General features: G+C 38.4%; 2 protein-coding genes and 1 long non-coding RNA gene across 5 annotated transcripts; 1 reads left to right on the top strand and 2 right to left on the bottom strand.

The window, feature by feature from the left end:
* Positions 1-12,229: 12,229 nt before the first annotated feature.
* On the bottom strand, positions 12,230-13,663 carry LOC115348925. The gene is made up of 3 exons (XR_003925969.2): positions 13,588-13,663; positions 13,107-13,197; positions 12,230-12,636 (listed from the first exon to the last, which is right to left on the bottom strand). It is a non-coding gene; the product is annotated as an uncharacterized LOC115348925 (long non-coding RNA).
* Positions 13,664-13,697: 34 nt separating this feature from the next.
* Positions 13,698-47,621, top strand: ABCD3 (ATP binding cassette subfamily D member 3). Of its 3 annotated transcripts, none has more exons than XM_030032399.1 (23): positions 13,698-13,877; positions 28,137-28,173; positions 30,519-30,620; positions 32,035-32,123; positions 33,041-33,110; positions 33,981-34,078; positions 34,742-34,865; positions 35,846-35,902; positions 37,147-37,289; positions 37,640-37,709; positions 38,184-38,253; positions 38,375-38,472; positions 38,551-38,642; positions 39,221-39,309; positions 39,386-39,458; positions 40,520-40,583; positions 40,999-41,076; positions 41,170-41,235; positions 41,338-41,427; positions 41,650-41,769; positions 42,207-42,311; positions 43,661-43,717; positions 44,474-47,621. In XM_030032399.1, exons 1-23 carry the CDS (start codon positions 13,762-13,764, stop codon positions 44,549-44,551), a joined length of 1,986 nt encoding a protein of 661 aa, XP_029888259.1. In that variant the 5' UTR covers positions 13,698-13,761; the 3' UTR covers positions 44,552-47,621. The 3 variants fall into 3 exon arrangements, with proteins under 3 accessions (XP_029888259.1, XP_029888260.1, XP_040983776.1); XM_030032400.2 differs by lacking the exon at positions 13,698-13,877 and adding an exon at positions 14,039-16,077; XM_041127842.1 differs by lacking the exon at positions 13,698-13,877 and adding an exon at positions 14,047-14,329.
* A 9,259-nt stretch (positions 47,622-56,880) lies between these two features.
* Positions 56,881-63,877, bottom strand: F3 (coagulation factor III, tissue factor). The gene is made up of 6 exons (XM_030032402.1): positions 63,736-63,877; positions 62,425-62,539; positions 60,149-60,333; positions 59,561-59,742; positions 59,277-59,436; positions 56,881-58,079 (listed from the first exon to the last, which is right to left on the bottom strand). The coding sequence occupies exons 1-6, from the start codon at positions 63,803-63,805 to the stop codon at positions 57,940-57,942; spliced, it is 852 nt and encodes a 283-aa protein (XP_029888262.1). The 5' UTR covers positions 63,806-63,877; the 3' UTR covers positions 56,881-57,939.
* Positions 63,878-71,727: the final 7,850 nt, after the last annotated feature.

Raw genomic sequence — 71,727 nt, 5'->3', positions numbered from 1 at the left:
CAGTGCTCTGCTGACAAAAACAATTAGAAGGTATCATTAGTACTATGCAGAAAAAAATGGTTGTTCCCAAGAAATGGAGGCATGAAACAGAATGAAATTCAAAAATACAAACTATAACATCATACTTCTGAAGAACAATAACAAAGAACGTGCTGTAAGGGGAACACAATATTTGGAAATAGCAAAACAGGTTGATCTAGTTTATACAGGATGATGACAAGTGTGATAAAATTGTAAAAACATCAGGATTTACTTACCACCTGAGGTATTTCCTGCAGAAATAGGAGTGATGCTGATTAGACTTTGAAATAGAATATTCAAGTAAATCAGTATGCAGAAAAGACACACATCACTGGCACATATTCAGAAATGACTACTGAGGTGACCAAGGGAAGAAAAACAAAGGTTGAGCGAGATTAGACATGATTGTTGCATATAAATATGTTAACCAGGTAAACACTGAGGAGGGAGGCCTGCTAAAACGAAAGGGCAGTGATGATGAAGAACAAACCAGTATGAACTGTTAATTTATAAATTAAGAATAGAATTTAGAAGAAAGATGCTAACCTAGAGGACCGAGTTTCTAGAACTGATTTCCAGTTGGAACACGGGAACAAAATCTTCAATGGTGAATCTAAACAAAAGAAACGAGGTGATACAGTGCCTCCAATAACAAGAACTGGACTTGATCCACATCTCTTCCAGGTCTATATTCTTTTATACTGTTATTCTGAAGATTAGTTAATTGTGCTTTTTTGCAAATATGACCCTAGAATGTGAATTTATTAGCTTTACACTATTTGTGGTTTAGCCCCCAGTTGACTAGAAAACTTCTGGGGAGAAACCCAGGCCTATACAGCATGGTATCATGCATAGCACCACTCTCTCCAGTGTTAATCTTCAACAAACTGTCCTTCAGGAAATGTTGTTGAGTCCTCCACAAGCTGTCAGCCCAGCCTTACCTGTGGTGGATCAGATATTTCCCAGATGATCCTATAAACTAAAGACTGGTTGGATGTGTTCATTTATTAGAGCCAGCTAGGAAGAAGCTGAATGCTACCTTCAAAAGGTAAGAATGTAGTTAAATAAGGTATCTATACTGGAATGGCTAGACAGTGTATGGTCACAAGCATAGTGATATTTCTGGGTTTATGGCATAGGTTGACTGAGTTTTCTGCTACTACTAGGTTCTTGTTTGCATTAATATTGCCTTGGAAAAGCAAACAAACAAACAAACAAATCCCACAACCAAATTGAATATGTAAAGAGCTAGTTTGGCTTCCCAACCCAAGAATTCACTACCACGTACACAGTTATTTTGAGTTGTTTTTCAGAATACTGTTTTTATCAATTAGTATCTGGGAGGAAAACTAGAGCTTTTTTGTTTTGGTTGGGTGTTAGTCAAAACATTTCTTGCTGTTGCAGGAGACCATGTGGCTTTAAAGCAAACCTTAGAGCACTTTAATCCTTATTCTCACATTTGCTCCACTTTTCTATTAGTTCTTTTGCAATTTGTTGCTATCTTATTTTAGTTCAGTGATGGAATTCTGAAAACAGCAAATTCCAAGAGCACAAGTGTGCTCAAAATGTTAGCACTATGTTCACTGTGGGATTGCATTTTGTGTTCAAAAGGAAGATGATGAATCTAGAATTTTTGGAGAAGAACCTTAAAGTTAGTGTGGATAATTATCCAAAAGTTTAGAAGATGAGTTAAATTTTATTGAACCAATGAGGTACTGCTTATGTGACCACAACTGAACTGAATAAACTTGGAGTCTAAGACTTGCTACTGTGAATGGGAGGTCCCATTATCCACCTCTAGAACTTCTAAGGAATGACCGTTATGACTTTAAATTACACTTGTAGGAACCTCTCCCCTTCTCTCTTTCCTCCTTCCCTAGATTTTTCTTGCTTGTTTTAACCTTTTCTTCAAAGATTTCAATTACTACTTTGCTTCCCTCCTTCATCCAAGGTAGGAGTCAGTACTCTGCTTTCCCCGAGATCCTACGTTATTCAGGCACATAAACTTTTCCTCACAGATATTCTCTTTCCCGCAGCAGACAGCACAGGCTATGGTTGTGCTACATTGCTACACAAGCCTTATTTCCGTTATGAACAAGAGCTTCAGATTTTCCTGACTAAGAAGATCTTGGAAAAAGTAGACGCCCATGTTTCTGAAGACATGAAGGTCTCTGTAATTGGAACAATTGCTTTAAGCTGTGAGATGGTTCAGAAGATGAGCCTGTTGAACATCCATCTGAGAAATGGCCATTTCAATGGTGCCTGAAGTAAACTCTGCAAAATGTGCCTGCAAGAACTACTCAGTACTTGCGTGTCTTGATCTCTTGCCTGCTTTTAGCAATTCTACTCATCTTCCTCTTCTGCAGGACTATGGAGCTTCTTGGACTGAAAGGTATTTCAACAATGCAATCCAGACAACATAACTGCTCTGGTAGTCATATGAGTCAAGCCCTATGACTTACAATTTCTGATTACAAAAAGAAATATATAATAAGCTTAAAGATTAGGGCACAGTTGTTTCTGAAGGTCAAATGTACAGCACAACTAAGTTTAGGAAAAGAATTAGGAGGATTAAGTTTATATTTATTTTTGCTTAGTTACCATATGCAACTATTAAAGGCTTGGTCCATACTTGGTATTTGGTTACTTCTGCTGCCTGTTTATACTATTCCCATCAAGTTAGTGTGAGATAAACCAGCGTGTGAACATTCAGTGCGTTAACTAAGCTGTGATAATAACATGGAAACATGTCTTTACTTGTGGTAAAAACTCACTCTCATCTTCTTTCAGATAACAGGGCAATTGGCAGTTGACATTTGACTTGGAATGATGTAATTTGGACAATTATTTACCTAATAGTTAAACTGTGTATCTTCTTTTTATATATTCTGCATTCAGGTGGACTGTGTGGGCTCAGTCTTGCTGAGCTGGAGCAAAGAATTCTGCCCTACCTTATAAACTGTGCCTTAGCTGGCAGGCAGAGAGGATGAGCTTTCAGCTGTGGCTTAGGGTGTAGCTCTATGTAGGAAGGAAGAGAGAATTTTCTCACGTTGGTAGAGACATACAACTTTATGCCTTAAGGCTGAAGAGCAATACGATTTTTTTTTTCCTTCTGCTAGAATGGGATAAAACTTCACTACTTATTTTGTCCTATGAAAGAAAGATTTATTCATTTTCTATACCAAAAAAGGGAAAGTGTGCATATGTATGTGTATTTATATATACACATGCACACATATGTATATTTACATACCTATTTACATATACATATTTACATACAGGAACTTTCACCATTTTTTTCTAAAACATGTAAAACACTGGCCTATATAGCATGAAGGCAACTGTCCTGATGGGTATCGCATTTGGACAGTTATATACATTACATTGCCTGATGAACTCAGTTTCAAATTTCAATTTCCAGTGGACATGAGCTATACTAGAAAGCCCCGTAAGCAGTATCTTTGCATGCTGAACAAGTTAAAAGATGTTTAACTGCAAGCACTGTCTTGGGTACTAGCAATCTAAATAACTTCTCCTCGTGATCTGGCTTTAAACGTACTATTTATCAGTAGTATCACAAACTATTAGTAGTAGCAAGATGTAATATTAATAAATTAGTAGCAGGTATTAGTAGTAATATGTAATATTAGTAAGTAGTAGTATTAGTAATAACATGTAGTAGTAACATCCTTTCTTAAAAAAGAAAAAAAGAAATACAACAGCAGTCTCTTTCTGTGTATATCTATGGAGAGGAGCTTCATATTTCTTTTACTATTTTCTTCACATTCTTCAGGGGTCTACTTTCTGCCTCCTCCTCTGCTGTTATTGATCCTATGCTTATTTAACAAAAGCCTACTTGTTTCATGTTTCTGAATTTTACTCATTGAATTACACATTTTGTTACCTATTCTACAATATATTAGGAACGTATCTCTTCCTGCTTATTTGACGCAACTAAGAGGTTTACTATGTTAATAATCTTATTTCCCTGGCCTTTTTCATTCCTCTCATTCTATACCATCTTTGCTGAAGACCATCTGGATGATCCTGAAGGTACCCTCCAGCCCTGTTTTTTTATGATTCTATGATCTTTAACCAACACTGAGATCTAAAGTCTCTCTTGGTTTCCTCAATCAAATTTAAAGATCCACCACTTCTGTATGGTTCCACTGCATTCTCTATTTTCTTATCCCTATACAAGTATCAGCCATTCACGACTCGCACCTTTCCTTGTTGCTTCCTACTCTGTTACCAGTGTATTCCCTTTCAAAACTGTGAGTAAATTCACATGCTTTGAGAAAGAAAGAAGGCAACTAGATCCTATCTATTGGAAGATTTTTGGATGCAAAGATTAGATCTAAATCAACATTGCAATTATGACAACTACTGGAAGCCAGTGCATGCACTAGTAAAACACCTTTTTGCAGAAAATGTTGCTAATAAAGCAGCTGGATTCTGCACGTGTGTCTTCTGGAATAGTCCCAGATAAGTCTGGCACAAAAGTGTAAAACTGCCCAAGAAACTTGAATTAAGGCTGTATCACGATGCAACCTTTAATTATGTGGCTCCATATGTTTTTACCACAGCATTGCTGCCTCATTCAGCGAGTAGACAGTTATTAGTATTCATTTGTAATATTAAATTAATTTGTAATTGGTATCTAGCACTAGACTTTAATGAACGCCATCAAAATATGATGCAAAATTTAAAAATATATTATTAAATTCTAAGTAATTTAAAAAATACTATGTTTAAAGAAAGCTCCACCTAACTGCAACCACTTAGTAGCACCGAACACTTCTGCAAATACCTCTCTGATATATCTCATGATACATATTCTGAAAATGGGGAAAAATGCAACTATAGGCCAACTTTGATTGTGTTAGGTAACCTACCCTGGGGCAGCATCCTACAGTGATTCTGTGGCAGAGTTGAAGTGGCAGTTCAGATCATCTTCTCAGCATTTATCTGCCTTAGCCGTAGAACTGTCATTTTTCTTCCCATCATCACCTGCCTCATATGCTGTGTCTCAAAATTTTTGTAATATATGACAGAGCAGGCCTGTAGGCAACAGCCTACTTACCTATACAATCCTAACCCAGTACAGGTTCATGCAAGAAGGGAACTGGGGTTGTTTAGCCTGCAGAAAAGGAGGCTGAGGGGAGCTCTCTACAACTACCTGAAAGGAGGTTGTAGCGAGGTGGGTGTTGGTCTCTTCTTCCAAGTAAAAAGTGATAGGACAACAAGAAATGGCCTCAAGTTGCGCCAGGGGGAGGCTTAGATTGGATATTAGGAAAAAATTCTTCACCGAAAGGGTTGTCAGGCATTGGAACAGGCTGCCCAGGGAAGTGGTGGAGTCATCATCCATGGAGGTATTTAAAAGACGTGTAGATGCCATGCTTAGGGATGTGGTTGAGGGGTGGACTAGGCAGTGCTAGATTTATAGTTGGACTCAATGATCTTAAAGGTCTTTTCCAACCTAAATGATTCTATGATTCTAAGAACTGCACTTGAACTCACTGTCAAATGGTTCTTCTACCTTGTTTCCCCCATCTCCTCCATCATAAATTGCTAGCTCAGGTACCACAAGCTCCTGGTCCAGCCAGTTCCATCTTGCATTTTCTCATTAGATTTAAGTTGCCTTCTTTCAACCTTTTTCTTCTCCAGTCAATTAGCTCTAAATCCCTCCTTTCTGTTTTGCTCAGTATTTCTGAGTGTCACCCTCCTGTTTTGCAACATACATCCAGTCTGCCTTTCTTGCCTAATCATGTAATTCCCTCCCAATACCAGAATCATTGTTCAGCCTGTCTAATCTCCTTGCTGAACTGGTCTCTAGGTCCTCCTGCCACTGGCTTCCTGACCCAAGGTGGCTCAGCCTCCTTTCCTAAATACTGTCTTGCTAAGCCACTCCAGTTTCTGTAGCCCTTCTTCACTGATTTCTTGTCAAGCCATTTATTTCTCTTCCACTCTCAATCTTGCCTCATCCTAATGCATTCCTTTCATTCCTTACCTGGTTTTATCCCCCCTGCATTCAGATCAGTGGGATCATTCTTAAGCCAAAAACTGTTACCTATGCTCAGTCCCCATTTCTAGCTGCATTTTGGTATAAAACACCCATTGTGGGAAAAGCCTTTGAGCTTCCATAGTATTTCATCAACAGCTGACTGCTTAGTCTGTACGGAGGAAGGTTGCAGGGACTTGGATAATGTGATCTGTAAGGAAACTGATGGTGCATGGTTGCTTTACAGGGCGATGAAGTTTGTTTAGCAGCAGGAGCTGTGAGGGACCTGAACATACCAAATGATGGAATCTCCAGCCCTTTTGGTAGCCCAAAGACAAGAATTGTTACAGAAGGCATACAAATCTATTTTTCAAAAGTCAATAATTTGGCAGTGTGAAGGAACACATGAGAAACTTATTCAATAATGCTACATGGATATCATATATGACCTGTTATTAGTGTGTAAGAGCAGACCATTAGGCTCCTAGAATGTTCAATGTCTCTGACATGGTTAATCAGAAGGGCTGCTATAATAATTACCAACTTGTGAAACAATGGGTGGAGACAGGACTTCAATTTTAGAAACCCACTTCAAGTTTCCACATTGCTCCTCCACCTTCTGTCTTTCTTCAGCTGGTGAGTGTGTTGCAAAATGGCACCTGAATCTGAGTGTTAATAAATGCAAAGTATTACATACAGAGGAGAAATTCTAATTCTACTTTAATTCCCCCCCAAAAGATCTGAACTATACTGACTCAAAACAATGATTAAGAAATACTGTACTTGCCAAGGACAGAAATCTAATGTGTAAAAAGGACTAAATGCTAAATAGTTTAAAAGTCCCCATAGTGAGAGGAAGTAGGAGACAGCAGTTTCCAGGAATATGCCAACAGGGAGAAGAGTTCTGCAGAGTCTAAAAATTGGACCCTCACTACTGATCTTTCACGGTGATTAACTAAGTAAATAGATCTACACACAGAATGTATTAAAATCCTTGTTCTGTTATATTAGCATCCTTTCTACATTACCAATGTTAAAAACAAATTATACTTTGTTTAAAGAACACATCATCATAGTATATATTTGTGGCCATAGCTTCTGGAAAACAGAAAGATGGGTCTGATGAAGTTATTATGGTTTAAATCTAATGTCTGATACCTCTTGACCAAATAGGAGAAAGGGATATGATTCCTTTTTGAGTGGTTACAACAATTCAAGCTTCATCACCTGGAATAAGAAGGAACCATAGCATAAACAGTGATGATGACACAGCTTTTCAAAAGTTATGTCTCTCTTGTATAAGCTAGTCTCTGCCAAATTTGAGTTTTCATTGCAAAGCATGGCGATAAAGCACAATGACCTAAAAGCTTGTTATGTTTTCTTAATATATTGAAAGTAATTTATTTTTACATTGCTTCATTCTCGGAAATAATTGGACCACACTGGCATGACATCTTTTATTGTAGATATTAATATCCAAGTTGAGGCAGAAAATTTCTGCCAACTTTCAGTTTGCATCATTATAAATCAGCAAAGATATAAACAGCTGAAAAGCACTGCTTATAAGAGAATTGTGGGGCAATCTCAAAAGAATTACAGCTCTACCTAGGAAACAGGAACTAGTTATAAACCTATTTTAAATGCCTTTGTTTAAATTACTGAATTCAGATATCAAACTTGACACTGTGACTTTGCAAAGATCCATTATACTGTTCATGAATGCCTTTTCAGTAAAATGTTCCTTAAAAACTTCCTTCAGTTTTCTCACTTTTTGATGAGAAAGGGAACAGTTTTTTAATCAAGCGTTTTTCTAAGTACAATAGGAAGTTAACATCGATGACTTCTGGTCTTCTACTTATGTATGTATCTAATAAAACATAAAACAATACAATATTTGAGATAAGCTAGAAATAAACGTTGAGCAGTGAAATACCTTGGCTTTCAGATCACCAGAAGGTGTCAAGATCAAACCGAGCTGTGATTCACTTCAGGAAAAACTGAACAAGCTAAACAGGAACATTTAGTTTCAGTTACCATTTTTCTACCCACTCACCTAGTCCAAACAAGGTAGGCAAGTGAAGCACAAAATGCTAACAGACACTGACTGTTAAGAAATGCAGAGTACTTCATTTTGGAGGAAAAATCTAATTCTGTATTTGTTTCACACAGATTGTCCAACGATATTTACTCATGAAAAGAATATCAGCATTCTAAACATCAATACGGACAACTCTGTAAAGACATCTTTCTGTAAAACTGTCAAAACCAACTAACAGGAAAAACAAATTAAAACATTAAGTAAAATAAAACTGAATTCTTACTGCAAATCAGTGGTTTGCTCTTATCTGAAATACTAGGTGTGTTTTCTGGACCAGCAGAATATGAGTAATTATAATACTTAATGACAACAAAAATTAGAATGGATGTCAAACACCGTACTTTAGAACTAAATGTTTGATATTAGAGTAACATCTGCTATGAAAGGAGATGTGAGGAGTCTATACTGTCTCTTAGAATATCTGATACTATCCATGTACAGATAGGAGATCAGATAATTTCAGAGTCTCGTCTAATAATGGTAATTCCTATGTACTTTCACATTTTCACCTGCACTTTTAAATTTACGAACTCTGCTTATAAAAAATGATCTGTCTTGTATTTTGGAAAGGCATGAGGTATTAAGTAGAGGTAAGAATTGTTTTTATAGAGGATAGATCACAGTCACATTAAAAAAACAGGCATATAGATCAAAAATTATCGCCAGAAATCAAGGAAATGCAGAAAGTAGACTTGTGTGTAGCAGTTAAGCTCTTGTGGGTTATGGTGTCATTTAATAAAGATTAGGACAAGTACTCCTATCCCCATACAGTGAGGAAGTAAGGCAGTAATGGCACAGAAAGTCTGCAAGCATTGATATATTTAAAAGCCAATGCTCTGTACATCCTAAGCTCTCTAAGCATTTTTTTTTCTATACACCCCTTATCTTTCTCCCCACATTATTCCCAAATTTTACTTCCTGCTCAGAAAGACTACCTTCCCACATCTTAAGTTCCTGTAACATCCCAATCATCTGAGGGGCATGCAGAAGGTGGGTAGGAAAAGGGCAAGAACAAGAAGTGAAAACAGGAGGTACAAAGAAATGGAAGCATGTCTTCTCTTTCTGTTCTGCAGATCAAAGAAACTTTATGTTCATTTCAATTTCACCCTGTAGGCCCCACTCTGAAGAACAAACCTGTGTTATAATCAGCATATGTTTCATGGAGGTGGAGGCTTATGGGTTTTGAGTGGCTGATACCATATCCACACTACTTCACCCACATTAGAGTTTCAAGTTGTATGGAGTGACTAAACATATAATGATTCCATTTGGTTGATATTAGCTGTATTAATGAGGCTGCCACTGGGAATAGTCTGTATCTTTATTCACACACACACATATATGAACTGATACATAACTAAATGTAGCTCAACTTCAGATGTATAATTTCTTTCTGTTAAAAATCAAGCAACAAACTAATACTCTGGTATAGCACTTCAGTAGAATGACAAAACCTTATCACTTAATGCTGATGACTGTATTAATACAGCAGTTCATTAATTTCCCTGCAAACCATGCCAATTTTTACAGCTAAGAGGTATACCTAAGAGATAACACAGATTTTGCAAAAGAGACCACATCAATCCCTTGAACTGTCCTTCTTGCTCCACTAGTTATTAAGTTTTCAAATATCATAGTACTTAACATTAAAGTGAACAATCTTACTGAATTTATACGGACTTAAAAAATAAGGAAGTGCAAGTCTACAGAATGGAGACCAGCACTATAAAAATTACCTTCAAACTTAAATATGGTACAGTTTGCATCTTACAGCTTACCTCTACTTACATAAATGAATCTCATTCTTCTGCCACCTTTCGCAACATTTGTAAATTGCTCTCCCTGATGTATTAATATATGTTACATTGGACCTACAATAAACAACATGATTTTTCATTTAATTATTAGATGTTGTTCTCAGAATATAGTTGGGTGTTGTATGCCAAGTGCCAACAGCAAATAATACAGGTTCTTCCTGTTCTGAGAGAAACCAAATCAGAGCATCTTCTTACTTGTTAGCCTAGACTCCATTTAAAAAAAAAAAAATGTATTCACATAACTATTAGTGGGACAAAATATTCATTCCAAACCAATTTCTTATATTCCTGACTAACTCACTCCTTAACACTCAACTGGCTAAAATCAAGATTGACTGGGGACATGACTTGAGAATCTGAACTGTTTAGAATTTTGTTACTGCTTTTTATTAAGCAGGCTTTTTTTTTTCTTAATTGTGAAATTGAAAAACTGCTTAGGCAGGTACTGCTACTGAACACTTCAGACACAGGACCATAGCCTAACACTTGCCGTTATGAGGTCTCCTGATGTCCTGTCCTGGTTTTGGCTGGGATAGAGTTAATTTTCTTCCTAGCAGCTGGTACAGTGCTATGTTTTGGGTTCAGTATGAGAAGAATGTTGATAACACACTGATGTTTCTCAGTTGTTGCTAAGTAATGTTTAGACTAAGTCAAGGATTTTTCAGCTTCTCATGCCCAGCCAGCAAGAAGGCTGGAGGGGCACAAGAAGTTGGGAAGGGACACAGCCAGGAAAGCTGATCCAAAGTGTCCAAAGGAATGTTCCCTACCATGTGACATCATGCCCAGTATATAAACTGGGGGGAGTTGGCCAGGGGGTGCAGATCGCTGCCTGGGAACTAACTGGGCATCAGTCAGCGGGTGGTGAGGAACTGCACTCTGCATCACTTCTTTTGTATATTGCAATCTTTTTATTATTATTATTATGGTCATTTTATTATTGTTGTTATTGTCATTATTGGTACCTTCCTTTCTGTTCTATTAAACTGTGTTTATCTCAACCCACGAGTTTTACTTTTTTTTCCCATTCTCTCACCCATCCCACTGGGTGGGGGGGGAGTGAGTAAGCGGCTGCATGGTGCTTAGTTACCAGCTGGGGTTAAACCACGACATGTCCATTATAGGGTTTTAAGGCTTTAATAGTAAATATGCATTTTTCTTCTTACAGGCTTCAGTCTTCCAGAGTGCGCTTTCTTGTTTAAATAGCTTCCTTTCTATGAATGTTCTTACATAGCTAGTAAGAAGTTTGAACCATACCATGGACCACATTAAAAGCACAGTTGTTAATTTGATCTTGCTTCTTCAGAGAAACTACACACACTATTAGTAATACAGGTGACAGGCATAGTACTCTTTGCTGTGTTTTCTTTCAAGCTACCCCTTTACACCTCTAGCTTTTACATTTGAGATACATTTGAATTAATGTTGCTGTTATTTGCTACCTGGGAAAAATCTCACAGCTGACTTGCACCAAGAATACCAAGAATGCAAAATGGCTGCAACGTATAAAGTATCGAAATGCAGCAGCTCTCAAACTGCAGAACAAAGAAGGAGCTTTTGTCACAAAAGCATTTGATCAGTGTGGGTGATTTCATCAAGGACATGCTTAGCCATGAGTGTTGTTGGAAACTGATGAAACAATGGATCAATAAAAACCTCATGTTTTGAACAAAGTGCCCATTTATCAATCATGCTAACAAAGTTATTCTGAAAAAAAGCAACATTCAAGAGTGGAGGCAGTAGAAGAAATAGTGATGGATCGGATGCAGGAGAAAGTTTCTCAGAAGATGATAGGTGTATGTGAAATTATTTAAGGACAAGTTAGAAGAGAAATGAAATATGTAGTAGGACATGATATTGGCTAGCCTGAAAAAGCAGGATAAGGACACCGCAGAAGACAAACATAGCAGAACGCAAGTCATGCAGTCATGCAAACAACAAAGGTCAGCATGGCCCAAACAGATGGACATTGTATGTAAACAAAGTTAGGCTATATTAGATAGCTAGTTCTGTGGAAGGGTACAACCAGCCTAAGCTTAAGGGAAGAAGACTTGTAAAGAAATGCATATCACAGCAGTCTTGATCTCTGCACAGATATTGAGATTATAAGTAGCAGCAAAACTGTACTTTAAAGATGCAGTAAACCTGAAAACTTTTAGAACTGTTCATTTTTGTAATGATTTTAATATAAGCATTTTACTTTGATGAAGAAACCACCTGGTTTTAGTTTCTCACATTTACCTACTGCTAAAGTAGCTAAGATTTAAAAAACCAAGATATTTTTACAAACATTCATCTTATAAAACAAGATGACTTTATTAATGCTGTGTGATTCTGCTCTATGTTTTCCTGAGGATCAGAAACACTTTAATTAGTTTTGATTTTTTTTTTCCCCAAAACACCAATGTACAGCAGATATTTTACAGTAGGGCGATTACCCATTTGTCTAAGGTCACAGAACAAGTGCCAGAGAACTAGATTCAGTAGTCCTGACTCTCGTGCTCTTATACATGTGAACAATTTGATGTTTTGAGACTCCAGCTTTTACATCAAAACGTAAATTTGCCCCAAAATGCCCGATGATACCAAGGATGGGGAGAGGGAGTGAGAAAGAGAAGTATATGTGGTGATTCACAATGAAGAAACAGAGATTACTTTTCATCAAACTGCAGCTTCAGCCCTGTTACTCCAGGCAGACATATCTGAAAGAAACAGGAGTACTCAATACATGGACTGACCTATGCGCACACTCCTATACTACAGTAACAAATGCACAACGTTCAAAGATATTCAAATATTTTTAAAAGCCTGTATGAAAACCTTTTTTAGACTAAAACCAGATACATTGATTCTAACCGCTTTTTGATCTGCATTTAAGTTTGACCAGAGAAATTGTTTTGTCATTTCAGTGTTAACCATTGCACCAATACAGGCTTTGAAAACAGCTAACCAGTTCCTGTAGAAAGCACAGCCACTTCATATACATTATCGGGTGTCCTTCTGAGGGATATGACCCCAGGGGAAGATCCAGTGTAAATACAGTTATGCTGGCATGGGTGTTTTTGCTGGTATAGCTCGACTTTGCAAACTGTTATTAACTCTGCTGGAAAAAGCACCTGTGCGAGTATAACTGGTTTTGTAGGAGAAGGCTGGCTGGTATCTCCAGCTGTACCTGGTGTGGCTCTGCCCGTGATAGGGATTGTTTTCCTGGACTTACACAGGTGACAACTTGTTCCACCCTCTTGACAGCTGCTCTCACGGCCCTAAAAAAAAAGACAGCGTGGCAAAACTGACATCAAAGCCTCTCTTAAAGGTTGATTTTGTATTGCCACCACATTTATATGGCACTCGTAATTCACACTCAGAAATCACACTGTACACCTGCAAAAGACTCCCCGTGGAAGCGAACGACCGGAGCCCCCCAGGCAGGAGGTGCCCAGCCGAGGACGCCTGACAAAATTAAAGCCGAGGCCGAAGCCGAGGCCGAGGCGCCGGCCCGGCCGCCAGGCTCCTCAGCCCGACCTGCAGGCGAGAACTGCCGGCGGCAGGCCCGGCCCTGCTGGCGCAGGAGGGAACGCCCCTTCCCTTTCACCCGCTCCCCGGCGCGGGGGCGCGCCCGCTGCCGTGGGAGGTGGGGAAGGAGCGTTAATCACCGCCGTCCCCACCGCACAACCTGCCCGCGCCGTCGCTCCCCCGGCGAAGCGCGGCGCGGCTCGCTGCCCGCCGTCCCGACTCCGCTCCGCCCCGCCCCCCCGTCCCGGCATTCCCCGCGCCTGCTCGGCTGGCCTCGGCTCCGCTCGGCTCGGCTGGGCTCCGCGGCTGGCACCATGGCCGCCTACAGCAAGTACCTCACCGTGCGCCACTCCGCCATCGCCGGGGCCACGGCCGCCGCCTGCGCCCTCCTCTGCCTGCTCAACAAGCGGCGGGCGGCAGCCCAGCACGGGTGAGCGCGGCGGGGAGCGGCCGGGGGAGGCGGGCGGCGGGGCCGGGGGCCAGGCCTGGGGTGCGCGGGGCGGGAGGGGCGCCGGGGGCGAGCGGCGGTGCGGGCGCCGGGAGGCCGAGGCGAGCGAGAGCTGTGGAAGCCCTCGTCGGCTCTCGGCCCGGCGGAGGGGCCGCCCGCCTCCCGGCTGTTACGGGGCGCTGCTGCCCACAGCCTCCTCCCGGGGAGGGGGCTCAGGCCGCTTCCCCCTCCCGCCTTCCCTCAGGTGCAGTCGATGCCGCTCTTGCGAGTATCCGGCCGCCGCCACCTTGTTAGTCAAATTATATTCGTTTTCTCCGTTTTCCTGACTGTGGACTAGTATTAACGAACAGTTGACTCCCAGGGATGTCCTAGGACGCCTTATCTGCATAGGCAAATAATGGACCCCAGCTATGGTTTTAATGCTGCCGTGTGAGGTACGCGGGTAACAATTTCAAAGAGGTGGTATCTGGTTTGTTGCCTCTGAGGATGCCTTACTGGTATACGTGTGCCAGGGTGTGTATTTGTTCATCTCCTGTGAAGCCCTCGGGTACCACAAAGCGTGGCAGCTGAAGAATATACCTCAGACTCAATCCTTTCACAATTTTAGCGTATTTGTGGCTGTAGATTATTGACCATATGCCAAAGACTTGGTATGTTAGAGTAGTACAGTTAAGATACCTTGTAGTCGTTACAAACTTACCCTGGTACTAGATTGCGATGGTGAAATGAACTTACTCAACAGACTTAAGTAATAGTATACCTGTGATTAAGCAACAATCCAGTTTTATTTTACCTAATTCCTTTCATACACATGATATCTTTAAGCACTTCGTGAAATTAGGTAACTTTGTCATATGTCAAAAATTTATATGGTGCTGACAACTCATGCATTTGCTACCTTACGTTGTTTGCATGGAGTAAAAACAACAAGATTGCAAACTATTGCTGAGAGTTACTCTTCTATCAAACTCGTGGGGAGGGATGATATTTTTCAGGTATCTCTGCTTAATTTAGTGAAATACTGTTGTAAAAAAGGAGAAAAGCTATATAGAAGGGAATAAAAATGGTGAGCTGGGAGAGTTACTGACACTGTAGTGCAAGATTTTCACACTTAATGTATTATAATGGTGTTTGTAAGAAAGACTAGGCCATGCAGATGTTCTGGGAGCATCTACGTTTTAATTCAGATCAAGAGTATTCTTTTAAAGTGAATCTCCCAGTTGTCCATGCTTACCTTGCTCTGCCTTTATTGAGGAGTGATCTTGGAGCACGCAAACTAGATTACATTCAGACTGGAGCATATCTTCAGATGTAGATGAAGTCCAGTGTGGTTTTGAAGTGCATTTAGTACATTCCCACTACTAGCAGCATTCAGTTGACAGGAGCAGGCTAGAACTTGTCCAGAGTAATCTCCCTATCCCTGAAATAAGTATAATGTGGGTCCTGGGTTGTCCCCATAAACTATTTTGCTTGGAAATCTTCTGATGTTGATCTGCAGGACTTGACAATGGCAATGCATGTATTAGCTTGAGGGTCAATGTACTCAAAGTGAGCATTAGCCTTAATGCTGAAGACTATATTTGGAATGTGTCCTTCTCGTATGAATCTTCGATTTTGCTGGGTCCAGTGTTAAAAATCTGAGGCATTCAGATGTAATAATCTTTGGTCCACTTAATATAAGATTAGTGAGAATTGGAAAGTGGAGATAATTTATGAATTATATTCCAGCTAACTCAGCATTTGAATGGAGTTGTGAGAGCCTGACCTGATCTGTCCCTTTTCCTCTATCTGTACTGCAGTCTTTCTGATAGCTCATCCTTTGCTTGTCTCATCTTCCTCTCTGAAGCAATTTTGCATTCTCAAATCTATTAGAAATGCAGTTGCTAAATGATGTACCATGCTTGCAAACTTGATTGTTCCGCTTGTGCATACGTGTTGCTTTATGCTTTTGAGTCCCTCCACAGCTTAGGTTTTATTTACTACTGGTACTGTGTTGTGGCCGTAGATTCCGAACTCTAACATCCAACGTTCAGTTGTTTCAGTAATAGCTGTGCTGCTGCTTGAGTGCTATTTCTGAAGATGGTTTTTGCGCACTGGTCTTTGTTCTTTTATCTATGTTTCCCTGTGAGGCAAACCTTGCCGGGAGCCTTACAGAATGCTACCTATCAAGACTAGGCAGTAGGTAAGCTACATTGCCTATACCTCCAGCCTAGACAAAAGTATCCAGTTATTACCATTGCCTCATCCTCCTTTAGTCTCATTAGGTCATGTATCATTCATCTCTTAATGCTTTGTTGCTAAAGTGAATTATAGCATACTTTTCGACAGGATTGTCATGGTGCCACATCTTTACATATTCCAGCATACTTGTGCTGGTATGTGATGCTGACATATAATAACAAGTGGTAAACCTTTGTGCAGTAACGATAAAAATCTCTAGGGCCTAGTGTACCCTCTAATTTGTGTTGTATTTCTCTCTGCCTCTTTGGGAAGAGGGAGAAGTTGGGAGAGTAAGGCTGTCCTAAATTTGTTTACTTATTCCTATGGAGAAGAATTTCACTTGGCAATCTATGTAGTCTGGAAGAGGACTGGTAGTGTAGTTGCTGCTTGAGGTTAACCAAGTAAAGTGTGTGAGGAATAGTGGTGATTTAGTTTTATATGTGTGAATTCCTTTGTTAACCTTGGTGTATATAATGCCTGAAAATGTTGTGTCATGTTAGTATGAGATGAATTTCAGCTGCTTGAATTCTGGAAGGTGAAATTCTAGTTTTGGGCTTCCTAAGGGCAAAGGTGAACATTGCAGTCTTGAATATAAACAGCAAAACACTGGCCTTAACAATCAAGTGAACCATGGAAGTGTTCTAGTGCACCTCTGAACTTTACCTGCAAAAGTTCTTCCTTCCTCACATTGTTTATTTAAGAATCCACACTTAAGTATTTATGCTTATACATACTTTATGTTCAAAGTAAGATATGCTATTATATTGTGTTTTCCTGGAATAACAGTCTGTTTTCTGTTTTGTGTGCTTTTTTTAAGTTTTGCTGGAATGTTAGCAATGGTTCAGTATCACTGCTGGCCAAAGTTGAAAAGTGAAATAATGTATAAATTAAAAAAAACCAAAAAAAACCCCCCAAAACCAAAAAACCCACAAACCTAAAAAATCTTTTAGAAAATCAAATGTGTTTGAATGTGTAACAAAATAGTTATCTTACTCAGACTCTTCCTATTGTGTGTGTTAATTTCGATATAGAATAATCACTTATAGAAATGATAGCAGGAAGGAAAGAAGAGGCAACTTTCACTTACTTGTCTGCTGTCAGACAATGGGGCAAGGTCCAGTACAACTCGTATCAAGTAGCAATGTATAAGTAAGCTGTATATGTTATGGTAACCTACCTTAGTAGGTCAAAGATCACTTAATTAGTGCTAGCTCCATTAGTCACAGATGTTCTTCTGTAAGAGCTATTACACCACTCATGAGTTTTGTAGAACTGAGAGGTGGTATCACTTGCAGTTTACAGTATGTTTTAACCACAACTTTCTAAAATCATCCAAAATAGAATGACATAGAACTGTTTGCTTATAGTAACTTGTTAGTGTTCTGTGTTACTTCCTTGGAGTAAAGCATGGAAAGAAAAATGCACTGTTTCTCTATTTGAGTTGCTCTCAAAAAGTCTGTTTCCTTGGAAAAGCTTCATTTCCTCTTGGGAGGGGGGAATTTGTTATATGTAAATGCAATTATGACTTCAGTTGTAGTATTTGGGTTTTTTAGAATCATAAGTTATCTTTTTTGAGAAACTACATTATCCTGGGTATCAGGAAAAAACTAATCCATCATGAGCTCTTTCTGCAAACAGAAGCGACTTCAGCATTGATGATCAGTGAGTGTCTTGACAGTTGAAAGCGTTGCCTCCGTTTAGGGAATTGACTCATAAAATCTGTTTTAAAGACCAGTGGTTCTATTTTTTCCCCCTATTGAGTATTGGAGAAAGATTTATAGAGAGGAAGAATGAAGGAAAACCAGCAGAAGTCAGGTCAGTATTCTTTGTACTTTCTTCCCTGTCAGTTAAAATCAAGAAAAAAATTTAATGCCCAAGACTTTGTTACTGAGCAAGGTCCGAAAAGACTGATTTCTGGAATGTTTTTTTCTTTTTTTTTTTTTTTTTTTTGAGAATAAAAAGTATTGAAATAAAACTTTAAACTCATCTTTACTATTTAACTAAATGATGTTTTGTGCTGTAATACAAATACTGTCTGGTTGTGTGCAAACACAAACAACAAATGTTTCTCTTCTAACAGCTGCTGTTACTAGGGGATAGCAGTTTGTTGCTATGAATTACTATGTTAATTGAATGCAAATGATCTCAACCTTACTGACAATGTGTGAGTGGGGATTGTAATTCATATTTGTGCCATATTAAAAAAAAAAAAAAAGGCAAAAACTGTTGAAATGCTGAGCACCTCTTCACCCTCTTGCCCCTCAACCTTTACACTTCTGCTTTGGTTCACCTAAGCATTGTAGTTCTTTAAAGAAAGACACTAAACCCATATTAAATAAACACTCAGAAGTGGTAACTGTTGAAATAGGGTTATACAGTATAGGATTGTAAAAGGAAAAAAGGCTGTAGTGTACAACATTTGTAAAATAAAATGAAGTTATATGTTACCTTTCATCCACAAAAATGTAATCCTGTGTCTGTTTTATGGGCTTTATCTTGAATATTAGATATCATTGCTTCAATCAAGAAGCAGCAGAATATCTTCTTAAGGTTTGATTGCTTCAAAAATAAAACCTTAAGGGGTGCTACATAAAGGAGCTGGATATTGTCCGTTATCCCTCTAGTGAGAATTTTTCCTCAGTATCCATGTAGTTTAAAGTAAAGTACTTGCACAACTGGAGAATGAAGTTGGATTACTTTCAAAAAGGTATTTAACTCATACAGTTTTCTGCTGGAAGAAGGGACTGAAAGGAGTAATAGAAGGTAATTAGGGTAAAGAGTTTGGAACTGCAAGATTAGGGCAAGGGAATAACAGGAATGGAGTTAATAGGAAGGAATTTGTAATATATGGAAAGGTGACAAAATAAAAGGTTTTAGAATCTGCTCCTAGACACACTGGCCTTTCCTATCACCCAGCTGTGTCCATTAGAATCCAAGAGGATGCTAGGGTATGGACATCTAGTTTTGTGTGAATTGAACTACTGAAACCCAAGTGTTTGGCATCCCTCCTGTGGAGAGAAAAATGCATAAAGGAAGAACAATGTATGCTTGGGGCTTTAGAGGTTAGACATGCCTAAAGCAATGGGAAAGGCTCATTTAAGTTGAGAGAGGTCAACAGAGTTGTTGACACAGTGTATATCGAATAGGGTTTTACACAGCTAATCTTGGGTGACACATGACGTATGCACTTGCCTGTCATTGGGCTTCTCAGCTTTTTTTTTCTGACAGAGTGGAAGTAGATGTTTTGCTTATGTCATTGGCTGGACTGCCCATGAACCTACAGTTTGGCAGTGTTTAAGTATGATCAGAAGTGATGGATGTGTTCAAACATTTGGAGGAGCTTTCCAGTATAACACAGAAGTTTAAACATAGCAAGTGGCAGTTGTAACTCGAAGCAAGTCATGCATTTTTATTCCATTTTTGTATATTTAGGATGTTATTCTCTTTTGTTAGTTTGCCTCATTTTGTTAGGTTCTGAAGATGTTTGGGTGAGCCTTGCTAGTGTACTTTGCATGAAGGGACCTGTTCTAGTTGAGTCTCCCAGGACTGTTTGATAAAAAGAGTGAAATTACGTTGCTGCAGATTAATAGACTGCTTCCATGTATGTAAAAGCTTTAAAGGGAACCTGTGCTGCTTTGTGAAAAGGTGGCAGGTGTCAAAAAAAAAAAAAAAAAAAAAAAAATCTGTGCAACTACATTGAAGTAGGTTTATCCAGAATGTGAATATGACTGTTCAGTCCACTACTTGCTGTATGTGCACTAGTATTTAGAAAAAAAAACCCAACAAAACCCAAAATGAAAGACAAAACATACAGAAGGATTACTAGAAAATGCATCTAAAATCTAATCTTGTAGAAAAACCTGCCTGGGGCTCAGAAAAGCTGTCTTCAGCTGGAGGGTACAGAGACAGGAGAAACCAGATGACTCAGCCCTACTCCTAGCATTCAGAATGCCTTTGTTTTGGGCCTGGGTAGTTAATTAGTGGTTTCTCTCTTACTAACTTGCATAAAATGATTGCTGTCTAAGCCAAGATCTAGCGTAAGTGTGTGCAGTAATATGAAACTATTTTCTTTTTTGCTTTGCAAGGAACTAGCAAGAAGTCTTTTTCTGCTGTTATCCATGAGGGAGAGCTACAGCCACAGCTCAGGCGAGAGCACAAGCTTGTGGAAAAACTAATAGCTCTAAGGTTTTTCTTTATGTGTTACTTTGTTATTGAGATGCAGACTTCTACTGAAACTTAGAATTTCCTCTACAACAGTTCTGCTTTGTTGCCGCCTTCTCAAATGCTTGTAGAAACTTTTGAGCTTTAGCAATGCAGAGCAATTCAGAACACCTGCTTGTAGTGACATAGCTGACTGTGACCTTCTCGGAGTCCTCTTCTTGGTTGCCTAAACGCATTCCCCTCACATTGTATTTGTTATGCTGCGACTAGCCACCAACCTAGAGCCAAGAAAAATGTGCTCTGGGTTTCTGTGTGCGCTCAGTGCGTACTGCGTAAATGGGCATGCTTTTGGACTGTGCCCAGGCTTCTGAGTAAGGTTGCTGCCCTTGACCTGAAATAACTGTACTGTTCCTCTCTCTACCTCTGTGTGGGGTATGCAATATGAAACTATGTCTACCAATGAGTGTGCTATGAGCAACAGTATACTTTTCTCATTATAGCTGTTATTTCTTCGCACTGTAACATGGTATGCTGTTGCATTCTGTCTTTAGTAATTTGAATTGTATTCTGTCTTTACATTGTCTCAGTAGTATTTTGACTGCAAAACTAATCTGAAAACTACACAAATAATCATGAACTATTACAAAATCGTTTATCTTGCATGGTGTTTTTTTTTTAAAAGCTATGAAAATTGCCCAGTGCCATTCTAGAAGGTAAGGTCTGCAAAACACAAATACAAAGGTTGCTTAGAGGTAACAACTCTTTGAAAAGCTCCACTTAACCCTAAACCAGATTTTCTTCCTTTGTACTGTGTTGAGCAGAAGCTAGGCATCCTACTCTACAGAAGGAAGGTAGCATGACCTGAAAATTGTAGCTTTTTTTGTTAGTTACGCACAGCGTAACATTTTCAAACCCTTATTTCTTCACCTGTCATTAAACTGGAAGTCTTGCTTATCTCTCGCTTCATCTGCAATTCCCTGTTATGCTTAGCTCGGTGTAGATTGCTTCCACCAAACTTTCTTCTGCAAGGAGACAGATATTTCTAGAGTCAGTAATCCTTCAACTTTTTCTTGTTTGCTAGTAAATACCACAGAGCTAGTATTCCTGAGACCTTTCAGTAATTAGACTCAATGGCCTCTTGAGGCTTTTCACAGTTTCTCAAATCACTTTCTTCTTTGGTAGTGTTGAGAATGATCCTTTTTGAGTAACCACCATTGTTGCATGTTTCTTTAGAGAGAATAGTTTCACTGGTATGGAAATGGAGTTAAACCCAAAGACTGAGTGCTGTGACCAACACTTATTTGGAGACTGAAATTATGTGGTATTACCATCAAGTTTTCTGCCTACCCCTATGCTATGCTGCTGCCCTGAAAGTAGGATCAGCTGCCAAATGCCTGTAGAGTCCTGAAACTCTTTATTAGTTTCTTTAAAACATCTTGCCGGGTTTGGCTGATCAGGTTTCTCGATGTTACAGAGAAGTGTTTTGTTGTATTGCCTACTGTCTATGGGGCAAGTACTTGCCTATTTACTTATCTTTAGCGAGTTGCTATTCAGTTACCATGCATGTATGAATGAAAAGTTTGGTGTAGTTGTGTCATCTGCCGGTACTGCCGATGACACTTTTCTTCACTTGTTGCATGCATGTTTGCTGTATAAGCTCTGTGCAGTTAAATAATGGGTAGCAGGCTACATCTGAAGTGCCGCTTTTCCTGAAACTTCTTCAGGTGATACATGTCCCGTTATATCTCTAGCCTGTTCATGTTGTTTTAATTAAAAAAAAAAAAAAAAAAAAAAAAAAAGTAAAGTCATGGAATGGTTTAGGATAGAAGGCACCTTAAGAGGTCACTTAATCCAAGTGCCTGCTCAAAGCAGGATCCACACTGAATTCAGACTGGGTTGTTGAGGGCTTTGTGCAGATGGATCTTGAAAACATCCAATGACAGATTCCACAGTCTTTGGACAACTTGTTACAATACTCTGTTATTGTAATAGTGATTTTTTTTTTTCTTTTTTTTTTTTCTCTTGTGTCTAGTTAGATACAAGAAAATTCAGTTCATGTCTGTTGTCTGTCTTCTGCTGTGTGCCCATGTAAAGAGTCTGAGTCTGGCTCTGTCTCCTCAGTGGCCTCTTAGGTAATGAGAAGCTGCTGTTAGGTTCTCCCAGTGCTGTTTTTTCTCCAGGATGATCAAGCCCTCTTCCTTCAGCTTCTCATTATAGGGCTAGTGCTCCATCCTCCTGACCATCATGATGGCCCTCTGCTGAACCTGTCAGGTTTATAAATTTTTTTTTGTTGTTTGTTTTTGTACTGGGGGTCCAAAACTGATCATAGTACTCCCTATCATAAATGGTAACCTTGATAAGGAGTGTCTAAGACATTGCTGTAGTTAAAAGTGGCTTTTCATGGATGCCTACTGTAGTCACTGAAGTGTTTGATTTGAGTCTGACTTTAAACACTGTGAGCATAGAGGATCATTTTGAAAGAATGCTTTGGTTTATTTAGCATGAAGGTAGCAGTCAGAGGAAACACCGTGAAAATGGATATAGATTAAACTCATACTGATCTTTGTGTTTTGTTATGATAGATAGTGATGTGAAGCGATGAAAGTTGTGGGTTTTTTAACTATTATTTTAATAGGACTAAGTCTTCACAGAAGCTCCTTCTTTCCCCATCCCCAGTATAAAGGAAGACTTTTATGGAATTACTTAGTCTAGGTATTCTGGAAGTTTATTCCTTAGATCATCTGAATTAAAAGTATTCTGTATCTCATTCTACATGATTTGTTCTTGGCTTTGTGGTCTGCATTGCTGCAGAGGGGTTGCTGCATCAACCATGGTGACCTATGGATGAAGTTCTGCCTTTGAAAGTAGAATTTGACTTATTGATTGCTTTAAAATTTAAGCCTGAAACTGTGGAAGTTTGGAGAAAGACTGGACTAGTGTAGTAGTAGTACCTGCTGAATACAGGCAGAGAGATGTATATAATTAAGATTTTTAATGCTTCCTAGAAAATTGTAAAGAAACTATGCAGAAACACTTTTTAAGCATTGTTTCATGTTGGAATATTCTGTGTTCCTATCATTATCCAAAACTATTCCTATCCAAATCAATAGATTTGGCTCAGCGTTAGAAATATTTTAGTACCATAACTGTTCTTATCTCTTTTTCTATATATTGTCAGGGTAACTGTCCTGGTTTCAGCTGGGATAGAGTTAATTGTTTTCCTAGTAGCTGGTATAGTGCTATGTTTTTGAGCTAGGTCAGAGAAGAATGTTGATAATACTGATGTTTTCATTTGTTGCTAAGTAATGTTTAGACTAAGTCAAGGATTTTTCAGCTTCTGATGCCCAGTCAGCAAGAAGGCTGGAGGGGCACAAGAAGTTGGGAGGTGACAGCCAGGACAGCTGACCCAAACTGGCCAAAGGGGTATTCCATACTGTGTGATGTTATGCCAAATATATAAACTGGGGGGAGTTGGCCTGGGGGATCGCCACTGGGGGACTAACTGGGTGTTGATCGGCAGGTAGTGAGCAATTGCACTGTGCATCATTTGTATATTTCAATCCTTTTATTATTACTGTTGTCATTTTGTTAGTGTTATCATTATCAGTTTCTTCTTTTCTGTTCTATTAAACTGTTATCTCAACCCATGAGTTTTACTTCTTTTCCCAATTTTCTCCCCCATCCCTCTGGGTGTGGGGGGTGGTGAGTGAGTGGCTGTGTGGTGCTTAGTTGCTGGCTGGGGTTAAACCATGACAGTAACCCTTTTCAAAAACCTCGTTATCACCACCCCTCCTTGTTTGTGAGGGCATGAAGGAAGCTCAAAAGTCAGAGTCTGCCCATCATCTACTTGCTACTTAATGAAGTCTGTTATTTCATTACTGTGTTGGCAGGTCTTTTTTCGTAACTGCCTGACAGTAACTTAGTTTCAGTGAAGCATCTTCCGTGTGGAAAAACTGAAAAGCAAGTAGATGTTGGAGGTGAGTTATAGTAAGTTAAGTAATTCTGCTACACAACTCTGTATTCTATTGGTACAGTAAGAGCTTGGAAGAAAGCTAGCTTTTATATTTCTACAGGTTTTATTATTTCAGAGAAATAAATTAGAGTAGTTCAATATAAAAGTTTTTATGTAGTTTTGAGTAAATGTTACTGTATTAATTTGTGCTTGATTCATGCTTTCAAAATACTCTCTACATTTGTAAACTGTCATGGTTCAGTTTAAAATCACATTATTATTTTTAAGCATTCATAAGTCGAGAAATGTAATAATTTACATTCCTGGATGAGGTATTTTATGGTGTATGCCATACTTTTTTTTTTTCTTGCCATAAAGACATCTTTTGAATATTTGTTCTTGTAGTCTTATTTTGTCAGCTTACCTTTTTTTTTTTTTTTTTGGTCACCTAAAGCAAGGTCCTGTATTCTCTTAGTATCTGTAATATAACTATTGAATTTTTTGATAAAATCTAATGCCTCATGGGAACTGATGGCTGGAACTAAAAAAGCTATCCAAGTCCAGGGCAGGGCAGGAGAAAAATCTCAGGACTTTCTGATATAGAAGGAAAAGAGTAGAAATGAATGGTGAGTGATCACTGCACAGTTCTGACTTCGAGGTAGAGAGGAACAGAAATGTGTTCCCTATGGAACATGTTTCACATCATTGCTGAATCCAGTGCTACTCCCATTCAAACTGTTTGGAAGTTGTTTTTGCTTTGGGATCTTTCATTGTCCCAGCTAGTCCAGCTTTAGCGTCAATATATACATTCAGAGAAGGGCCTCATTGTGAGTACCTTGTGATGAAGTAAGAGTAACTACACTAAAGATTGAAAGTAGAGCTCTTCTGCAATTTGATGGTAGCTGCCTGAATTGTAGTAATATTGACTGAATGAGCATGTGATGAATTGTACTAACCCAAGCTGTATTGTAGCTGTTACCCTGCCACATCGCCAAGTCAAGCATCAGTAGTGCTTGAGCTTTGAGGTACTCCTGTGATAATAAAAAGCACAGTTTAACTCAAACTGGAGAGCAATATGTGTGGATAGGGTAATCACTAAAGTTAACGTTGCAGTAAAAGGCAGCCTTATGCTTCTATTCCAAGGAGTCCTTACACTGTGCTGCTCAATGATGGCCCCTATACCAGAGGAGTTGCTTGCTGCAGAGAATTTGGACAGCATGTAGCACTTACCTTCCTTCACCAATAAGGCTTGTGATGCCCTACCATTAAGTAAATGAGAGATCTGTAATAATAGAGAGCTTGAATCTATTCCAAACGTTAGAGCGCTCTGCTGTAACCAGATAGTCTTGTATTCTTGCTGACTAATTGAGGGTGTTATTTAGTCTTTAAATTCAATGAGAATGCAGACACAATTCTCACAAAAAAGTTCTACAATAGTATAATGGAGTCTGGAGTAGTGCCAGTAGGTATCGGACTGAAGAAATGAGACTCTTGAGAAGGAAAAGTTCTGCAGCAATCAGCCTGTGGAAGTTTTATTCCAGGCAGAACTATGGCACAGTCTTTTATTGCAAGTAAAATGGTTTTACTTCTTAAAATAACAATGGATTATTATTTTTTTTTAATAGCAAGAGCAATGCTTTTTGAGCTATGTAGCCATGTTTGTTTTCTGCTTCGAGACAATCCGTACTTCATATATAACATTGTTTCCTTTCTTATTGAAGTATTAATCTTGTTTTGAGCCTGCACAAATTTTTTTAGAAAAAGAGAACAAAGCACTGTTAAAGCTCTTTTTTGTTAGGTTTTGAATTTACAAATACTAATCATCTTTAGAATTTATATTTATAAAGTTTATTAATTGTGAACTCATTTAATTAGAAGTTCACTTTCTGAACAGTCATTTCTCTAATGCATGATCAGTTTCAGCTCAGTTCAGTAGTTTCAGCTGCTGAATTTCTCTGAACAGCTACTGTAGGAAAAGTTGTATCAATAAATACATCAAAGGTATTCAACTGTGAGAATAATTCTGGGCCTCATTATCTTTAATATATTACTATTTTAATGTATTCACTTCTGATCCTTTTAAAGCTGAAATAGTTGTGTATTATGAGTATTGTGACTTCAAACATTGGCAGGCCTTGAAGCAGCAAAACTAGGAATTATTTTAGCATATCTGGAAGAGCAGCATACTTTCATTTTGTGTTATGGCAAGTCGTGGATCACCTAGGGAAATAGCCACATGGTTTGATAACGACTTATTCATGCCTAAGAATACTACCTTTCTCCTAGTCCCAAATGAGACGTGATTGGACTGATCCATACTCAAGGACACTTTTTAAAAAGTAGGTCAATCTTTTGTACTTTGGAAAATTACAAGATGTATTGAGAAGTTTCTTGTACCTGCAATACATTGCTCCTCTGTCACCAGGATGTAGTCTCTAACTAGATTGTTTCTTAGACTTGCATACTGTTACCGTTTCTGCAGACATACTTCCCTCATGGCCTGATTAAGTGTTACATCTCTTCTGAATTTCTATTAAGTTATTTCTTCCCCAGTCTGCCCTCTGCTGCTTTTCATGTTCTTTGTTCTGGCTTTTGCACAAGTAGTCTTACAAGATGTTTCTCTTTTCCTCTCAGGCTTCCATCTCACCATTACCTTTAATTAAGTTCTTGTTAAACTGGCATCTCTCCCTTCTCACTTTTGTGGTCTCGTCCTTCTTTTCTCATATTCTCCTGCTACCTTGCCTCTTCCTTCCGTAATAATTAAGTTATTTCTTTTCATTGGTCAGTGACATTCACAGGTCTTTCTAATAATCATAAGTTAAAATAAGCATGGTTTCATCCTAGATGTGCTCTTTGCAGAGCTTTAAAGCACAAGTGTGCAATGATGCTGTTGATACAGTTGCGGGATAACTGGTTGTGTGGCTGTCTGCAGTTGTTTTGCTGTGGTAGGCAGGAGGAGCAGTGCCTTTCTGCTTCCCTGTAGCTTCTTAGGTGCTGTCTTGAAAGTGTATAAGTATTATAGTTTTAAGGCAGCCTGTTCTCAGTGTTTTATATGATGGTTGAGAAATGGGAGGTTACAATTTAATATGGTTAGCTGTCACTTTTAAACTACATAAATGCATAAGCTCTCCCAACAGCTTCATGTGCTTATCTGATGCTTCAGAAATGAATAAAGACAAACTATAACTGTCTTATGTCAGCTTGCCTTCCTTAAAAGGAGAGGAAGAATAGCATTGTTCTTTCGAATGTTTGTTTGGCACTAGTTGATAAATATTTTTCCTCTAACTGTTCTGTAAAATGCAGGGGAAGGAAAAAGGACAGAATAAAAACTAACTCCCCTTCCAATTCACACCTTTGCAGAAACTTGGTTTCACAGGATCTGACTTTTTTTCCCCTGCAGCACATGTTTATGAACAAATAATCTTTATATATAGTTAAATGTGTTATTTGAAAGTCAGCTATAATGCAAAACAAATCTGTTTGGCTTATGTAGATAGTGCAAAACATCAAAGTTGGGTTGCTTGGATTGCTGAATGTGCATTCATGTAGTTCTCATTTGTGGTCAGTGGAACCATGTAGCCATGCTTGCAAAGTATATGTGAGAAACAAACACTAGGAACTGATGATACAGAAGCTAAAGTAAAGCAAAACTCAGAGATGAAAGAGGGAGACTTAGTTTCCCTACGTGAAACTGAATAATGGAAGGAGTATGGTTTCATTGAAATTGTATAAAAACAGCTCATAGGTTTGACATAAAAGGTAGCCCTGCTGTGAAGACACTGTACTGCTTTGAAAGAAATAGATAGGGATATAATCCCAAGCTTTCCTTTTTGTCTCTTCTGTGTAGAGATCAGGACAAAGAAAAGTGTGTTAATAACAAGTAAAATACTTTGTTTTTTCATCTACAGTAAAAGAAGTGGAAAACAAGCCTTGCAGAACAATGAGGTAATTCTTTCTTCATTAATATGTTTTTAATAATTTTAAATACTGATTTTTTTTTTAAGTCCCATAATTGTAGTTTTATTTTGGACAGAATGGTGGTTATGGTGCAAATGTGGTTTGATGATACTTTCAGACTTGCATTGGTGAAATAAATGGAAGAATCGGGTTAATCATGTGTAGCTGATGTTTGACCGAATAATGATATATTCTTGACATGTACCATATGCTTTTTCATCTTTTTGTGCCTTATGAATGTTTAAGGACTAGTGTTGTAAGTTTGGCTGTACGCATAGCAACAAACAGCTACCTATAGATTTGGTATGACTTGTATTTGCTTTTTATTTAAAAGAAAAAGGTATGGAACAAGATGTAGAGTCTGACAATTTCTAACAAGTACTTCAAAATTCTGGTAGGAGGTTTGGCATTTCCCTGGTCTTTGGTGTGTCTATTAGTTCATTTATTTGAAAAGGATATGTTATATCCCTTTAAGTCAAGTTTTTTGTTTCATGTTCAAATAAAACATGACAGTTAGCCCAAAGGACAGAGCCCATGATTAGAAATATTGGATCATATGATGGTGTGAATAGATAACTATTCCATGTACTTCCATCTTTGCTGGAAACTGAAGAAAAGGCCTGCACTGGATGAGTATAAAGGTGTATCCAAGCATCCTGTTAGCTTCTAGCCAGACCTTGACTGCACTATCTGCCTATTTGTAAAAATCTTAACTAGCTTTCTCTTATTCCTACCCATCTTGGATATAATTATACTGAATAAGGAATTAACAGTCTAAGGAAAAAGCCCTCTGGGAAAGAAGATATTGGATTAATATAAATGCAACACAAGTAGAAATGGGGAAGAGATGGATAGAGAGGAAGAATAGGTTTGGCTCAGACATCAAATATGTCTAGTCAGGTACTCCTAGAAATTTTGCACATCAGACATTGCGTTTGTCTTTTCTATCACATAAAAGCAATAACATGTAGGGTCATGCTTCATTAGGCCTGGACAGTAGTCTTTAGTTGTTGGGATTGCTTGGATTTTTTTGTGTAAATAATTTTTAATTAAAATATTTCTATCATCTACCATATAGCATCCTATCTGGATAGAATTTTTATCCGTAGTTTGTGTTCACATAGTTTTTTGAAAAGGACAGGACTATAGTTGACTTCATCCCATGAAAAACAAGCGTAGGCTTATTCACAGAGCATTCAGAGTAAATTTGTGTTTGCTGGGGCTCAGAGCTCACACTTGTTGCCCATCGTGTTGCATATGTAAACAGTAAGTGAAGAGATTAGGTTGGGCTCTTTGTGCAAGTTTCTGTGGTTTAATCATCCTTGGAAATAAAAAAAAATAGAGTGCTTGATAGGATCGTCTCAGTTGATTAATGGTGAATCACAGGCTACTTTATTTGTCTTCCCTATCCTGTCTCCCTAGTTTTTTCTTTCAGGTTTCCTGTCTGAGTATGTTGTAGTATTACTATAGGCATTGATAACTTACGCTTCTTGTGAGTTTTGGGTAGCAAAGATAGCAGGATTAGGTTGATTAGGCAGGACTTGTTTTAAGTACACATGTATGCCCTTTTAGTCTGTTTTCAGGACTGAATCCTTATGTCACAGCTGTGAAAGGAAAGAAGGAAAACAAAGGAAATAAAGAAAAGATACCTGGACCATTAGCTTGTTAAAAAGTATTCAGGTTAGTAGGACAGAAGATAGGGTTATATGGAGTAAACAAATGCAACTGACCCAAATAAAAAGTGTTTGGGTATAGGAGTGTTTTTAAGTCTAGTAGATTTAGTTCACTGGGAATGTGTTGCACTGGTTTTTAGAAGTAAAGGAATAACAAATTCTGGTTTCACTTCAAGCAAGTTTGGGCTGTACAGTCAAGGAGTTTAATCCATTAATGGTCTATACAAATGATGGAAGGCATCTTTAGAAGACACCATCAGCCAGTATTTTTAGAGACAAGCAATGTTAAGAGATGGCAGATTGCATTATAACTTGTAATTGGATGTTTTAATGCTGTGCTCTGCATTGTTTGTGTATCACTTAACGTAGATTTGAAATAAGTATTATTTTGTATCATGGCAGCTGCTTCCTATTGCAATTTGATTTGATAGCTTAGTTCTCTTAGAATTTCTGTTAGCTGTGAGGGCATATGTTCCCAATCTTACATTTCATTTAACTTGTGTAAGCAAGTCTTTAATTGGAGGGAAATATTGCAAATGCTGCAGAAGGAAGGTAGCTGTGAATAACTTGGATAGGTAAAAGATCACATCAACATTTAAATAACACATTACCAAAAAAAAAAAAATCTCACTTTTCTTGTTTTGCTTGTTCTATGTGCAGCAGAAAGAGGGAAAGAAGGAGCGAGCAATGGTGGACAGAGTGTTTATTGCAAGAATATGTCGAATCCTGAAAATAATGGTCCCTAGAACACTTTGTAAAGAGGTAAGCATTGCCTGCAGTAACAAATAAAAATGGGTGTTTTTGGAGTCAAGTTGTCTTTCATAAAAGGGCATCCAGATTTTGCTTGATTCGATGCAAGATAGTACACTTCTCTGTGCAAATGCTTCCTATCTTTAAATAGTATGCTGTTCATCCATAATTTTGCTTTTGTAACTTATATCTAGGCCAACCCTTATTAGAAAGTGAATTTGTCAAAATGTCTGTTAGCATCATTTCAGGAAAGCTATGCAGACTGGAATTTAGCAAGATAAAATTGTTTGCCTCGGTGTCTTTCTCATGCTTTCCAGAACACTTAAGGTTTTTTTTTAAAAGAGTGTTAGTTGAGCTCAGAATGTAAGTGATGAACTGTAATAGAACTTCAACATACATCAGGCACAAGGGCAATGAATTCCAATGTATAGAATGTAGAGCAAGCATGGCAGCCAGCTAGCTTGGATGAACAGGGACCTTTGACAGCTCATTCACGAAAAGGAAGTACACAGAAGGTAGAAGCATGGATGGGAATGCCTCTGAGGGTGCTGACAGTGCTGACAAAGCTGGCCTCCATCAACTTCAAAAGGTCATGGCCATCAGAAGAGGTTACTGATAATCCCCAAGAAACCCAAACGTCACACCCATCTTTGAAAACAAGTATACTGGAAGCTACAGGCTAGCCAGCCTCACCGTATTCCTAGTAAGGCTCTGAGTAAATCATCCTGGAAGCTAACTCCAGCCACATGAAGGACAAGAAGGTGATTGCAAACAGCCAGCCTGGATTTATGAATGGCAGATCATGCCTTACTAACCTGATTGCTCTCAGTGATGAGATGACTGGCTCTGTGAATAAGGGAAGAACCGAAGATGTTGAATACTTTGATTTTAGCAAGGCCTTGAGACTAAGGTCTCCTCTAGTATCTTGGTAACCAAACTGAATTGGCTGGATGAGTGGACAATGAGGTGGATGGAAAACTGGCTGGGCTGTTGGGCTTAAAGGTTTTTGGTCAATGGTACAGGGTCTGACTGGTGACTGGTTACTAGTGGCCTTGTTTTGAGTGTGGAGTTGGAGTAGGTGACCTTCAGAAGTCCCTTGCAACCTATATGAACCTATGCTTATGGCAGAAAGGTGTCTCAGAATAGTAGTAACTTCTTTACCCCTGCAGTCCTCAATCTTATAGGATGTCCAGTATATGTATCAACCAAATACAGCTTTTAAAAATACAAACTTTCTCCATAAAAATGTAATTGGTATTTTATTAAAAATATTGTATGCTAATGTGTTTCCTGCAAACTAAGCAAATATTATATTAGCTGATGGCAGCAGGGTACTACTTTTCTGCTAGATACGGTTGGAGCACTTACTAGAGAAGAAGTGAATTTTATCCATTCTTTAACTGTTATACTTTTGGTTTTGTACTAGACAGGTTATTTGCTGCTTATTGCTGTGATGCTGGTAGTCCGCACATATTGTGATATTTGGATGATTCAAAATGGAACAGTCATTGAAAGGTATCTATAAACTTGTTATTTTTAAACATTCTTTCTTGTGTTTAACAGGGAAAGTAGTCTGTCAGAACACGTATTCAGACATTTTATAGCTTGCTTACTCATATAAAACAGTTGGAAAACTGGTATAGTTGCAATTTTGGGGGAGTATCTGTGTTTGTTTTGTTTTTTTTAAAGAAAAAAAATTTCTTTAATCAACTGTTTTTCTGCTGTTGGACACAGTTTTATTTGTTTAACCAAAATTTACTTATTAAAAGATTTTCAGTTATTTTGGTCACATTTTGTACACCAAAGACTCTAAATCTTATGTTGAACTGAATATCCAAGAGGGCACTTCAGAATAGTGGCATAGTAGTTCTATGTCATAGACTCAAACGTGTTGCTTGGATAGTACGACTGTTACTTCTTCCTGCTGAGCTGTTTGCTCTTTAGATTGATAAACACAATGCTTTTGGTCTTACTGTTTTAGAAAGTGTTTTCTAGACCTCTAATTATTCTTGTTGCTCTTCTTGCTAATTGAAGCAAGTCAGAATTTGTCTTGGAAGTTTGAATTTAAAGTGATATTGTATTTCAGGAGAGACTTTCAGTGCTTTGTTGAATAGGACTGGTTTGTTTCTCTCTTGTGAGAACCTATGAAAGCAAAGAAGGAAAGGAACTCGTATTCTGTGACCATGAATTTCTGAGCCCTTAATGCAGGCAGTTACTGCAGGAGCAGAAGGGAGATAATTGTTTAGTCTGTCACTTAGCACTTAACTTACAGAAGTCTGTCATACTTGATCCTACGGCTGATAATACAGATTTCCATGATGATTTTTTTTTTTCCTCTGTGTGGTCCACTGAGAATTTATCTACTTAAAACATGCTAGCTTATACTTTCTTGTTTCTCTTGTAACTAACTCTTAGCTGATGGTTGTTTACAGTGCTATCATTGGCCGCAGCAGAAAAGATTTCAAGAAATACTTGTTCAACTTCATCGCTGCAATGCCTGCTGTAAGTGCTTTTCTTGTGCTGGCCTTTCAGTAGAACATATTTAAAATGTAAATTAAGTATTTGAGGAAAATATCTCAAATTGGTGTCTTTAAAACCCATGGAAACTAGTTGTTTTACATGCAGGTCTGTATTAAGATGCATTTCATTTTCTGGCTTCAGTGTGTGGGAGACTTTGTCAGCATGTTTCCTTATTGATTGCAACTATTTTCCTGACAGATATGTTTAGGTTTTCAGGTTGGTTTTGTTGATGGCAATTTTGACTGATAGCTTAACATGCCATCTGTAATACTGCATAATAATATCTTATGGACTGGATGATGTTTCAACATTGTAGGTTTGGGATTCTTTTGACACCATTGAAGATGAAGATTTCTTTTTAGTCTTTAATTTTTGTATTTCTTACAGCTGCCTCTGAGATTTGTTACCTTTTTTTTCCCGCCCTTTAAGTTCTCTTCAGCTTGTCAACATCTCTGACCTGCACCAGACAGAAATAATTGTTACTACCTAATAGATAATCTAGCTGGTTTACAATAGATTTAAAAACTAATTGATAAATTTAAGGTAGTGATTGTCAAATGGTGGCTCTTTTCTAGAGCTTGTCAGTAGAGCTGAAGATATGCGATATGAAGGTAGTTTTAATCTTTTGATATGGTGAGATCCACTGGGAACTGGAGTTGTCAAAAATGTAGACAAAACCTAATCAGTGATCCTGCAGACACTATATGGTTAGTTTTAGGTGTGTTAATAGTATTATTGACTTCAAGGAGAGAATTCATTTGCTCTAAAGTGTTTGCACAATTTATGCTGCAAACTGATCTAACTATAATAAATCTCGTCAGCTAAATATTGAAATGCTGTCTCTTATTTTAGATCTCTTTAGTGAATAACTTCCTGAAGTATGGTCTAAATGAATTGAAACTTTGCTTCCGAGTAAGACTTACCAGATACCTCTATGAGGAATATCTTAAGTAAGTAACACCTTGTTAATCTCTGAAGGTTTTAAAAACTAAATTGATTAAAATCAAACCAAATCATTTTAAGTACATAGTAAGAAGGTGGCAAGGTGCTTAATAAGTTAGGTTTACTGTTTAGAAAAGGCTTTTGGTTGCAATTAACTTGCAGTTAAGGATGAGTGGCTTATCTAGGTTGTATATGGCACAGATACAAAGACAGCAAAGTTGGCTGAACTGGGGGTGGGGGAAATGCACTGTACTGCTTCTATTACTGGTTCAGCTTCCAAAGCACTTCAGTTGCTTTCATATAGTGCTCATAATCCTGCAGACTGAATTGGATGCATGAACTTGAGTAGCTGCTTATGTCCTCCTGCACTGAATTTTGGTTGTCAGGTCTGCTGATGCAGAGTTTGTGAGGGTTTTCTAACTCTAAGTGCAGCAGCAGTTCATAGAGCAGCATGGGCCTGAGCTTCAACTAAGACATCCTAGAGCCCAAACAGTTCTACAGGATTTAATGTGGATCTGGTCAGGCAGAAACACAAGCTATGTTGACTCCATACAGTCATTTAATGTTTGCACTACTTTCCATCTCAATTGTCAGAAGCAGGGGGGTTCCAATTATTGAGATCTCAGGTAGTGAAATTTTTTTTCTGCTACTTAGCTATTGTTTTGTTTCAGAGCTTATACATACTACAAAATGGGAAATCTGGACAACAGAATAGCTAATCCAGATCAACTCCTCACACAGGATGTGGAAAAATTCTGTAACAGTGTAGTGGACCTGTACTCAAACCTTAGCAAGGTAAGTCTTTTCAGAGGTAAGTTTGAGTAATAGCTGTGGATATTTAGGATGTGGTGTCAGAGCTCAAAACAGTTGCTTGCATTTATATGTGTATTGCTTGGAGTATGGTGCTAAAAAAAATTGTTTATGATATATAATTTCACACTCCCTGTGGTTTCCATGACCTCTGCTAAAGCACTGTTGTGGGTTGTTATAATTTGTGTTCCATTTTCCTTTAAAGAACTTATTGCGTTCTTTTGCAGTTGAACCGTGATGAGTATGCTTTCTCAGCTGGTTAGGTTTCAGAAGAAAACCAAGGGCTAGCTTTTAGTTCCATATGAATATTTTTGGGGGTAGGGAGGTGCGGTTGAATAAGCATTTCCTCTGTTTCTGTTGTAAATTTTAGAGGGTTTAGGTAATGAAGTAGAATACTGTTGAAATTTTTAGACTAAATTTTTTTTGATGCTATGTTGTTTATACAAGCGGAAGTATAAAGCAAAATGCGAGTTGATGTGTTCAAAAACTTCTGGCTACAAAACCGGTAGTTCAACTGCTCTAGCTTTGAGACAGAGTGCATAGAACAGGATGCTTGCAAATTGGAATATTGCTTCTATCAGGTATATAGCCAACTATATGGCATTATCCTTCTGCTCATTATTTCTCACAATTACTTCAGTTAAGTAATCAAGGGGTCTAGTCCAACTTTGCTTAGTGAGCAGAGTGTTATTACAGACCTAAAATAGTGAAGTACTTTTTTATATGGTATGTACTTTATCGGAAGATCATGATGGTTTTATGTTCAATTCTTGAGGGAATGTTTTCAGGAAAATGTGTGGCTGAGATTCCTTTTTGTTTTAGCATTTAGTTTGTATGATAGGTTAACCAGTGTTGTGCTTTTAATGCAGAGCTATAACTGTTCTTGGGGTGGTTGGTGGTTTCTAGACCATTTTATTTGTTTTATATTGGTGTTCTAATGCTTTTTTTCTATGCTTCTCTTACAGCCCTTCTTGGATATAGTTTTGTACATCTTCAAGCTAACAAGTGCAATAGGAGCTCAGGTAAACTGAGTGGGGTTTTTAGCATTATAAGCAAATTTTCCCTTCTTCGGTTATAGCCTTGTACCTGTTTGGAGTCTGAGGAAGACTCTAGATGTTAATTATAGATTCATCCATTATTTGAAGGGATATACTGAAAATATGCTTTTACACTTAATGTTTTGTATGCTTTAGTACTCTTTATCTTGAGGTTAAGCAAAATAAAACCCAGAATTTGCAGGCATTCAATGAGGCAAGCAAAATAAAACCCAGAATTTGCAGGCATTCAATGATTTGAAGAAACAAGAAAGTTTTTTATTTTCTTCTAGCAGTTACTTGGGAATCCCATTTAGTACCCTTCTGGCTGCTTGTATCTTGCGTGACTTCCATTTAAGGGAGAAAAGTTTTCTTTTTCTTTGCAGCCTCTATAAAGGGGAGCCATTCCTTGCATTGAGCTGTGTGACCATTATATTCCCTCCCAATAAGCTGAATCATTTCAGAAATAATTCTTCAGCTTAGTAAAATGATTCATTGTCAAAAATGTTCAGAATTTGACAAGTAGCAGCTCTGGGACCCATGATATAGATTTTGTCAAAACAGACTGCAGTAAGGCTTAGCTGAACCTAGATAATTTTTCCAGTCTCAGACATCTTTGCGTTGCTTTCTGTAATACTTACTTATTACAGGCAGTTTATGCCAAATTCAGTTTATGCCTTTGGTTTTATGCCATGCCACACTTCAGTAATATTTAAGCATGCTGTTTGGCAGCCCTGGTCTGTTGAAGCTTAGGATCCAGAAGAATAAGAGATCCCTACCAGGACTGCTTAAGAGAAGCAGGAAATGTGTTGGAGATACATGGATCAAAGAAGGGAATGGGATTGAAATATTGACTGCAATGACAATGTAGCAAAGAGAGAGAAAAAGAAGTAAATAGAAATGAAGGAGAGGAAACGAGAAAGGACCAGGAAATTATTAATGAAATAAGCTGGGACAGTAGGACACAGATTGCACTGAATGATGATAAAAACTTGAGTAGAAGGCTGCAATGGGAAGGGCATCTGGGGACAGAGAATTAGTGAAATTAGTAAAACAGTGTCTACAACACAAAAGAAAGGAACATGATGGGAATTGCAAGAGTAATTGAATTGGTAACATAGACACATGGGAGGTGAGAATCACGGGGTTCATGCTTTCTGGGCATTTTGGATACAGATGTTGCAATTTGAGACCATCTAAATGGTAAGCTTTTATTCTTTTTTGATTCACAGGGTCCAGCTAGCATGATGGCGTACTTGGTTATTTCGGGGTTTTTCCTTACACGTTTAAGGAGACCAATTGGCAAGATGACTATTATAGAACAAAAATATGAAGGGGAGTACAGATATGTCAACTCACGGCTTATTACAAACAGGTATAGATTTACTTGGATGGCAAGATGTAAGTGACAAAGTAGTACTGTGGTGTAAATGGAAGCTGTACGTTAAAACATATTTGGAAAGTCTGATGCTATCAGTTCTGAGCAAAGCGTTTGCATCTTTATGCAGATTATTATTAAATAATTTGTATCTGCATTATATTCCTAATTCAAAAGACAAACTGTAGCTGGGAGTATAATAACCTCATGTTCTATTGTGAAAAAGTACCAACTCTTATTTCATAAAGTAACTGAAAGAGCTATATTCCTGTGTTTTATGGCTGACTTTCAAAGACAGTCTAACAAAATTAAGTTGCTTGCTTTGTGGGTTTGTTGTTTTTTTTTAGTGAAGAAATTGCTTTTTATAATGGAAACCTGAGAGAAAAACAGACTATTCACAAAACCTTCCGTAAACTGGTAAGACTTCTTTTGTCTTTTAAAACATTTTAAGCAAAACTTCAATTAATTTTATCATGGTGATTCTTGACATATATTAATATAAATGGAATTATAGTGGCTTGGTGTCTATGCTGCTACAGTCATTAGATTTAAAAATAAATCAGTAGGCTATAAGCAGAACACAAGTTTCTGATAGAATGGTCTTTCTTTTGCCACTTACCTCCTTTTTACCCACCACAATTACTATTCTCTTACTGCTTAGTTTCAGGTGTAGGTTGTTTTGATCTAGAGTGCAAGTCTTTGCCAGCAGGGACACTTGTGCAGTGCTTGTCACAGTTATAGGTGTGTTGAGGTATCTGTGACTTGCTAAAAAATAACTGTTTGGAACCAAATGTCTGTAAAATAATAAAAGATAGTAAACCAGGTACTGATAGTAGTTTGATTTTTTTTTTTTTTTTTTTTTTTTTTTACCCCCCCCCTGTAACTTACCAGGTGGAACACTTGCATAATTTCATCTTGTTCCGGTTCTCTATGGGTTTCATTGATACTATCATTGCCAAATGTAAGTGTTTGTCCAGTGCTAATGGATTGCTATAAATAACAAAGTGCTAAACTTTTTACATGAGAATGTTTTCTTATTGCTTCAATGAATGCGTAGCTTAATATTTACTCTTAAACTGCAGACCTTGCCACTGTGGTTGGTTACCTGGTTGTTAGTCGTCCGTTTTTGAACCTGGCTGATCCTCGTCATCAGAATAGTACTCATGCAGAACTTTTGGAGGTAAATAGAACGGAATTAAAACAATTTCCTGAATTTAAGTTTTGTTAGTCCACATAAAGAAATTTTCTTCTACTGTAGGATTACTACCAAAGTGGAAGAATGTTACTGAGAATGTCTCAAGCTTTGGGCAGAATAGTCCTAGCAGGCCGTGAAATGACAAGATTGGCTGGGTAAGCTTAATAGTAGTTGTGTAAAATAATCTTTTGTAAAATTATGTTGTTATTGTTTCTCAAACTCATTTTAATTCTACAGTCAGTTTCTTAAAATGAGATACCTGCTTTGTTCATTGCAGCACCCTAAAAAAATCTAGAAATTAAAAACATTTTATGCTGAAAACTTGTCTGAAGATGTGCTACTTATGTCCACTAGTAATTTCATATCTGAATAGTAACAGCATACAGTTTGAATGTTGAATTGAAAAGACATTGTCAAATGCTCATAAATCAATTATGTATTGATTATTTATCTAACTGGTTTTGGGTTTGGTTTTTTTACGTTTTAAGAAGAAAAGTTATCAAATATTTGGCTATTACAGGAAAAGGTTCTTGTAAATATTGTGAATATTGGACCACCTCAGTGCAACTCTAAAATGTGAACATTTGTTTCTGTGCTGGGTTGAATAGCTTTGTCATTTTGACAGTTTAACAGAGTACTCATTAGAGTGTCTATGGATTTCTAAAACTTCTAAAGATTAATTACTTACAGCTTGGTTTTTGGTTTTTTTTTTGTTTTTGTTTGTTTTTTTTAGTTTCACAGCTCGAATTACAGAATTAATGCAGGTTCTGAAGGACTTGAATAGTGGCAAATATCAGCGTACTATGGTATCACAAGAAAAAGGTAGATGTGACATAATATGTAATATGTGCATCTCTGTGTAGTGTTCCAGTCTCTAATACTTTTTTCTTAATTTAAGATGCAGATAAAAAGCAAGTTTTGCCTTTGATACCTGGATCTGGAGAAATTATCAATGCTGATAACCTTATCAAGTAGGTTTACAAAGTTTCCACAACTTCAGTACTTTTAATGTAGTCTGGCTTTTAAGTCTTTTCCCCTACCACTATGAATAGAGGTTTTAATACACACTATTACAGTATGCAATTCCTGTTGTACTATAGTTTATTTACAAATAATTCCACCTCACTCCCACTCAGCATTTCTATTCTGTAAGTCAATCCTTGTCATCTCATGTTAGCAAAAGACATAATATGCTGTCTAGATTTAGCCTTTTTGGTAACATTTCCTGCTGTCCTTTGGAATATGACTTCCCAGACCATTTTGTTGACACTTTATCAAATCTCTTAGAAATACATTGGTTACAGATTCTATTCCATTATATAATTCAGTTGTAAAAATCAGGGGCAAGTTTGTATTCAGTTTCAAAATATTTGCTTGTATTTTCTGTATGCTTAGACAGTTCATTGATGTACTCAAGCAGCAATCAATTCCTCCATTCTTTGCAGTCTGAGGAACATAGTATTGACATAGTAGTACTACTTAAAGGTATATAGTAAAGCTAGTTAAGAGGTTAAATAGCCTCAATCTGGTCACTGTGGAACGCAGATAGTGGAGTAGAGGGGAAAGGGGGGGAGGAAGAGTGAAAGGAGAAAGGAGATAGAGCTATTTTTATTATTTTGTTTTAAAAAAAAAAAAAAAAAAGCAAGGGGCACGTGAGCAGAGAAGTAATTCATTGTGTATCTTGGAACTAATGGAATACACTTCCACTAGCAGGTTTAAAATTAAGTGCATCTTTAAATGTAGGTTTATATCCACAAGATGTTTTGGAGACCAAAGGCTTAGAAGGATTCAGAAAAACAAATCATGAAGGAAAAAAAAATAAATCTGTACATGTTTGTTAAAATGCTAAAGTATTGCTTTTGGTTCAAGAACTTTCTTAGCTGTTAATAGTTGGAAGCTGGGGCAGTGTACTGAATGAAGTACTGCTGAAGTCTTGCCCTATTCCTTAAATCTCTGAGTAAGCATGCATTATTAGCTGCTTTTAGGCAACTGTTGTTTTTTGTTTTTTTTTTTTATCTTGCAATACAAATAGGTTTGATCATGTTCCGTTGGTGACACCAAATGGAGATGTTTTGATTCAAGACCTTAACTTTGAGGTAAGGTTTTTTTTTTTTTAATATCATAGAAAATTATATTCATATAAAATTTGAAAGTGAAGATGATAATTTCATAGGTAATCTGATTTATTAAAAAATGTGCAAACAAAAATGGAGAGGTGCTTATATGGTATTCTTAAATCTGAACAAAATTAATCATGTTAGTGTAAAAAAAAAAAAAAAGGCAATAAGCTATTTTCCCAGAAAATGTTCATATTGTTACAAGTGTGTTTTCTTCTGGCTGCAGTTGGTGCTAAACTAGTTGGAAAAAAAAAATTATTGGTGGAAATTACTCATTTTAATGTCAAAGTACTATGTACAAGCCTACAAGAATATCAGCTTGTCTTATTGTTTGTAGATGCTTTCAACAATACTTTTTTACTACCCTTTTAATGCATTGGCTTTGCATTTTTAGGTTCGATCTGGTGCAAATGTACTGATTTGTGGGCCAAATGGGTGTGGGAAGAGCTCACTTTTTCGTGTTCTTGGTGAGGTAAGGGAACTTTTTAAAATAAACGGGGGAGAATCCAAAGCACTGTTGTAACTGGACTTTTTTGGTCAAGTTTAAACCTTTTCCGTGTTGCAGTTGTGGCCTTTGTTTGGCGGGCGTTTAACAAAACCTGTAAGAGGAAAGTTGTTCTATGTTCCCCAGGTGAGGCAAAGTACTTTAACTGGCAATAGTGATCTCATTCTTCTTGTTTTGACTATGTTTAGAAATATTTAACATAGCTTTTTGTTTCTAACTGTATCTCAGAGACCATATATGACTCTTGGAACGCTCAGAGATCAAGTTATATATCCAGATACTTTAGAAGATCAGAGGAAGAAAGGGATTTCTGACCAGGTAATGATAATTTGTTCATTAACCCTTTGTCTTGCTTAAGATGAGTAATGCTTCAGATTTAAAAATACTGAAACTGCTATTAAAAACACTGCATTTAGTTTGTTTTTAATATTTATCAGGGTTGATAGTACACCAGTACAATAGTATAACCCTTTATAATATTTTTCAATCTTTTCTTTAAGTTCACTTAAGCTCTGTTTGTCATTCTTGTTTCAATGAAAGGTGCTGAAGGAGTACTTGGATAATGTTCAGCTGGGTCAAATCTTGGAACGTGAAGGAGGCTGGGATAGTGTTCAGGACTGGATGGATGTACTCAGTGGAGGAGAAAAACAGAGAATGGCAGTATGTCTTAAAAGCATAAGTACTTGACAAATACAGGACATAGGTTGAAAATGTAATCTGAATTGTAAGCGTTTTTTGTTTACTACGTATTAATATTTTACTTAGAAACCCCCAAAATGTGAAATACCAGAGTACTGAGAAAACAACCTAAAATAGTGTATATTGTACTCAAAATTTCATAGGAAATGTTGACCTTTTACCATACCTTACACTTTGATTATATAAGCAGAAGTTCTAAAATAATTTTTTTTTTTTTTTTTTTTTTAGAAGTAAAGATAAGATATAGCTTTTGGATTTTCAGGCTTCAGTAGGTGACAACTTAAAAGAAATTCCCTTGCCACAGTAAATATTTGGACACTAATTCTTAGTTTAACTTCTAACACTGCATTATTGGTTGTAGTTTTGTATCCACAGTAGTTTTTTGGTTTGTGTTCCAGATGGCAAGGTTATTCTATCATAAGCCCCAGTTTGCAATTCTGGATGAGTGCACCAGTGCTGTTAGCGTTGATGTAGAAGGCTACATTTACAGCCACTGTCGAAAGGTAAGCTCTTTGTTTCTGGAGTTATATCTCTGTGTGTTAAGAGGAAACTTAAAATGATACAAGGTGCAGTCTTACTTATGCCTAGTGCAGATTAAAAATTAAAAAAAAAAAGCTTAGAAGGGCATGCAATGACCCTTTTGCCCACTAGAATTCAATAATTGTTTTGTAGTCTTAGGACAATTTAGATGTACATGTGGCCTCTACATCAGAGAACTCTTACTAACTGCTAAGTAACCTTACTTTTCCAGATAAACTCTTAGAATGTCAAGTGAAGATCAAATAATCTAAAACTTTAGACTTTTTTGTTGTTTGAGAGGTTTCTTTTGGCCAGGGCAACAGAAGTGAAAGGCTGGAAGTTAACATTTGCATCTATTTTGAGATATGAAAAGACAAGCACTCTAGGAAAACTTGATAATATTAAATATAGTATTATTTTTTCCTTTCCCTCTTATACTCACTATTTCAGATTCTACATAGTGCCATGTGAAATATCAGTAAGATTCAATTTCACACCCCTAGCCTGGGAAAGAATAGGCTTGAAATAACATTAGTTATTGAGTAGCAGTTTTCTCAGAATGATAATGGAGCAAAGCTGTGCATCCACTAAAATATCTGCTTGAAACTTGAAGTGGGAACTTAAGGAGCCTTATGTAGTAGTAAATTGACACTAGATGAGGACTGTGCAGAAGAACGGATGTTATTTCTTGAACTAATTTTACCACATTAATATCAATACCCTGACAATTTTCTAAGTCTGTTTTGCATAATTTGTATGTTTGTTTTAGAGTTAACTGTTGCCAAGTGCTAATGCATGTTATTGAAAAATAGAATTCCTGGTTAAGCTGTCCTTGCAGAAGGAAAAAAAATGTTACCCTGTTTTATCAGAGCCATTTTGTCCAGGTGCTACTGTTAGGGATGCATAATTAACTGAGTTGCAAGGAAACAAAGGAAGATTATTCACCTTTCAATTATCACTTTGAGTTTATAATTCATTAATAGCTTTTGTGGTTTTGGGGTTTTTTTGCTGTTAAAATAGACTTCTTTTAATCACTAGGTTTGTTGTTTTACCTGCCTCCTACCTTTCCTGCTTTGCCCAGTTCATTCCACATTTTGCCAGATCACTAGGAGCAAAAGAATGGTGAAATCAGTTAAAAAAGATAAACCCCTACTGCTTTTTTTTTAACGGCAAAATCTTGTATTAGGATTACATATGTATACTGTTAATAATAAAGCCTGGAAGTTTGTGTTTGTGAATTTAAGCTCTTCAGCTGATACCATGCTGAAAAATAAATAACACCTAAGCCATGAGAAAAATTAACTGCTTTGTTGTGTGTATTTTCTTCATGTAGGTTGGCATCACTCTCTTCACTGTCTCCCACAGAAAGTCACTCTGGAAACATCATGATGTATGTATTCTTTGCTTTTGCTAAGGATATCTGTAGATGGTAGGGGTTTTGTTGTTTGACTTTCTATTAAATTGACTTTACAATTCAAGATGTTCTCATTTTACATCCTAATAGGTCATGTTCTGTTTTTTTTTAAAAAGGCTTTACTTTCATAATCCAGTTGCACTATTTGAAATATTATGCTTCTAGTTATGAAGGGAAAAGTAACCAAAAATCTGTAAACATATCTAAAAGTAGCCTCAAAAATATGAAAGGCTTACTAGGTACTTAAGTCTTCTTTCTTAACCTCAAAAACCCTTCTTGAACCAGAATCCAGTAAACAGCATGGACTTTTTGTTTTCAAGATACCTAATATATCTATGCATTAAAAAAGTTCATTCCTAATACATGGACTTCTTTTGTTCCAAACTGAGATTTTACTACTGTTATTACTTTTTATGCAGACAGACTCTGTGTGTGGGAAAAATACTGAATTAACACACAGGGATGAATGTGTACCTTAAGTATATTGTTACAAAACCGAAGATAGCAGTGTTAAGTCTAGGTGTGGCCATTAGCAGACTGATGGATGATATGGAAAAAAAAAAAGTTCTTTCCAGAGGCAATTGAATTTATTGCAACATGAGGTGGGATAAGCTTACCATCTGGCTAGCTGAGTTTAAGATTTTGCATTAAAACTACTTCAAAATATAATTTTAGGCATTTATAGAGCTGGTAATTTTCAGGTGGTTGATAACGTCTGTTCTTTTATTTCAGTTTTATTTGCATATGGATGGCAGAGGAAACTACGAGTTCAAGAAAATAACTGAAGACACAGTTGAATTTGGATCTTAGTCATGAACTGAACTGCTACAGAGACTGATGATTACAGGAAGTGTGTAGAATGGCAGACATTGTACAATAAAACTACTCAGCTTGTTTTTTAAACAAATTAACTAGGATAACCCAAAACAAGCTGTTAAGCATTAACTATTATGTAGGATATTGCTAATTGTGTATATGTTGGTTTAATTATTGATATGTACTAAGAATGTCCTTATTCTTGTGGTTTAAAAACCTGCCTAAATTAAATTGGGCTTAAATCAGTGTAACCTGATTCATCCTGGGATGCAAACCATTTGAAATCAGCTGATTTGACTTTTGTAGACCTTCTTTCCCTTCAATGAAAAGCCCTGTTAAAATTAGGGTTGCTACCTCTCTTGTTCCTGCAAAGCAGTCTTGGATTTTTGCTCGTTCTATGCATATTTCTGAGTTATCTCACGTGGTGCAGGACATTCTCCCATCTTCAGATCTGTGCCCTGTTAAATGAAAGAGCCTTTTCCTTGACTAAGCCTTGTGATGTAGCCAATACGACCTTGCTGATAAAGAATGGACTGAACCTGAAAGACAAAACTAATTCCTTCTGGTAAAAATATTAAGCTTGTTCTTTGCTGGGTTTTGGATTCTCTTTAACATCTGTCTGTCCATGCAATTCTCTCTGCTGCTCAGCAATCCTTTTCTCTCCCAATTTAGCAAGAGCTTCATCCATCCCACACCCCAGCTACCCTTTTTCAGTCAGAGAAATATTATGGTAATGAACAGTTGAGAGGAGGTTGAGGGAGGAAAGGACTAACAAAAAAAAAAAAAAGGAAAAGAAAAGCGATGTTCCTTGTATCAAACAATCTTATGCATGTTTTCAGCTCTGAAGAAGTGAATGGGTCCCACAAGTAGAAACAGAGAAAAGAATGTGGATCCAATCATTCTTCTCTTGAAATCAGTAGGGGTTAGAATGGGCCCAAAAATCTGTGAAATAGCAGACTGTTGTCTGTGCTGTGTGTGTTCAGTCCTGTAATACAGCAGTTGCTTTTTCCAAGTTTGGCCTTTTCTCCCTCTTCAAAAAAAATCAGATCTCCTCATGGTTTTAGCTGCCCTTCAGATCTGAGTTTGAACGCAAGTGGTAACGGTACTTCCTGTTTGGTCTTCCAGGCTGTGAAGCCTAAAATGATGCTTTCATCCTTCGCATTTATTCTGTCATTTGCCATGATGTTTCTTGATTTCTGATACAAATTATTCACCAGTGATTCTCGCTGTTGTCTAAGGATCTCTAGTCCCCGCTGGTTTTCTTATTCCAGCTGCCAAATCCCCTTGAAGAAACTGAACTCTTTAAATAGTTTACTGTAACCATTTTTTCCATGCAGATGATTACTGTGGTTGCTGTGTGACTTTGACAAACATAAATGCAGCAAGGTGATTTTTGTGATCAGGGAATAGGAAGGTATAATTCAAACTGAATCGGTGTTTTGTCTTTAAAACAATTTACAATACCTGTTCTACAGTGAAGGTCTGATAGTTTTTTAGTGTTCCATATAAGATACAATACAGGAATGCACTACATGAAGGCATGCATAAAATATGCAATAAATCTGTTCTCTGTGCATCTTTTATCAAGGCTTTAGATTAAAAACAAACCCAACTTTTTATAGAATGGGTATGTGGTTGGATGCACTGCTGTCTCTTAATTTTTACCCAATTTGATTAGTCATCATCTTTCATGGTGAAATTGCTACCTGATAATATTTTTCCTTTTATCATAGTTCTTGCCCATACCTGTCAGTGCTACTCTTCTCTCGTAGTACTCAAATGCAAACAGCTATCCTGGTATAAGAATCTAGTGACCACAGTGGGTTCATAGTATAATGCATCAATGAAAATCAAGAAAGCCTCTCTGAAGTGTGGCATATTCAAGAAAATAAGGTACCAGAATAAATTTTTGTGCTTGGTCCACAAGAAGGCAAATAGATATCTCATTTACTAATTTTTTTCTGTTCACTCACATTCTCACATCAGCCATAACGTAACAGGTAGAAGCATGCTGTATGTGAGGTGGTAGTCTTTTTTTTAAACTGTAACCATGAAAATAGGGATGCCAGATAGTTTGTTGTGTGGGTTTTTGGGTTTGGTGGGGTTTTTTTTGTGGGTGGGTGGTTGTTGTTTTTTTTTTTGTGAAAGTTCTCAGCACAAATGCGACTTCTTCTCTTGGAAGGGGTGTTTTAATAGCCTTTTAGAGAGACAAAGAAAAATAAAAATCTTTAAAATGAGGAAGTTGCTATTATCTTTGTGACTAGGGCAGACTTCACAGTGGAGTAGTGAACTTGGCGTACTTTAATGTATTTTTAACACTGACAGGCAAAACCACACGCAGCACGCTTATATAGCACCCCAGCAGCCAATCCCAAGGTACTTTACAATTCAATTGGTTAATAACCAAATTTTATGTAATCTCAGACTTATTTTACAAACTAAAAAGAAAAAGAAATTAAAAATCCCACTCCATAACCAAGGAGGAATAGGTTTGCCTTTAGATGCCATGAAGTTCGTTGAAACTGAGGATGCTAGTTATCTCCTTAGGGCCAGGACTTAGTGTTTCTAAATATACTGGAAGGAAAGAAAAATACTCTTCTGTGCTTGATTGTAAGAGAGGCTTATAAAGAAAGTATAAAAAAAAATGATGTTTTAGAATTATATTCTTAAAAGGCCTTACATTAAAGTATTTTGAGATAGACTTGGTTTAATGAAAGATTGTAAAAAATCTAATGGAAATGATCCAAGTCTCAGTTCTGTTGCAGAATTGCACTGTGATACTGTATTTTAGCTGTTATGTCTTTTTAATAGCACAAGTTGGAAATTTGTAAATTGGAATTCTGAACTATCTTAGTAAGAGAAAGTACTGATGAATATTTTCAGTCTCAAACTGTTGGTGCTTTGAAGATGGTACTGGTAATAGTCAGATGGCTGCATTTCAACAGTGGTGGGAAACATTCCTGTATGTAAATACTGTAAAGTGTTTTGGAGGGGGAAATGGCGCTATATAAATGTAAGACATTAAGTGCCTCTGAAATAATAATAAATCTAAAGATAAAATATATCTAGGCTTTCTGTGTTTCTTGATTAGGAATTTTGTAACAATACAGTGAATGCCTACTCAACAAATCTCAAGTTACTTCATGAGCCGATTGACTTGTGTTCAGCTTATAAAGTTGGTAGTACTGTCTGAAATTCACCCTGGAATCAGCCAGATGATGCCATCCAGTTGTACGCTTAACAAAAAGCATGAGCTCAGTACTTGAAGATACCTACTTAGAGCAATTGGATTATAGGTGCATTAATCTGTTTTAGGTCTGCACTGATTCTGACCTCTCCTCTCTTCTTTGTCTGCTGGCTACTTCTTTTTGCTTCAAGTTTATTGATTTTTAGAAGGGTGTGGGCCTGAATAAGGTTAACATAATATCAGTACTTAATGTGGTAATTCTTTTGAGAGCTCCTTCGTCTTTCTACTTTGAGGAAAATAGGATAATCACTCTCCACCTTTATTGTATTTGTGATTTTTAAGGTTTTTCCTTTGTTGTGGTAGACATACCAGCTATCAGGATACTTGAAACTCAGTAGTGTGAGAGTGAAACCAAGATATGCTTGAATGAACTAATTTTAAGTGTCTTCTCTTGTGATCAGTGTTTTCTAATGCTAACTAATATTAATTTTTTCCTTAGCTGAGATCATTTGTGCAACAAGTGTGTTGTGTAGCATTCTTAAAGGGTAGAGCTCCCTTTGAAAGGAAATTCCTCAACCAAGGATGCAGTCTGAAAATCTAAGTGTCATTCAACTTAGCTGATGAGCTGCATAGCAAAAAGGAACTTCCTTGTATGGATGGGATGTTTAATACTTAAATTTAATATTTAGAGTAGTATGAAGTCTGCTACTTGTTCAACTTTGGGCTCTCGGCTACCCAGTTAATTCCAAATGCTTGTTTTGTATGCATCAACACTTTTAATTTTTCCTTATGTAGAGGGAAAACATCAGTTCCTGGCACGGTAGAACTGAAACCATGGAGAAACAAATTCAAACTCCTTTTCAAGGATCAATCCACCCTCTTTTGAGGATGCTCAGTAGCTTTGGTCCAGTATCTCTGAATGTTTACTAAAGCTCCAGACAGCTATCCCTTCTCAGCAGAAATTAAGGTTTCGTGATGAAGACTATGTTTGGGAGGCAATGGTGCTTTCTACAGGACTAGCATGAGACTGGAATAAGCTGCAAGGTGAACATCGCTGTGAACCTTGTCATCTTCCATCCCAAGTGCAAAGCATGCTTCACTGCATAATGGATATATTTTTCTTACCAAAAAAACCCACCAGCAGGAAACATGCACAAAAATCCAACCTACCTCTGACCCTTGTAATTCTGGGAAAAGTTGGGAGTGTAAGCTACATCCTAGCCAGTACGCATGTTGCAGGGATGTTTCTTGCCCAAATGTGGCACAGATAGATTGGAGTAGATACACCTGGCTGGACAGCCCAAATACAGGATTACTTTAGCACCATTTGAAAGTGACTTGTACTGTAAGAAAATTCTGGATGTATTGCCACTTCGTTAGCTCTCTACTGTATACTAGAGAAGATGAATAGTGAGAAACAAAGCTACCATGACACTTACTTGACAGGCTTTTTAATTAAATCGCATCTAGTATTGACAACTTAAATGACTTATGCTTCTAGAGAATAGGGAATTCAATCTTCATGTTTCTTAAATCTATAAAGAGGAAATACCCTGTGGCTTAGGACTGGAGAGAAAGAACTAGTTTAGTGATTCTTCCATAGGATTCACCTTTCTGCACACTCAACAGATACCAGTGCACCATCTAATCCTCGGTTTTCTGAAGTGGTCTAGAAATGTGAAAAAACATTGAGGTGGCCTATCATCAAGATAGGAGTTAAAAATCCATTATTAAAGTTTATCTATAATTCTTATAGATATTATGAGATGTCTGTAGAAACATCCATGATAATGATCCCCTGAAGTCCAACTGTGAAAAATAGTAGGGGGGAAAAGGTTACCTTGGTTTTATAGAAAAAATAAACTGCAACTTTTATCTGTCAAGAAGAAAATCAACTGTGTGCAAGTTCAAATTTCTGCTTATAAAGCTGCTGTTCAAAACACTTAGTTCTATGTATAATGTATTTGCTGCTTTATTAGGTGTATATACCAGTTGGTTTGTGCCAGTCCCTTTCATGAGCATGGAAAGAGGTTTCTTGGTATTATGAATTGGTGATGTGCATCTGTTTTGGGAGGAGGTTGGTTAGTTGGTTTTCCCTTCACATGTTGTGGTTCTAGGCTCTTCCTAGTGCTCTGAATATAGTCAGATTTTTATTAATGATGCCTTAAAATTCACCTGGAAGTTTAGAATGGCTGTGCACATTACAGGTTCCTGTAATAAGTTTGTTTTTCAACAAAACAAACAACAAACCCATTCAAACATAAGATGAAACTGGTTTCATTTCAAAACAGAAATATAGCCAAACTAGGTTACTGTGAAAGCAATTTGTCTTTTATGTTAAAACCTTAGAAAAATGTTATCTTCAAAGTTGCTCAGCCATCTTTGAACTGCTGCATCATTTTCTTTCCTTGTATACAAAAGTAGAGCCAGATGACAAGCAGCCTGGAACTTCACAGACAGAAGCTGTCTTAAGGGAGTAATTTGAAAAACATGACACAGGTTTTAAATAGAAATAATATGCCTAAACATCTGGTGAAAGCCTATGGGGATTGACTTTGGAAACTAAAGACTTTTTGCCAGTAGTCCTCCAATGAATGCAACAGTGCAAGAATAATCATCCAACTGTCATTTTAACATGGGAGAGAAGGGGAACTTGGACACTCCACTTCTGTGGAATATTTCTTTCACAAACCAGGCTTAACAATCACTCATGCTCTCGCACTGGTTAGAAACCTCACTCTTAGTGACCTTTGGCAAGTCTGAACAATAAAGATTGAGTACAATTGCTTTTACTGGCAGTAGGAGCTCTTGCGCTACAGTGCCTAGCCCTGTTCCCCACTCTGCTTGTCCACAAACCAACATCCTTATTCCCCACCCGTCCCTCATTCTGGGAAACAAGGGGCATCCACACATGATGCCGCACCAAAATAGAACAGAACTGGAAAAATGAGGTCAATGCTGTCTAGACAAAACTAAGACTGCTGAGATTGGTTTACTTGGGTAGGAATAGGGAACTCCACCTACATCACTGAGCAAGTTTTCTGCATTAAAATAACTTTAGAGTTTGGCAGAAATCAAAGCTAATTTTTTTAAGCTTGGTTACAGAAAGTTGGGGTAATACTGCTCTGGAAAAGACACTCCATGTATGCAATTGAAGAGACATTCTTCTAGGTAACCAAATATACCCTTCACTTCCTTAGACTGAGCAGTTTAGTGCAAGAAGCTGCTAAAAACCATTTAACTAATTTTAATTATTGTGAATCGTGACAAGGTAAGTAGTATGAAGATGCCCCCCCAAATAAGCTAGCCTTTATTTACTTTATTGTGGTATTTCTACTGCAGGAATGTATTGGCACAAAAGCAACAGAGCTAAAACCAGCTCTGTCAGAAACTGCTAATGTGGCAGACTTAGTAAAACACTGAAAGATAATGAAGTATCTATAGAGGGGCTGATAAGCTGATGTATTGGGGAAAATAATGGTTAAAAAGGCATGTGTGCTGGAGACTTCTTAAAACTCAGATGCAATCTTACATATTGCAATGGGACTTCTGGAAAGCCAGGAATTATTAGCAAATTTTTTTGGAGCTTAGTAGGGAATTAAGGGCCAAGGTCAAATCTAGACATTGACATTCTTTTCTTTTTTAACCCGCAAATGCTAACTAGATAATTAAAAAAATTAAAATATATTAAAAAAAATTAGAATAGTTGTATTTATAATAGTCCTATGTAGAAAATTTTGGAAAAGCCGCTTGAGGTTAGCGCTTCAATGCTTACAAAAATCTCTTCATGCTTAGGTTGTTACCTCTGTAAACTTCCTCTGAGGCACTGGGGTGCATCATGATGGTAGGATAGAAGGTACTTGAGTAGGTGGGTCTGACAGACAGTAGTAGTTCCTGTGTACACCATGTATTTTATTGTCCCTGAGGTTGTTTTATAGTGTAGTGACCTGCTTGAGAGACTCAGTACAGAAGATCAGCCCCTTAGCTGGGACCTGTTTTGACTCCTTGTGCCTGTCACTGTCTCTAGAGTGGAAGGTCATTCCCTGAAAAGACTTTTTGGGGGTTGCTTTTTAGAGACAAGCTCAGCAGAACTCAGCACATAAAGCCCAAAATAGCCCGAGTTACAAATGTGGCTGTATTCCAGCTATTCCTACCCATGCCTTTCTTTTCCTTGCTGCTGGACAAGTAGCACGTTCCAAACACAGATTACTTCAACATAAGTTACAGGGCTTTTGCAGCTTGATTTATGACACGTGCAGTAGTAACACATTTTCCAATGCTCCTAGAAGACTTCAGTCCCTTCTTGGAGGTTCTCAGTCTATTCCTCTAAGAGTTAAAAGGGCAGCGGGAAGAATCTGTTCTATTTGAAGCATACCGAGGAAAGAAAGTCTGGTAAGAAGCTTAACATTCAATGTGCAAATCTCCTAATTCTGAGCTACTCCTGAGTTTTCTGAGACTAAAGGAGAACTTTGTCAGGAGAAGGGAGTATGGTTTTGTGCAGGTTTTAACGCCATCATGCAAACAATGGGTAAATAACTACTTGCTGCTACCTGCTGGATTGTTAACTGGGGCCTTGTTGCCAGTAGTGCTTGAAAACTGGACAAAACAGGGTATGTTATAACCCAAGATCCCCGGAGAACCTGGCAGAGGGAAGCACGGACTGAATGGAAGGCGGGGGGGCGTTCAGGGGGAGAGAGCTGCTCCTGCCCTTCCTATCGGATCTCATTGAACTGTTTAGACTATCTGTTGCTCTTTGTTATTAGGAAAGAGAAAATCTAACAAGTTTCACATGCCCTTTTCTTTCAAATTTTGGTGAAATCTGGATTCACACTGGGTATCAGTGTACTAGCCATTTAGGAAAATTTGGATTGTTAACATACTGATTGTACCTTTCTTTGCCACTTGGGGTCACTTTTTCTAGGCACGCAAAACATAATACCAGAGCAGGAGTTGCAGAATTAATATCGTAAGGATGGTTCACAGTGTAAGTTGTCTATGCAGTTCTACTGTTCTGATATAGCAGTGTGAAGAGCAAAGAAGGAACGGATCTGTGGTGCTCACGGTTCCACTACTATAGTGACGACTGCAGCGGTGACATACGATGGTATGGTTGCACCCTTGATGCTTTATGGAAGCAAATAATCATGTAATGAATGAAGTGGAAAGATGGGAAATCAGACTGAGTATCACTTCTGTGAAGATGTACGTATTTGGTATGAATGGATAGTAAATTATGAAGGCAGCAGAGGGAGAACCTGTGTTAATCAAGGATGCACTCTCTTTAAAAAAAACAACAGCACAACACCTTTTTCCCTGGAATAATGAGTACTTTTTATTGGAGTAGGTTTGAAAATCTCACTTGTCATTCTAACTCTTTCATTACACTAGCTCTTTAATTATGTGATTACTGAAGAACTAATTAAAAAATTGTGATCTCATTGGGAAAATACTTCTCTGTCCAGAGGAAGGAGGTTTTTAATTAAACCTTTTGATGAAATAGTTTTGTGAATATAACAATGTCTGAGTACTTTGCTATTGAAATATTTCTTGAAGTAATAAGGTAGAAAATTTGGAAATGAAAACAGAAGAAAATGCATCAGTGAGGATAACCGAGATCTGGAACTGTGAATATTCTTTGAGTTCAGATTAATAACTTCATTGCTAGTTAAGCCACTAAAACCATTAATATTTAAAGGTAATTAGGTGCACTGAGAAAGGCACTCAGAGCAGTGCTAGCGAACATTGTGGAAGCTATTGATCCAATTGTGGTGACCAAGGGAAGCCGTAGAGAGTGAAAACATGCTGCCATGCTATTAATATATTCTTGATTGTTGATTAAGGGATATATATTTATTCAGGTGCTATATTTTAATTTAAATGAGATCCTAACCAGCTGTTTGCAGAAATGAGAGAGTGGGTTAATCTCTGGGGAAGAACAGGTAATGGAAATGAGTAGGGGATGGGGGAGAGGAATGGAAACATCAACAAAGGAGGCAGGGGAAGTAAGGGAACAGAAATGTTGTGAGCTTCTTACAGGAGCAAATCACTGAACTGTGTCACTAATAGGGCACAAATTTTGACGAGATAAGAAACACGCACAATCACTGCAATTAGGCATAGGAGATAGGACCTGGCTGTAAAAGCCCTGGAGGCAGTCAAGGTGTCTGTGTCTCTGTTCCTAGGTACTGGCAGGTTTTACTGGAAGAAATCACACCTGAAGCAAATCTTCCTATGGACTTGCCTAATTCAGATAGTTAGAGGCTGAGGAATTACAGGGAAAGATGTTCCTTCTGGGTGCTTTTGGGGTTGCTGAAACGGGCTATATGGGCTGAATGAGAGCCTGTGCCAGAAGAAGCAGAAGGATCTCACCAGTGGGAAGATTTCTCATCGTAAGGTGGAAGGAAGAGGAGACCTGCAGCGCATTTGTCCTGGTCACTATGCCCTGAGCTTTTGTAAGTGTCCTGCTGTAGAGCGCTGGAGGACACACCCCAGCAAATAAGGGAAGGGCAGAGCTTTCTGTGACAGTTTCTCTTTGTCAAGGGAGTGGGCGTACTGTGTGAGAGAGCATCTGCCATGGTGAATAACACCATCCCTAATAAAGGCTGTGGAAAGATTTTTCAGCTGGCCAGTTCCTGCTTCTGTCCTGCCTAGCAGGCTGGTTTGTTTTTTTTTTTTTTCCCCTGTCTTTCTCAAACACGAAAACCAGGTCTTGTCTCTCACTCAGTGAGAAACATAGAGTATAGAAAGCATAGTTATTTGTACATGGATAAATACTGCATTATTAGAAGACTATTCAATTGACTCTTGGGCCTGGTACTGCCAAAAGGCCACTCATTCCTGTGTATTACAAGGTTCTGAAATTGTGTAGCAATCACTACCAATGTGCAGAATAATCAGCATTACAAAACTGAACCAAGAAGGTAATCTGTCACAACTGTTTATTCTCACTTACTTAATGCAGAAATTCTTTGTCCTGAGTTGCCACATAACTAGTGATCCAAATTAAGCTTATAATCACATTCTTATCATTGCATGCCTCTCAGCAGCAGCCTTCTCACAGTGGAAAGCTGAGTCTGCTGGAAATATATTAGCTAAGCTATTTGCTGCCATATCTATCATATATACCTTTATGAAGTCCTGTACAGTTGTTCATTTTAAGTAATGGCAGTAATTTTATTGTCCGTAATGCTGTTAGGGCTGGCAGAAAAGTAGCATAACAACATTAGCCTTTATTCACTCATGTCAAGAGGAATGTGGTTTTAAAGCAGTACTATGAAAGTGGCTTATTACAGTATTCAATGTTACACATTCATTTGCATAAGGCGAGAACACAAGTACCGTGTCAGGGAACTGTGCAAATGTTTTTTCTGTGCTTGAAATAGTTGGATACCTTTTTCTGCAACACATGACAAGGAGCAAAGCAGAACAGGGGAATCAGGAGCATCAGTAGGAACACCCTTGCTTACAGAAACCCGCTCAGAAGGTAAGCCAGGGAGCTTAGGTATGTAGGAAAAGCCTTCCCTTTCTCACACTGATTCCCTGGGTGGCTGGCTCCATCTTAAATGGGTGCAATGCTGAAGTGGCCATTTGTGTGATGTAGATAGGATCTCGTCTTTCTTCCTAGTGACAACACCTTTATTCAACAATTCCTTTTGCCCACCATGATACTCTGAGAAAGTTAAATCTCTGCATAAAACATTTTGCGTGGGCTCAGTAGACTGGCCCAAGGGATCATACTTCCAGAGGTTTGCAATAAAAAGCCCCTTTCTCAACTGTCTCCACAAACAGCAAAAAATCCCTTTGAAATAGGATCTGTGAGCCCCGTGAACTCTGGTTACTCAGCATTGTTGGATGATAACGTACTGCAGCTAGGGAACAGAAGTGCTTCAGGTTTCCAGAATTTGTGCAGTAGGGGGTCGCTCCTATGCCATTCAAGGCAGTTGTTTGGATTTCTATGGGTTTTCGTTTGTTCAGTCTTTCTTTCTTTTAATAAAAACAACCTACATATTCAGAACAATCCAAAAATCTCTTAAGTAATGAAGGATGATTTATAACACCATTCTATGTAGCTTATGAAAATCAACTGCGTGGTCTAGTTTAATAAATGCTATGCTGTATCCTATAGGCTTTCCTTTTCCTAGGGGGTCTTCCCTTTTCTGAGCTTGGCACTGCATGAAGCTGAGGAAGCAGAACAGCACAGGGAAGGGAAGTAATGATGACAACTTTGGAAAGTTTTTAAATTTACTCCCACAAGCTCTCTCATATTTTTGATTGCTGTTGTAAGAGTCCTCCTCCATACAAGGCTTATGCATCAGCAGAAAATGCATTAAGCATTTATTGCACAATATTAAGTAAACAGGGTTTTTATGTGGGGTGGTAGGGTGGTGGTGTTTGTTTTCTTCCCCTGTAAAAAAAGGAATCGAAGAAGAAAGAAAACCCCCATAAATCACACTCACACATTCACAGGACTCTTAATCCAAAGAAAGACGGTACCTATAATACAGTAGGGATGAAAAAACACAAAATACTATTCTGTAAAAATTGGTAGATTGTGATATTCATTTTATCCAATGTTACTGCTTCTCATAAATGCAACGGAAATCTTCTTTTAAAGCTTTGAGATATACAGCCAATTAGTGCCAACTACAAGACGCTTTTTTTTTTTCTATTCCCTTGATTATTTTTGTGTGAGTGTGCACCTATCACCATCATTAGCAGCAGCAGTATATACCAACATTAGTTGCAGCATTTCTCATAGTGCCTTGAATGAACATCAGTACCACAAGCGGTACAGGTACCACTGTGGGAATCCCTATGTGATACCTCCAAAGAGATGTCTAGTATGCTTTTTGTTAGAATGAGAAGCTGTGACTGCAAACACTGAATAATTGCTCACATAGGCAGACAGCTGAAAAGCAGCTTGGGACTCTTCAGAACCTTTCATCAGTTCATGAACCGTGGCTTCTCATATTTTTATCCTTACAGATAGTAGGTGCCCTGCTAGTCTATTTTGCAGGGTCCTGGTTAGACTTCTGGCACTTGCCTACACTGCTGTCACCAGGTAAGTTCCCTAAATGCATTTTTAACTTTAGCTCTGGAATGAATGTTATGTTTCTTTTAAAAAAGGAAAAGAAAGTTTTAGTTTCCCAGTCACCTTTATTTCACTAGAAAAGTATAAATTACCATCATAAATACAGATATCACCAGTATAAAAATTAGATTCTCATTTATAAAATAAATATTAAAATAGTCAAAGCAACAGGTACCTCCAAATCCCATCACCAAGATGATTTGTACCTCTACCACAGAAACTATTCATTCACCAACTGTTTAATTAAAAATAACGTTCAAAATGCAGTAAATACTGCTACCTACTCAGTCCTTGCATGAAGTGAGTTACTACTGACTCAAAAACTGCAAAGTATTTGTTCTAACACTTGCTTGGAACCATCAGACTACCCTGTCTGTATAACTCTAGGTGTAGTGTAATCTGGATATGCTTTCCAGATGGATAGCAGCTACCTACTTCAAGAGTGTTCCTTACAAGTCACCAGTACAGTAGTTTTAGTTTGTTTACCTTTGATTGTCTATATCCAAAGATAAATAGACCAAGTTAATTTTATCCAATAAGTGCAGACATAGTAGTAGCATCTTTGTCACATCTGAACTACCAGATCATTTCACCAGTTAATAATGTTAAAAGAAAGTCAGATAAATACAGGTTTTGTTTCATAGAAACAGAAAAATGTTCCTTTTAGTTAGGTAAAGGACATATATTTTTCAAAAGTAGTGTTTTTTTCCCCTCACAAGTACCATAAATCTTCTGGCTCAGTAAAGCCATACTTTCAGAAAGTCTGTACCTGGTCAAGACAAAGGTCCATTTAGTTCAGAATCCTGTTTCAGACAGGACAATAGAAGGAGCTTGGGAGAGTGTATGAGTAGGGTTAGGTTATTGTAACAGACCACCAGAATACTATTCCAGCCTCTGGCCACTAGTGACACAGGGGCTTCCTGATATCTGGATTTTTCATCTGTGATTGTCTAATGGATTTTTGAATCCATATAAAGTTTGGCCTTCAAAATTCCTGTATCAGAGAGCCTAAAAGGCTCCACCCAATTACCCAATTTATGTTTTTTGTTTTGGTTTGGTTTTTTTTGCTTTGGAACTGTCACTAGTGTCCACAACAGTTTTTCCTTAGATGCTGTTAAGTGGTTCCTTTTCTCTTGCAGCTTTTGTTTTCTTGCGTTTACACAGGATCACTGATAGGACAACAGCAAGAGTGATGACTGCAATCACTATCACTGCTATGATGATAAAGACTTCTGCTCCGTATTCTATAGGGGAGGAAGAAAAAATCCAAGATTCAGTTATCAGAAGCCATAATATCACAGTGCTGCAAACTTTTAGAACCCACTTCACTGAACTTAAAAATGCTTTCTGTATTTTACAGTATCACAGACGTGGAGTGACCACCTCAGTGTGAACTGAATTCATTTTAACGTGAATTTGTTGGACTGAGGTAAAGCTTTATTTCACCTGGTTCACACTAGGTTTTTAATCTAGTTTAGTGCACTAAAATACCATACTACCACCACAAGAATAAGTTAAACTATTCCCCCTACTCCTGAATTATTTCTGTGAAACTAAGCCCAAGGGGACACTTATTCTAGGTTAGAAGCTAGAAAACACCAACAGAAAAGATTTCTATTCAAGTTGTAATTTACTAGAATTCAACTATAGTGATAAACAAAAATATATACCTAGATAAGAAAATTAATTTGAGAGAGTTAATTTGCCAATTTTAGAAGAGCTTTTCTACTTGGAGTGCAAATATTCTTATCTGGTGGGGAAGAAAGATACAGTACAGCAATGTGATATTATTTAATAAATATTGATGACTTTATATTGAATAAAGTGTTATCCAGATTGTTTGTCTGGAATTAGACTGGCTGATTCACCAACCGCTCACTAACTTATTTACCAGTAAAGAAGTTAATCAGCCAACCTCTGAACTTGTAATGTAACAGTAAAGAAAGTCTTAGTCTCATCATCTGCTTTTGAGATAGTAACTGAAGTCCAGTTCAGACTACAAGTCAATGGAAATGCCTGTTAATGTAGGTTTCCAGCACTCCTATGTTTTAGAACTAATCCTTCAAGCACTTACTACGGGACCTGTTATTGGAAGGATCTGAGGAAAACAATCAGAAAACACCAGAAAACAAAAAAAAGAAGCTGAAGGCTAGTGTTGAGGTCTTAAACCTCAGTGACCAGCCATCAACTCAGACAATTTAAAACTAATCAGAACAGTTTAGCAAAACCCTAAAACCAACTCCAACTAGCTAAAGATGGTGGACTGTGAGTTCTTCCCCTGAGTTTCCATGTTCCGTCTGTGTCCTCTCACTTACACAGCAACTAGCTTATTTTATAACTTAGGCATCACAATTTAAAGAGGTATAAAAATATACTCAGAATTGAAGTGTCTTTTTGTTAGAATGCTAAAGACTGAATGACAGACTTCACCAGATACCTACCATCTAAGATATTTCTTCCTATGCTGGTACAAAGCACCATGCTTTCTTGACCATTACGGTTTTCTCTGCGGGAGGGAATGACTCCCTGTATGTAGAAGCAATAGTTCTTTGTGTTGTCAACGCTTATTTCAAATTTATGGCTTTCTGTTGTTGCATCTTTCTGTAAAGGAAAAAAAAATATTTCAAGAAAGCGTTCTCTGCAAAAGTGTTGGTTCTTAAGGTAGCACAGAAATTGTGTAGCTATAATACAGCTACAGAATATGTAGAAAGTAGTTAGACCTTACCTTTCCAGAACTTTGATCTTTCCAGTAATAGAGTTTGTATTCCAGGTCATGTTGGAAAATATCTCGAATACTTTGAAAGCTTCCATTAGGAAATGTATATGGTGTAAGTGGATCTTGGAACACAACATTCAGTTTGGAACCTTTCTGTGTGTAATTCTGTATCTCCGGTTTTCCGAGAACAGCTAAACAAGTATTTTTAGAATTAAAAAACTAGCATAATCTTTTCTGCAGAACATGTTCTTTTTTTCTTCCTCCCTCTACTCGCTTTCCTCCTCAAATCTATTATAAGTTTACAGAGCCAAAGTAATACAGTGAAATCCTGGATTATTAACAAATATCTTCATCTAATACACAACGTTAATAAAATGGCCTACTCAATGCAGCAAGAAACAAATGGTAACCAAAATGTTACACACTCCCCTACAACAGGGAAAGCTTTATGCCTGAACGTCGTCTTCTCAGATATCAGTATGGCTACTGTAAGAATCTATAGGAAAAACCTTTAGGCCCAATTAAACCCTGTTCAAGTCAATGGAAGTAATCTTGAAAGGAAGTTTATGATAAGATTTAATTGGCAATCTTACTTACTCTGACTATAAGGTGTAAATTTTTCAGAGACTGCAAAAGGTGGTTCTTCAAAGTTATCCATCCCCGAGGACGTTACAGACAGTATGTGTGCTGTGTAGGTCTCTTTTACATTCCTGAGCACATCAGTAACATCACACTCTGTTTCTGCTGTCAAAATACATTTTTTTTTGGTGTCAGATGTCTGCCTGAAAAGAGCAAGAAAGAAGCGTCAACACTTTCCAAACAGACTTTTACATATTTAGATATGTTAAAAAACATTTTTTCCACTCAAACTCTATAGATTTCCCTCATCCAGTGGAACAGTCTTGCAGGTGTACTAGGCTGAAAAGAAGAAAAAACCTCAAAAACCGCTATCCTGTACAGCTATATTTCACAATTCAAAGTAGGATCAAGTAAAACAAATATAAGCCATAATAATTACAGAAATATGTTATTGGATACATATATAAATTCAAAATTCAATCCTTTCTATGAATTGAATAGAAACCATAAGTAGTTCTGATTTTGGATTTTTCTGCAGTTGACTTCTTATATTTTTTTAAAATATAAGATGCATAAATCACTTTGAAAGTGTTATCCTTGATGCATCTGAAAACTATTGCCTTAAGAAACCTCGTTTGTCCTAGGAAGCTCTGTTGACACCAATATTAACTGTTTAATGTGACAATGAAGTCTCCTTATGTATCACCTGTGTTTGCATCTATGCAGGTGCAAATGTCACCAAGAACCAGACAGTAGCAGCAATTTTCATTGCAGAATTACAATTTTAAAATATTGACAAAAACATGACCTATGCACTTCTCTTGATTTTTAAATTATAGAAAGAAGGTCCATTTAATTGAGAAATAATAATGGAACCAGGAAAAAGGTGTTAGTTCCCTATTTTACTTCCTAATAAGAAGGAATGAAAAAACAGATTAGATACTACTGCTTCAATTCTTTTCCCTACTTTTGCTGGTGAACTAAGGAAAAGAAAAATTGTATGATCTCAGCTGAAAGAGCAAGAGTGCCAACTGTTTAGAAATTAACAAATGAGTTTTCCTCCAAGTCAGTCAAGTTTTGAGTCGCCTGAAATCCCTTCTCTCTTCACCAGATTTCTTATGATGTCACAGACCAGTTAGTGACAGTGTTCTAGAGACGCCTTGAAAAGAGACAGAGGAGATTGGATCTTTGTGATCAAACAAATGTACTCTGTAAATTTACATAGATGAGAAAGTAAACATTTAAGCACACTTCATCCATAAGAGCAACTCATCTAAAGAAGTGCCTCTGTATCAGAACTATACCTGATTCTATACCGAATCTTGGGCAAACAGACTTAAATTTTTTACAAGCACGAATGGCTGGAAAGAAACTCCAGATTCATAAATTCCATAAAATTCATTCTGCTAAGTGTGTGCTTTTAAGTTTATTAATTTAATCACTCCCTTAAAGAATAAAAGAGCACATCAGGCCATTGCACTGGTATTTCATCATTAGTCATGAGAGAGCTCTCATTTCTATGCCACTTTTACAGACAGAGGAGACTACAGTACCATATTTTCATTAATATGTAGGAGAGTTGATGATGCAGTTTCCCTTCGGGGCATGTTTAATAATGGTCTATGAATTAATATGGGAGCTAAGAACAGCACAGATTTATTACTGAACTTCATGGAAGTTTTTGTGCAGTATTGAAAGAGGTGTTAGACACTTCACATAAGCTGGTTACTTTTTATGTCCACTGTATTTCATAGCTTACATAAAACATGATGACAGAGGAAGTCTCAACAGAGGTAGATGAACAAAAGTAATTTTTAGTATTACCCAGCAAGACACATCATTCATTTACTGTGATTCACCAATTAGAATAAAATGCAGACTCATATTTATCAGACACCTCCCAAGACTAAAGACGAAAGACTCAGCCCAGACACCTGGAAAGACATAAAAAGCTCAAGTTCTATCTAATACCTGGTATGTCAGATTGAGTGTCAACTTCCTCAAAGTATCCTGGCCTAGATCTCCAGTACAGCTGGCCTGCACCAAACCCTAGAACTGAAATACTGATCCAAAGCTCAACTGTCTGTTTCTGAAGTGGGCAAAACTGGAAGCCTGAATCAGATATTCTCACAGTTGGATACAAAGAAGTATTAACAGCTGGGTTAGCAATTTTCCTAAATCCTCATGTTTGGGCTCTTTTCCTGTTACATTCAGTCTCAGAAATATTCAGACACACTCTACTTGCATCTTCTTCAATTGCCATTAATGGACACACCTTGGTGATATCTACTTACCCATGTATTTCTACTGTATAGAAGTAACCTGATGGTTTTGGTTGCCACTGTAGTATAGTTTTAAAATTGATAGAAGACCAAGTTATATTAACTGCTGTTGGTAGTTCTGGATTGCCTTTAAATACAGAAAAGAGAAGGGTGCCATCAGTCATCTCACGTGTAATTCCTGGTTCCCTGCAGCCACTGTTTAGTTAAATGAAGCTGTTGCTGTTAATTGCTACTTGGAAATGTTCTTTTGGGGAAAACTGTATGTAATTCCTGGTTCCCTGCAGTCACTGTTTAGTTAAATGAAGCTGTTGCTGTTAACTGCTACTTGGACATGTTCTCTTAGGGGGAAAAGGCTCGGTCCTGCCCTCTGGGCTTACGCTCATCTTACTAAAGGAATGTGTCCTGGCAGAAGCAAGAAATATGAGAAGAAAATTATTTTCCCTCTTGTAACCCCTAGGTCGCTGAGATAACTTATTCGGAGTTCCGTCTAATGCTTCCTTTTTGATCCAAGACCTCTGAAGAAGCTACAAAACTTGAAGATACTCATGACAGCGTCCAAGCACCGAACTAGGGTGGCGTGGTTCAGGATCATCCTTGGCTGTATCTGCTGCAGAAGGCACTAGCTCCTAGTTTCCCCATTTGTTTATTTGGGGAGGACAAAGTCTTCAGCGCTCGGTGGCTGACCTACGCGCTTCTATCTGAGAGGGGCTACCCCCGGACGGACCCGCGGCCCGGGCACAAGCGGAGGGCAGCCCCGGTGACCCGGCAGCCCGCCGCCCGGCTGACGCCGCCGCTGCTTCGGGGAACTGCCTGGGAGGAAGCCGGAGCAGAAAACCCCGCGCAACCCCCGCAACCTCTGGAAATCAGCGTTCCACCGAGCGATCGCCTCATTACCGCCGAAAGACCACCTCCTCCGCCTCTCCGACGAGCTCGGAACGGGCGCCGAGGGACGGACATCGTGCGGCCCGCTCCTTGCCGCTGTAGGTCGACAGCCGCGCGCAGCTGCCGACCCCCGAGACGCCCCCCGGCTCCCCGGCGCCGACCCGGCTACGGGCGTTGTCAAGGTTCCCCCCTCAGGAGAAACCGGCCCTCGGCGGCCCGAGCGCTCCGCCGCCCGGGTGCTGAAGCAGGGCCGGGTCGGAGCCGGGGCCCGCCGCGGCCCGCCGGCGAGTGCCGCCCCCCCCCCGCCGCCGCCGTCGCGCGGCGGCTCCCCTCGGGGTCCGGCGTCTCCCCGCCAGAGGGGCCGAGCCCCGCCGCCCGTCCCCTCCGCCCGAGCCAGCGGCCCCCCCCCGCCCCCCGGCCTGCCCGCCCGCCGCGACCCACCGGCGGCGGCCAGGCGCCACAGCAGGGCGCTCAGCAGCAAAGCCCGTCCTGCGGCGACGGCGCGCAGCATCCTCGTGGGAGCGGTCCGTCGGGATTCCGGCGGGATCCCGGCGAGATGCCGGCGAGGCCGAGCGCGGCGAGCTGCCGACGGGGCGGGAGGCGCCGGCTTATATCTGCGGGCGGAGAGGCGGGGACTGCGGGCGCCTCGCCCGCGGGGCAGCCCGGCGAGGAAGGCGGTGGGAGCGGCGGAGGCCGGGTGGCCGGCCCGGACGGGGTCACGGGGAACGAACGGGAGCGGGGCTGGCGGAAGCGCTTAGGCATCGCCGGGTTGAGCAAGCGGAGGAGGGGATCTTCAAGGAAACTGGCTTCGCTGTGAGGAAAGGGGCGCTGAGGGAAAGGGCGGCATGTCCCCCGCGGGGCTGCGGCCCCGGCACCGCGTCCCCGGGCGCAGGCCCACCCGGGCGTGCACGGACACCTGGGCATGCCCGCAGCCCGTGGCTCCCGGCCTCCTCCGTGTCCCCGGACCCCCGCACCAGCCCTTCGCTTCCCGGCCCTAGGACGGAGTATTGGCGCAACTGGGCAACGCTTGACAACCGGCTTCAACCGCCGCAAACCTGTGGCTGGCTGTCAAGGGCGAGGGGTGCTAACACGACCCCGGCTGGGAGATGACCGCTCTGGAGGGCAGCTGGTCCTGCGGAAGTGATATTGGGTTAATTAACTTAGGCCCTGTAAATTCTGAAGGGCTAAATATCTCAGCTCTTGCCTCGCCACACCAAACGTTCGACACAACCATTCGGCTAGCTCACACCCTCTGTTCGCTCGCTCTGTGCAGGCGCCTACGCGAACCCTGCCGAGGCGCACCGGTCATACGAGACAGCAAGTAAGGCTCAAGTGTTCAGGGGTTTGTAGCTCACTTCTCCCATAAATCAGGGACCCGTTAACCCTCTTCCTACAAGCCTACATCGGAAAGGCACGCCATTTTCACAGGTAACAGAGACTCTGTCTCGGACAGAAGGTTTTCTGAATCTCAGCCTGCAGCCTCTGCGACAGGCTCGCTGGCCTCTCTGGTGTATATATTGCTCTTTCTCACGGTGCTGCCTTTCTAAGCACTTAAAGCAAGCTTTTGGAGCCGGGGATTTGCGTGCTGTGTTTTCGTCTAATACTCAAGCTCTAGAGGGAGCTGTGTTCGCACTTAGCTCACAATTCTTCTGCCGGGAAGGTGGGAAACAGATTATATAACAGAACATATTATGTAATTAAGGGGGAAGGATGCCTTTTATGGTGTTAAGCTGACTCTTCTTTTTATTTTGATGCTGATTTGTACAATGTTTTGTACCTAGAAAATATAGGTAGGAGGGGAAGACTGACGGGGAAGTTTCATATTTAATTGCCTTTAATTTTCATGAGTGACACACACTTAGATGCAAGCAGTCAGTTCTGTTTCATAATGCAGAATAAATGCATGTGGACCAAACTACAAGATCCATTTCAACTGGAGTCTGCATTAGAATTCATACAGTGTGTTCCAAGGTGCACCTAAACCCCGGATTTTTAAATTATCTGCATACCTTCATTAAAATCCAGCCATACACCTTCTAATTTTCCTGCCTTGTTTTTGGTCAAATTTCAGTGCTGTCTCTATGCAGCTGTATGTCAGCATTACATCAGCCAAAAAGCTCGCATGCTTTTAACTTTGTGTAGAACATAGCTCTTGTGTGACTAGATTTTCAAGATTGTGACCTTGTAAGATCACAGTTGATTTCCACAGGACTTTACAAAGAGAAACAATACTCACTTGTTTAAAGAGAAGAGGTGCTAATATAAAACTTTAAATCACCTTTAGGCTCTAATTCCAGTTAATTTCCTTGTAGTTCAGTCACAAAAGATGGAAAGCAGGTCAGCGGTGGTTTCCGGTTTTTACGGAGATGATCTCAGTACCCCCTTCTGCCCATCCTTCTCACTCCCACCTCTTCTGTCATGACCTACCATACTTGAGATAGGTGGGGAACCCTCCAGACCCTGTCCAGACTAAGCAGCTTCACCAGTGGTACCTTATTCCAATTTCCAGCAAGATATTCCAGTGTTCACTGATGCTAGACATCCTGCTCCATGCTGTGGCATGAGACAAGGAGGCCGCCAGCTTACCAGAGTGGTGGGAAGCAGAGCCTGAGCAAAAGGATGTGCATGGATCAAGCAATCAAGCAGGGCCTGGGGGGGGGGGGGGGGGGGGGAGGGGAGTGTTGTGTGGTTAAAGGAAATAAATAGAGTAACTTTACCAAGCTAGCCATTCTGAGGGAAGGAAGCTGAAGGGAACATTTGAAAGCTGGGGGGAAAGACAGCATGCCAAGGGGACAGTGTAGCTAGATCAGGTTGGCAGGGGAAGGGCGTGATGGACAAGGGAGAAGGACTGAGGTGAGGAACTGCTGCTGCTGCCACCTCTGCTCTTTGTCCTCTCTCACCAAGTCTCGGTGCAGATTTGGCCAAAGAATGAGAACAGCTCAGCACTGCCTGACTCCAGGCATCAACCACTGTGGGAGAGGAGAGGAAACCCATGCTGCCTGACATGGGCTGATGCCTCTGAGCTGGAAATCTGCTCAGCAGCTAGTGACTTAACTGTGACATTCTGGTCACATTTCCTGCCCACTTCAGTGGTATTTCAACAGCTCATTTAAGACAGAAAATTTTCCCCTTATTTCAAATATATGTTGCTATGTGCGGGCAAGCATTATGCTGACTTAGAGCTCTGGCAGTTTGTCTAGAAATTTAGAATTTGGCTCCCATAGTGGAATGTCAAAATGTAAGCATTGACTCTGTACATGTCTCTAACTGATTTAGTCATCCTCTGCTCATTTTACAGTCAGCAGAGAAAAAATTCATTCCTAAGGTTAAATCCATGTTTTCCTAGTATAGGCATCTAAAGGAAGTCAGATTAATCTATTTAAATATTGAAATAAACGGGACATTTCTATTGATGGAGGCCAGGACCTTACTATGACCTTTTAGAATATGCGGGAGACATGCAAGAGCACAAGCCTGGCTGCATGCTCTAGGTTAGGAGATGACTTCTTCCGCTCTGTGACTTCTTCACTCTGGCGAACTTAGTGGAATCAAGGTTATTCACCATCGGGAAAGTTTGCCAGATTACAAGCAGATTCTACAGATTTTCTTTCCTTGATATCTATACCATGGAACAAATCCACACATTGATTATGGGAAAAGTGAGGAGAAAAGCGAAACTAAAACTGTGCAACTCCATTTTTTTGAGAGACGCATTTATTTATTTTTATGATATGATCTGCCAGATCTCTAAACTGGTTAGCCTAGAGAGAGCTACAAAATAATTTCTTGCTTAGGAAAGCAATTTCAACATCATGTTTTCTGTACTATCATATATAATTGTTGACATTCAAGTGGAATGCCTCGTGTGACAACAGTAACAGACAAGTTTCCTTACGCTGATAGTTTTGCAAGATTGTAAGTAATATTTTGTAATACTTATTAATATTTTGAAATTCTGTAGTGCTATAAAACATTCATCATTCCATGCTAACATAAAAGTCGGCAATGTTGTCATGCCCAATGGTGTAAAATGTACTTGTGTGTGTAAGATTTGAAATCCCTGGGAGCTTTTTCCAAAATGAAATTGCTCCTGATATTTCTCCTTTCACTTGGCTTTTCAGATCTTTGTTTAATTTGTCTCAGTGATGCATATGATTGGGTAATTAATTTATTTATAAAATTAATTCTATTTAATTAGATAAAACAAAAATTTAGGGAGCAGTCTCTGACTTGGTACCTGCTTCTATAAATAACTTAATATTTATCTTGCAGAGCTGCTGTATCAAATACTGTGTTATAAATGCATACACAGACTCACAAATACCACTGCCTTTTAAACATTGTGTTTTAGCAGTGCTATAATTAATATATTTGGTAAGTGAAACAGCTTTGTTAAGTATAAAATATCTGTATGGTGTGCTAGTAAACAGACTGTGAAAGTCAATAACGTACACTGTGTGTACCTGGCATAGGTCTTTGTTCTTTCAAGCTTTTTCAGTTCCAACCAATTTTCTAAAAGGAAAAGGCCCTTCAAAAGTCTTGAAATGAGGGCAATTTTACATCAAAATTTTCTGTCTGTGCCTGTAAATGCCTTAAAATCATCAGTTAATTTAGATTATGTACAGCCTGTGGGTTGTATTGCACCCATTTTATACTTAGGGAGGAAACTGTATTCACCCAGCTCTTCTGTGGATATGCTGAAAGTCTATGGTGAAGTCAGGAATGTACAATGTCTTGATTTCATACTAATTTCTGCTCTTGTGTCATAGTCACAAGATTATGCTTTTTTTAAAGCGAAGAAACATCTCTATCTATGGAATGTCTCTATTGAAGATAGAGGAAAAATATAGAAAATTAAATTCAGTATGTAGATACTTCATAAATCTTTACAAGCTGAGTAACTCGTTTGTACTAATGTTCTGCACCAAGGTATGGAGGGTGTGAGAGTTCATTAGATACATGCACTGGTCAAAAGTTACTCTTGTCACTGAGCAATTCTGCAGTGCTCTCCAATTATTGCTGGCCTATTTCTGTAGCTGCTAAACAGCTGCATCTTCCCTAATTGTAACGTGAATTGCAGGTGGTGATTACACCAATGAACATCAAGTCAGAAAAAGCAAAGAGACTACAAACAGAGCTTATATAAAAAGGGCTATATTGACAAAATTTGTGTAACAGTATTTGTAATTAAGAGGATTTGTATAATGTTGTAAAATTGGTTACCAAGTCCCCTTTTTGATGCACAGAAACTGAATTAGTATAATTTTACCAACACCTGTAGTAAGCAATGTCATTAAACTAGTGTAATGGAGTGAAGAACCAACTTTTATACCTAAAAGTAGTTGTGTTTATTCCTGAAGTCTCCACACCAATGAAAGTCCCAGTGTGGTAAATTCCTTGTGCATCTCTAATTTTCTTATTACCTAAACTACTATAAATTATTCTATGATTCTAAAACGGCCTATAAAATCGATTCTATAAAATCACATGTAGCTTAACTGAAAATAACAAAGTTGCACTGGGATAGAACTAGTTTAAAATTTAAATCCATGTCTGACATTAATGGGACCTCCTTTCCCTTGTTGAAAAAAATATTGAATAAGCAAAATTGATATAAAAATTGAAATTAGCAAAAGATAATTCTTACAGGGGAATCACATGTACAATATTAATTTCTCATTGATATTAGAAATCCTGAAGCAAATCTTTGTATGGTTTTCTGATACTCTGCTTTCGAAATTTGTTTTTTTACCGCATTAGTCATACACACATCCCCTCACTTATCATGCAGATACTTTAAAAACAGACACTAGCTAAAGAACAAATCTTGTGGGAGTTTTTGGGTCTGGATTGGCTCTGGGATCCGGTGTGCAAATGATGCCTGCTTGGGACGCAGGGGAGGCATCCCAGGGAGGGGGGGCTTTGAGCCTTTCCTACACTGAAAATTCTTGTCAACATCGCTTTGGTGTTAACTCCAAATTACTGGCTGCTTTCCCGTTTCTTACTCACAGAAACACTTGTGATGCATTTACTACTCTTTTCAAAATACTGTTTTGCAGCATTATTTCTTAAAAAGGAATTTGACCTACAGGTTTGTGTACATTTAATTTCTGTTATCTTCAGGGATGCCTTGGGGTAAATAAGATTGTGTAAATGAAAATTTAAACTACACTTTGCTTAGTTTGATGCATGGAAGACTTTTCAGAAAGTGAGTGGCTATAGCAATACCACAGATGCGTTGTCAGGAGTGGTAAGGTACTGCTATACACAGCTGTGTTTATTTACTAGTGACGGTCTCCTGCTAGAGGGCAAGTAATTCTAAGTAGTAATAAATGTCATTGAAGCACAACAGAAACTATGGAGATAGAGACACTAAATTGTATTGATTCCTTCTGTGCCTAGATGCTTTTGGCTAGCCTAACCAAAGTGTTATGAGGCTGAATCTGTTGTTTGACACTGTGATGCTCTCTGTCTTCCCTTTATTCCAGGTGTTCCACCACAACTGTGAAGTAGCCTCTTAGAGTAATCCTTTCACCCCAGAATATCTTAATTACATAAATTAATCTTGCAGTTCCTATGCATCTCTCTCATAAGATTTATTTTTCCCAAATGATGGTAGACACAAGTGCAACTACCAGACGTTATTTACTTAGGTTTTCTTCCAGTGCCTCAGTCTGTGAGGAAGCAGCCAAACTGGAAAAAAACCCAAAGCTACATAAATATTAAGTGACAATAAAACCTGTTTAGAAGGAGGAATGTACATTAATGGTAACATCTTTTTTCATATTGGATCCAGTCTTGGCTCATGACTTTTTAATTAAGTAACTGAAATAAATTAATTTTACTAGGTGGTTATTTATAACTCTTAGTAAAAATTATTTCCCTTCCTCACCAATTGTTAAAAAATGCTGACTTTTTAATATTAGATGTGGCATATATAACTTCTCTGTGAAGGTAGTGGTAGTCAAATTCAGTGTTCTTTAAAAATATTTGGTGTGAGCATGCCTTGAAGGTTAGGCAATTAGACGGGTAAAATAAACAAAGCTTCAATTTGAACAAATGTAGTCCCTAGGCTGTCATGAAACTCATGCTTAGGAACTGTGAGAGAGGAAAAGGTAAACTGTACTCTGTTTGACTTGGTTATTATAATGTTTAATCCTCTTGTATTACAGCTTTCTCTTTTGGAGTCATTTGATACACCAAAAAACCATTCTGTACTAAAGCTAACCAGCAAAATTAAATTGGCAGTTTCTTTAATGTCCTGCATCTCTGTACTTTGACATTACATTACTTTGTTCATACTGCCTTTATTGCTGACTTGGGGGTGAGTAGATTAAAGAAAATTCTGGATTTGGTAATTGGACAGAATTAGCCTGCTATGCCAGTGTAGCTCCTCTGTTGTACAGCCCAGGAGACTTCATTCTGAAAGGATTTCTCCACTTCCCAAATCTGCTTATGTGTATCATACCCCAGAAGAGTCAATGAGCTTATCAAACATAGGTTTAACTTTTAAAAATATATCAGAAGTTCCCATTTAGCACTGGAGTATATAGAGAACTTTTTCACTATCCTGTATGTTGAATTACAGTCTGTGCACCAATAATGACATTAGGTAGGTATGGCTTTGCTTCCAGCTTCGGATGGTAGACTGCTGTGTCCTTTCAGTCATCTTTCTGTTCCCTCATAGTATCACATTTTTCTCCTTCCTGAAGAACGTTAGTTAAGTGGTGTTGCGTTGCACACTGCAGTTCTTACGTTACTATAGCTTACTACAGGACTCAGCATTGATTGCCTCCTTGATTGGAGGCAGCCTTTAAAATTCTGAAAGCTTTCTGTACAAGGGGAGATGGCTGATTTGTAATGATTGTCATGTATCAGTCACAGTACAGTCTTTGTTTTGAGCTTTCTAAGTGTGTATTGCGATTAATTTAGTGAACACATATATGATCATAATCGCTGGAATTTAATATCCTTGCGTTTCTCTCTTTCCTCAGAAAAGGAAGCATGCCAATGGTAGCTAAAATTGTACTTCATAAAATATTAGCTACTCTATGTGATTAAAGAAGGGTTTTTGTTTAGGGATTTTGAAAATAAATAATGGTATATTGCTCAGAAAAATACAACTTAAAATAAAGTTATATCTTATTCTTTAATAAAATCACAATGGAAAGAACACTATCCAAACAATATGTGTATTATATATTTAACTTGACATTATTGCTTACAGTTTACTGAATAATTAAATATCAATGTAAAGTATCATTATTTAAAAAAAAAGATGCAATAATGTAAATCAGCTATAATATTTACCAAAATTAGTGCATTTGTGCCCCCAGTGTCGGACTTTTAAAATTTTATTTTAAAGGAACAAAGAAAATATTAAAAGACTTAAATGGCCAATGCAGCACCATAGCTTTGAGCTCAGAGTTCATC

The sequence above is a fragment of the Aquila chrysaetos genome, chromosome 12, assembly GCF_900496995.4.
Source record: "Aquila chrysaetos chrysaetos chromosome 12, bAquChr1.4, whole genome shotgun sequence".
Taxonomy (NCBI): Eukaryota; Metazoa; Chordata; class Aves; order Accipitriformes; family Accipitridae; genus Aquila; species Aquila chrysaetos.
The sequence above is the reverse complement of the archived record's forward strand: the minus strand, read 5'-3'. Positions and strand labels throughout refer to the sequence as shown.

Excerpts from the sequence above, each read along its gene's own strand:
- ABCD3 (XM_030032399.1), top strand. The coding sequence starts at position 13,762 with ATGGCCGCCTACAGCAAGTACCTCACCGTGCGCCACTCCGCCATCGCC. Across the intron at positions 38,254-38,374 it reads TGATACTATCATTGCCAAAT|ACCTTGCCACTGTGGTTGGT; the intron begins GTAAGTGTTTGT and ends CTTAAACTGCAG. Across the intron at positions 39,459-40,519 it reads AATGCTGATAACCTTATCAA|GTTTGATCATGTTCCGTTGG; the intron begins GTAGGTTTACAA and ends CAATACAAATAG.
- F3 (XM_030032402.1), bottom strand. The coding sequence starts at position 63,805 with ATGCTGCGCGCCGTCGCCGCAGGACGGGCTTTGCTGCTGAGCGCCCTG. Across the intron at positions 62,540-63,735 it reads GTGGCGCCTGGCCGCCGCCG|GCAATCCAGAACTACCAACA; the intron begins GTGGGTCGCGGC and ends CTGTATTTAAAG. Across the intron at positions 59,437-59,560 it reads AAGATCAAAGTTCTGGAAAG|AAAGATGCAACAACAGAAAG; the intron begins GTAAGGTCTAAC and ends TTTCCTTTACAG.